The sequence below is a fragment of the Dryobates pubescens genome, chromosome Z, assembly GCF_014839835.1.
Source record: "Dryobates pubescens isolate bDryPub1 chromosome Z, bDryPub1.pri, whole genome shotgun sequence".
NCBI classification, from domain to species: Eukaryota; Metazoa; Chordata; class Aves; order Piciformes; family Picidae; genus Dryobates; species Dryobates pubescens.
Window position 1 is genome coordinate 6,756,197 of NC_071657.1, and position 72,089 is coordinate 6,828,285.

The window sequence follows — 72,089 nt, forward strand, 5'->3', positions numbered from 1 at the left end:
CCTAATAATAGGTGCCAGGTCTTCTAAAAGAAGAACATTCAATTGGCCCAATGTATTTTTTTTTTCTTCAAGTCAGTTTTCAGTCTTACTTCTGTGACACTGCCCCATGTGAAAATCTAGTTCCAAACCTATGCAGGAGTGAGGACCATTGCCCAGTCAGGACCAACACTCCTACCCCATTTTAGAGTGATCTCACAGAATAGAATACAGAATACAGAATTAACCAGGTTAGAAAAGACCTTTGAGATCATCAAGTCCAACCTATCACCCAACGCCATCTAATCAACTAAACCATGGCACCAAGTGCCTCGTCCAGTCTATTCCTAAACACCTCCAGTGATGGTGACTCCACCACCTCCCTGGGCAGCCCATTCCAATGGCAAATCACTCTTTCTGTGAAGAATTTCTTCCTAACATCCAGCCTAAACCTCCCCTGGCACAGCTTGAGACTGTGTCCTCTCCATTCTGTCACAGGTTGTGTGGGAGAAAAGACCAACCCCCATGTGGTGAAGGCACATTATGCCCGGATACTGAATCTTGTCCCAGCATGTGGACAAGTTCCCCCTCTTTCAGGAAGACAAAAGCCAAGGCATTAGCCAGGCCAGCACGCACCCAGCGCATGCACTGCTCGTGCAAATATCAAATATGGGCAGAATTCTAGCTTCATGCTTTCTATAGGCTGAAGCCAGTTGTTTATGGGAGTGCCCACTGGTCAAACCCAGCCTCGAGGAATCTATAAGTATCACCCCAGTTGGTAAACAAGTTGCCTCCTCTTTCACTTTGTCTCTGTGTTTGCTCGAGAGAGTAACTCTGGAGCCGCAGCCTCTGCCATTGTGCTTATTGCTGTTAGCTTCTGTTATACATGCACGCATACTGAAAGCCTCTGCATCATGAGAAGCAGTTGGAGGATCATCTCCACAGAGGGAGGACCTTCACTGAGCCTGAGGAGCCCAGCATCGCCACAGCCAGTTGTATCAACTGGGAGAGCCCACCATGCCACCGGAGGACCGGACCAACCCCCAAGGGTAAGACCTGCCCAGTTGCCAGGGAGAGGGGACTTGATCGAGACCGAGTCCACATATGCCTAGAATTGCCGTATCTGGGCTGACCCCGCAGCTTTGCCTGCTGCCATGTCCTCCGAGCCCACCTACCGGCAACCATCGCCCTGCCCTGTCGTGCGAGCCGACTCCCAAGGGCCGACCCTACAGGCCAACCCCGACCAGGACCAATTCCTGTCGTCTGGAGGGAATCGACTGAGTCCTGAAGGGAACCTGCTTCTGAGCTAAGCCCAGGTTCCATTATTCCCTCTCCACTACTGCAGAGAGAGGAGACAGTAACCCAACATCGCCATCTAAGTTGACTAGGAACCAGTCCAGCAACAGTCGTCTGCAGGACCCCCACTTCGCTACAAATAACAGCTACAGAGTATCTTCCACGTGCTTTCCATCCACTAGCACTCAGGTCAAATTATCCGCGTGTAGCAGAGTAATCGCTGACGTATAGAAAGATTATAATACTGCTGCATATAGCCAGGAGCCGCCTGCGTCCCGCCGAGTCGCCATCTAGTGGCCAAGCGGCAGAACTGCACCCTTTGTTATATAAATATAGAAATAGTCTGTAACTAGTTCAATTAAGTTCTAATCATAACACTAAGCCACTTGTGGAATGTATTTCACGAACGTGCACTAGAACATGTATATAAGTTGGTGATTCATAAGTTATTAATAGTTTTATAATTAATAAAAATAATATTTTCATATTTCATAGTCATAAATTTAATAACCTCTTCACCACACCCCACCTGTCTATAACCACCCTTCAGGTAGTTGTAGACAGCAGTTTGGTCTCCTCTGAGCCTTGTCTTCTCCAGGCTAAGCAACCCCAGCTCCCTCAGCCTCTCCTCATAGGGCTTGTGCTCCAAACCCAGGGACTTCAGGGAGCCAAGACACTGGTTTGGTTCACTTGCTGTTCTTCCTGTGGAACAGTGCAAGAAATGCTTAGTTTGAAGACACAATTGAAAAAAATGATGGAGTCTTTTGGGGATTGCTGTGATTAGCCAATATTGAACACAGACAAAATAGAGAAGGAGAGAATTAGGAAAGGTTTTCTTTTTTGTCTCTGAGGTGAATGTCAGTCAGGAAATTTCTGAATCCATACTTCCTTCACATGAGCACAAGTCTAAACTCTGATTACAGAACACTCTGGAGGAGATCCTAGGAAGGATTGTCTTTCCCTATGCTTCCTCTTTCAGATTTTCAGCTGAGACAATATGATCTGGCTGTTTAGGTTTCAGTAGAAGCAAAAGAATCTTAACTGAGTGCAATACATCAGGAGATGCGTGAAAATTGATACTGCTACTAATTTCTTCCATCTCCACGTATTTCAGCTCAAATGAAAGCAACAAAGAAATGGAAACTTTCTTATTGCATGCAGCTGCATTGAGGATTGTCCTGTAAATGACAGCATGGGGTATCAAAATAGTATCAAAAGCCTTGCTGCAGTCAAAATAAATTATATCCACTGCTCTTTCCTCATCTACTCATTTGGTCATGGTTTCATTGATGGCTATCAGATTAGACAAGAAAGATCTCCCCTTGGTAAATCCATGTTGGCTACTAGATGACTAAATTCCAAAGAAATTGTATCCCTTTCCCTTCCCTTTCCCCCTCTCCTTCCCCTTCCCCTTCCCTTCTCTCCCCTTCCTTTCCCTCCCCTCCTCATCCCATACTGTAATGATGCACCAAGTGATGCCATGTGTCAGAGCAGAAAGGACAGGAAAACACCATTCTGCACTTCTATTGTCAAGTTTCCTGCACCAGCATCATCACAATCACTCCCCTGCAGTTTCCCTGCTTTTCTTTGTCTTTCTCTAACCCCGGGTAGGGAAATTGGATCAAGTGACTTGCCAAGGCCTTATAATGAGATTGCAACCCTGTTTGAAATTCCCTATAGCAGACTCTTGTTGATTGTCAATCTGTTGATCATGCTGAATACTCTCTGCCTCCAGTACAGCATGGTTTCAGGAAGGCAAACACTCCAAGAAGCAATGAGTCTGCTTTCTGTGATGAGCTTTGGAAACAGGCTGCTAATTGTCATGGCTGTGATTCTCAGCTTGACTGATGGCTCTAGGAATCAAAGCACTGTCTCTGGAGTTTACTGTGATTTACAAGTGAACCCTCTGGCTTTCTTACTGAGTCACCATGCCAACCATTAGTAGCAGCTCTCACTAAATGCCTAACACAGTCTACAAGTTTTCTCATCCCTCAGCACATGTGGTTCTAAGTGGTTTACAATATGTTAATTCTAGTTTACCAAAATACAGTTTACTTCTCTTTACTGTTCAGGCTAGGCACACAGATAGGAATTAAGTATGTGTGAAGCAATCACACTGTAGTACAACATCGTCTGCAAATTGTAGATCTTCATCTGATTCTCTGTGAACATTTTCAGTTGCTTTTACTTATGCCTATGCCTTTAGGCAAGTCCTATATTGTAGTTGCATACTTTTAAATTAAAACCCAGGCTTGTTCATCTTCAGAGTATCTCCTGTATGGCACTCAGGTTTTGGTGGGTAGTTCTTTTTGTTTATTTGTTTTTGGTTCTGTTTTTCCAAAAGCTTCCAAGATTGGAACTATTTCTATAGAACAAAATACTCACAGCATGTCAAATATAAAGAAGGGAAGCTTTAGTAAGAAAAATATGGATGTGCATAGGATGATAAGTGTGTGTGTGGGAAGTATCTTTGTGAAGTATACAATGGTTCTTTTATCAACATTTTTGCAAGAAAATTAGTGTGTTTCTCAGTGTGAAATTCCATCTAGCACTCATAAGTTTGTACACATCTATATTGTGTATGTGTGATATGTCCATACATAAGAGACAGTCATATTTTAGTAGAGTTGTTATGTAACAGAAATTTTCATAGATGTCCTCTTGCAAATAGGCACCTAATTAAAAAAAATAATTAAAAAAGCAGAGTTCACCAACATCCCCAAGGCCTCTGTATTTAGAAACGAGGCTTTAAGGATCAGCAGTAGATGAAGGTTGATTCAGAGATTATCTGTTGCAGGAATCCTGCTGGAATCCTGTCTACAAATCCTGAATGCAAAACACCTTGTGATTGTATCATGAACTGAGATGTGCCCCATCTGTGATGGTTTAACCCACACACATCAACAAAAGCTCAGCTGAACCCAGTCAGAGAAGCAAAATGTCACAAGCAATAATGGAATGCAATGAATATGTACAAAAATATACAGTATTTACAACATCATACAGGTGTTCACAAAAAAAGAAACAGCACAGAAATCCTCCTCAGGCAGGAGGATTCCACCTTGCTCCCGCCCAACCTCTCCCCTCCCTTTTCCCTCTGGTTAATTAGAAGAAAAGAGAAAAGGAGAAAATATTAGAGGGATTTTTAGTTAGCTCAAAAGTGTCATTAGTAAGTCAGTAATGCTTATCTCAAGTTTTGCTGATAAGAGGTCTCTGTCCAGGACAGCATGCATGTCAGCAGAAAGAATGTGAGAGATATTGCTATGGTACATCTCACATCTGACCAATGGAATTCATTTAGAATAATCTTTGTTTTCCTTTTTACACCCAACTGTAGATTTGCTTGGAATTTTTTCAAGGAACATTTTTTCAAGGCTGGTGGCCAGTCACCAGTCACCAGTGGCGTCCCCCAGGGATCAGTGCTGGGCCCCATCCTCTTTAACATCTTCATTGATGATATGGATGAGGGGGTTGAGTCAGTCATCAGCAAGTTTGCAGATGACACCAAGTTGGGAACAGATGTTAGTCAGTTAGAGGGTAGAAAGGCTCTGCAGAGGGACCTTGACCGACTGGACAGATGGGCAGAGTCCAATGGGATGGCATTTAATAAGTCCAAGTGCCGGGTGCTGTACTTTGGCCACGGCAACCCCATGCAGAGCTACAGGCTGGGGTCAGAGTGGCTGGAGAGCTGCCAAACAGAGAGGGACCTGGGGGTGCTGATTGACAGCCGCCTAAACATGAGCCAGCAGTGTGCCCAGGTGGCCAAAAGGGCCAATGGCATCCTGGCCTGCATTAGGAATAGTGTGGCCAGCAGGAGCAGGGAGGTCATTGTGCCCCTGTACTCTGCATTGGTTAGGCCACACCTTGAGTACTGTGTCCAGTTCTGGGCCCCTCAGTTTAAGAAGGACATTGAGAGACTTGAAGGTGTCCAGAGAAGGGCACCGAGGCTGGTGAGAGGCCTTGAGCACAAGCCCTATGAGGAGAGGCTGAGGGAGCTGGGATTGTTTAGCCTGGAGAAGAGAAGGATCAGAGGTGACCTCATTGCTCTCTACAACTACCTGAAGGGTGGTTGTAGACAGGAGGGGGTTGGTCTCTTCTCCCAGGCAACCAGCACCAGAACAAGGGGACACAGTCTCAAGCTGTGCCAGGGAAGGTTTAGACTCAAGGTGAGGAGAAAGTTCTTCACTGAGCGAGTCATTCGTCATTGGAATGGGCTGCCCAGGGAGGTGGTGGAGTCGCCGTCCCTGGAGGTGTTCAAGGGGAGACTGGACGTGGCACTTGGTGCCATGGTCTAGTTGTGAGGTCTGTTGGAACAGGTTGGACTTGATGATCCTTGGGGTCTCTTCCAACCTTAGTTACTGTGTGATACTGTGAACAGCCTAAACTATCACACCCTGCAAAGGACAAAGATTGCTCACCAGACTGCAGCTGCTCTGGAAATAATGGGCAGATGCCACTGCTATCTATACTCTCTGGAATATGCACAAGACAAGCTCATCTCCACCCATAAGGTGCCCCGGAAAGAGAGGATGGAGAGAGAACAATGGATTCACCACCTGGCCCCTGATGTGTACTATGTATGTGGGCAGGTAAATGGAGAAGGAGGAGGCAAAGACCCCCCCCTTCCTCCTGGCCCCTGTTCAAATACAAGGAATACACAGGAAGAATTCCTAGGGGACAATACCTGGACACACACCTAAGGACTAAAAACACTGTATAAAAAGACTTGAGTGATACTTGCTGAAGAGAAGAAAGAAGACGACACCACACACTGGAAACACCACCAGGCAACACAAAAAAACATGGACTCTGAAAACTCTCTCTCTTCACCTCTGACTAATGGTAATATAATCCCTTTCCTGCACTCTCCCTCTTCTCCCTATTTCTAATTTTTTTTCCTCTTTCTCTCCATCCACTTCATTCTGTTAATAAATGGCCTCAAGGGCTGTTGATATTTTGGCCTCTTTTGTGCCTCTAATTTCCTAACATGGGAATATTCAAAAGAATTGAGTCTCTTTCCCTCTCTGGACCCAGACACCTGTACAAACTCAATCCATACATTCCCATGGGACCTGGGGAGGTTGAAGGTAAGCAAGATGTCTGGTGTCCCTTGTAAGGCCCATGTCAAATATTTTTGAATAGTTGTGGGGACTAGGGAAAATTATCAACAGTTTGAGGAAGGTCAGCATCCCATCTGTCTTCAAAAAAGGCCAAGAAAGGTGCTGTAGGGACCAGTCAGCCATTCAGTTTTACTTTGGTCCCTGAAGAAAAGAATCATGAAGTTGGAGAATATCTCTGGGCACACAAAGGAGAAGCTGATGGGAACCATCAGTGTGCTTTGAACAGGAGTTGTTACCTGTCTAATCTCATTGCTTCCAGTGATAAAAATGCTGGGTTTGTGGATAAGTGGAGAACAGGAAATGTCAGAAAAGCTTGCAACATACCCAGAGAGTCCTCATAGCCAAGCTGGAATTTAGAGTGTTCAACCAGTTGGTTGACTGCCCAGTGCTGGGTAGGCACTAGGGTGTATATGACTGGATTCTGGTGCCTCATGGATTCCCAGAGCATATATCCTAGGGTATGTTCCATTCAGCATCTCTACCTGTGACCTGGGGAGGTCACAACGTTCACTTTGGCAGGATTGCAGGTGATGCCAATGGTGGAGATCAGTTTTGGAAACACAGAATGGTAGGGATTGGAAAGTACCTGCAGAGATCACTATGGAAGGTACCTGCAAGGTACCTGATAGCAGACAGGGCTGACATCTGGAGGGATGGGGACTATTGGGAAGAAGCGGTCAAGAAGGCCTCAATATACTTGGGGCAAGAATAATGAGCTGGCAGCCAGAGGCAACTTTGTTGAGAAGGTTCTGGGCCCTGGAAGGAAGCCAGTTGAGAAAGGTCAGGGAGGCTAGAAATATGAGGATGAACCGACAACCTGGACAGGATCTTGCTCTAGGCAAGGGTGTGAAGCAGAGACATTATGAACATGTCAGACTATCACACTCATATACCTTACAAGGGTAAAAATAAGAACTTTTCCTTGAAAAGTTTCTAAAGGCCCTAAAACATCAGAGCTGAAAGATACCTTACCCTGGTTTACAGCAGCTGCTTTACAAGCTTATGTAATCAATAAATAAATAAAACTCCCCGCGAACATCTGTGAGAGAGGAAGAACTGCGATCTCAGTAACAGGTGACATTCAGCTAGCAGAAGGAGCTGACACATGTTTTCAAACCCCTCTGGCATCAGGAATTGGAGAAAATTGGTTTATTTAGTTACTCTTATGAAGTATGCATAATTACTAAAAGCAGTTTCTTATGGTCCAGGTAGCCTCTAAACAAATCAGCACTGTGAGTCTTAAGAATGAATTTCACTGCAATGGAAAAACTCTTCAGACAATGAAGAGTCCCTGTCCTACCTAAGTAACGTAAGAACCCTTTGCTGGGGATCCAGGAAGCATTCATACTGTAGGTACACAGGTTGCCAAGTGTGATGTACCAGACTAAGGCATAAATCATAAAGAACACTAACACTGAAAGCTGGGTCTTACTCTGTTTTTTAACACTTTAATTGATCTGTGGAAGTAGTGATGTGATTAATCTATCCAATAAATTTATACTTAGTAAACTCTTTTTGAAAATTTTCTTCTTCATCTGTGTAAAGTTGTCTCAATCTCACCATCTGGAATTCACCAAAGCAGGTATTATAAAGGACTAGAGTTCTAAAGAGTGAGAATTAAAGGGATTGTTGTGTTACTATGCTCCTGAAGTATCGTTTCAGATACATATCCTCAGAATCACAGAAGGCCAGGTTGGAAAGGATGGTGTAGTTTAAATGAGATGTCCCAGCATTCCTGTCAACCTGAGTCTTAAAACTGTCCAAGGCAGTGGAATCTGCCACTTCTCTTGGGAGATTACTCCAATGTCTAATTCTTCTCATGGTGAAAAAATTTCTTCTTGAGTCCAATTGGAATCTCCCTAGGTGTAACTTGTACCCATTGCCCCTTTGTCCTTTGCAAGTGACTCCTTCTAAAAATGGAGTCTCCACCCTCCCGGTAGCCAACCTTCCATGTACTGATCAGTGTGGTAAGAAGGTCTCCCCTGTTACCATCCTCTGTGTTCCTGAGCAAAATTTACTTTCACAGTATCACAGTATCGCCAAGGTTGGAAGAGACCCCAAGGATCATCAAGTCCAGCCTGTTACCACAAACCTCATGACTAGACCATGGCACCAAGTGCCACGTCCAATCTCCCCTTGAACACCTCCAGGGATGCTGACTCTACCACCTCCCTGGGCAGCACATTCCAATGACAAATGACTCTCTCAGTGAAGAACTTTCTCCTCATCTTAAGCCTAAACTTCTCCTGGTGCAGCTTGAGACTGTGTCCTCTTGTTCTGGTGCCGGCTGCCTGGGAGAAGAGACCAACTCCTTCCTGGCTACAACCACCTTTCAGGTAGTTGTAGAGGGCAATGAGGTCACCCCTGAGCCTCCTCTTCTCCAGGCTAAACAATCCCAGCTCCCTCAGCCTCTCCTCATAGGGCTTGTGCTCGAGACCTCTCCCCAGCCTTGTTGCCCTTCTCTGGACACGTTCAAGTGTCTCAGTGTCCTTCTTAAACTGAGAGGCCCAGAACTGGACACAGGACTCAAGGTGTGGCCTAACCAATGCAGAGTACAGGGGCAGAATGACCTCCCTGCTCCTGCTGGCCACACGATTCCTAATGCAGGCCAGGATGCCATTGGCCTTCTTGGCCACCTGGGCACACTGCTGGCTCATGTTTAGGTGGCTGTCAATCAGCACCCCCAGGTCCCTCTCTGTTTGGCAGCTCTCCAGCCACTCTGACCCCAGCCTGTAGCTCTGCATGGGGTTGCCAGGGCCAAAGTACAGCACCTGGCACTTGGACTTGTTAAATGCCATGCCATTAGACTGCCTATCTGTCCAGTCGGTCAAGGTCCCTCTGCAGAGCCCTTCTGCCGTCTAACTGACCAACATCTGTTCCTAACTTGGTGTCATCTGCGAACTTGCTGATGACTGACTCAATCCCCTCAGCAAGATCATCAGTGAAGGTGTTAAAGAGGATGGGCCCTAGCACTGATCCCTGGGGGACGCCACTGGTGACTGGCCTCCAGCTGAATGTGGCACCATTCTTGGCAGCAATCACAGCACACCTGAAAGATGGCCAAGGGATCAGGCCCAGCCAACATGGATTTAGGAAGGGCAGCTCCTGCCTCTCCAACTTGATCTCCTTCTATGATCAGGTGACCCGTCTGGTGGATGTGGGGAGGCCTGTGGATGTGGTCTACTTGGACTTCAGCAAGGCCTTTGATACCGTCCCCCACAGCAGACTGCTGGCTAAGCTGTCAGCTTGTGGCTTGGACCACAACACTCTGTGCTGGGTTAGGAACTGGCTGGAGGGCCGAGCGCAGAGAATGGTGGTTGCCAATTCTTTCTCTACTTGTTCTGTTGGAGGTTTTCTCTCTTTAACCTTGAGAGATTTGAAAGTCCAGCACACATAGTTCTGCCCAGGTCCTGAACAATGTCATCTCTTGCAGTGGGGGAAACCTCAAAAAGACAATTGCAATGTAATGAAAAAAAGTAGTTAAGTGTATTCATATGGAAAGAACAAGTAACAAATCATCTGACTTCTTCAAAACAGATCTTCCCTGTGTCAGATACATACAAGTAGAGATCTTCCTGTGTCAGATACGTAATAACAGAGAAGCTTTAATCAAAAATCTCTGCAGCTCAGATATTCATTGTGACATGCTGGATAATGCTTGAACAGTAAAAACAGGTTTCACATAAAGAAAAAGAATCTGCAAGGAGAGAGAGCAGGTATCTAAGACTACAAGCACTGAAGTAACTGTGAAGTATGCTTTCTGTGAAATATGGTGATTTAAAATCTATCTTCTATTTCCCCCCCCCCGATTAGCTGAGTTGGAGAGCTTGAGGACGAGGAGGTCCTCACAATTCAGGTAACACTTTTCAGCAGTGTTATGAAAAAAAAAACACCACAAAAGCAAACACAAAGGAGCAAATAAACACAAAACCCCACCAGGACAACAAAATAGGAAGTTAACAGTGTCCAGATAAAAGAGGTATGTAGTCTAACCTGAAAATCATAATCTATGGGTAAAAAAGAAGGTATTTTTAGTCACAGTTAACATTTAAGCCAGAACGTTTAGTCCTCAGAATAATATAACAATGTTAGCAACAGCCTGTGAATGAAATCTAGCACACTTTTTAGACTTTTGCATCCATATTCAATTAGAATCAACCCTGGCACCTCATACAGGACTCCAACATATCACTTGGCCTTATTTTAGCTATGCAAGTGAGGATCACTAATTATCTCCTTGTTGCATTTGCCCTCCTTCTGTCCATGTCCATAAGGCACTTTTCCAAATAATTCGATTCTCTGACCTCTTAAGTTAAGATTTGGCAGCATTTTGTTATGTCCTGTGACCCTCTTCTACCCTTAGCCCAAAATAAAACTAGAGGTGGAGAATTTCAGCTAGCATAGTATTTATTGGAAGATATCATGTCAAAGTTCTGTCTAATGCAGACATTGGACAGCCTGACCTTTACCTGCCAGAGACTGCAGAAGCAGTTTATACCTATCTTTTAAATAATTTACTCCCAGCCTAGATTCCACAATTGTTTCAGACTACATGATTTTTAACTTTCATTTTGAATTAGTAACATTAATATAGGAATAATGTTTTTAAGTAGGCCAATGTCACTGAGTTCTTTTGACAAGCCATCAGTGGGGCTTTAACAACAAAGTAGTTAAGAAATTTAAATTCCTGAAGAGATCTCATTAAAAAAACAAAGGACATGACCTGAGATTGACAAAAAGAAGTCATCAGACCTGCTGTAATAAGACTCTGTTGATGTGATCGACAGATCCTGTCTCAAAAGATCTCATTTACGAGGAAGAGAAAAAAATAATTATTAGAAACAAAGCTCTTGGGATCATGATGGTTTCCTCTGTGCATGGTGGCCAATTGTCCAATAGCTGACACACCTTTCTGACTTAAAAGAAATGACAAATGAACAGCTATAATCTGAGTGTAAATATCCTAGCACAAAGCCTCAGAAGAATAAATTCCTTTGTGAGCGAAGACCAACATCAAAGCCTTAGCTTTTCTCTCTTGGTGATGCAGTTACTTTGCCTGTTAAGACTACATGCAATTATGCAGACACACACTCACCCTACAAGAGAAGTCCTATTCAAAACCAAAGGTGCTGCAGCTGCAGTCCTTCTCATACAATATAATGCTTTAGATATTTTATGCATAGTTGTAAGTTACTCATAAAAGAAATGATTGACACACGCACACACACACAAAAGCCTTACACAAGGGAACAAAAGAGTCAAAACTGAGCCCTTCAGAGCTTACTTGATGTGCTTATAAGCAAAAATGTTTTGCTGAGTTCTAAAGCCAAAAGAAAATAATGATCCTTAAATTAAGCACTGACAAAAACGCCCTGGTTGTTATTCCATTACAAATATAAATACAGGCCCAGTCTCCCCGTCCAGCCAATAATTTCTTTCACTAGACACTCTTAATCCATGAATGGTGCTTTCCCCATCAAGTAAGGAGAGATGAAAGAAACTTGCACTTCTTGAGAGAAAAAAAATTCTCCATCCTCTATCTCACAAGACACAACAGAACAGAAATGTCTCATAGCTATTGCATGAGAAAAGTGATGTGATAAAAAATCCCTTCCAATTGCTCACCAATAGCCAACTGGTGCCCAGCCGGTCCCTGAGCAATGGCACGCTTCCTCCTCCCCAAGTTTTTACATCTGACCATAGTGTCATAGAGTGTGGGGTATCCCTTTGTTCATTTGGGGTCAGCTGTACCAGGTGTGTTCCCTCCTAACTTTTTTCCCAGCCTACTCACTGGTAGGGCAGTCTGAGAAGTAGAAGAGACTTTGATTCTGTGTAAGTGCTGCTCAGCAACAGCTAAAACGTCTGTGTTCTACCAAGGCTGCTTTCAACACAAATCCAACACAGCACCATAGAACCTCCTATGAAGAACATTAATTCCAGAAGAGAAAAAACAACAGCCAAGAGTACAGTATCTTAAAAAAAACAATTCTGCCTGCCAGAACCTGCTGCAATACCATCTAAGGTACACAAGAGGATTTGGTTTTTTCCTTGCTTGTTTATTTACCTTAGAAAGTGTTCATTAGAATAGTGTGCTTTTCACTTCCCTGTCCTTCACCCCATATAGCAGGTCTGAGCCCCTGCTCCAGAGCCGCTGTCCATAGGTTGTTCCTCCACCAGTGTGAATTGTTTTGAAGGTAATCTGAACTTCATGCAGAAACTTGGAAGGATCTGGCTGGTGTTAAATCTGAACACTGAAACATCCATACATTACATAGCTAGACTGTCTCACACACAGGGGAGGGTTTTACCATTTTGCCCTCCTATATACAGGCCTTACTGTTAGGAAAGTTATTTTCCTGTCTTTGTCCTCATCCTTTCCCATTCTCTGAGCTTTCCAGGTTTTTAGATCCATCATCTTAACTGATACTTTTAGTAATTTTCCAACTTTTTAATGCTTATTTCCTTTGACAAACTCAGTGTATTGTCGTCCACTCTGACAGGCTTTCTCACCCTGCAAGCCTCTTTGTAACACATTGTCATTTACATGAGTAGGATCAGCAGTCCAATTAATCCACCAGTTTTCTGGCTTCAGCAGCAGCGTGCAATGTGAAGCGGCAAGGAAACACGACTCTGAACAAAGCCCTAGCAAGCACAGAATAGGAAAGAAATCCCATACTGATGGTTAAAGATGCAATTTAGAAACTGCAAAACAAAGAGGAACTTCCTAAGATGTGCAGGGTGTAACATCATTGCTTGATTATTGAGACCATCTCCCTTGTTCTGCCTCTGAGACCAACCATGCAGTGTTTGTTTTCCTGACTTGTCTGGCTCAAATGCAACATGATTTCTTTATTTTTCTGTTTGCACACTGATAGAGAACCAAGGCACAATCTTTTCTTTTAACACCACTTAGACAAACAATAATCACAGAATCATAGCATTGGTTTTGTTGGAAAAGACCCCTAAGATCACTGAGTCCAACCACTGACCTATCACTACACCACAGCCATTAAACCCTGTTCTGAAGTGCCATGTCTACCTGTTTTTTGAACACCTCCAGGGATGGCCACTCCACCACCTCTCCGGGCAACTTGTTCCAATGTCTGACCACTCATTCAGTAAATAATTGTTTCCTAATAGCTAACCTAAACCTCTCCTGGCACAATTTCAAGCCATTCCTCCCCTTGAAGAAGATATCAACACCCACCTCAGTACCTCTTTGTCTTTCTTTTCAGGGAGTCCAGGAGAACATTAAGCTCTCTTCCCTCATCCTCCTTTTCTCCAGACTCTATTTTTCCTCAGCCTCTCCTCCTAAGACTTGTTCTTCTGACCCTTTGCCAGCTTAATTGCTCTCCTCTCGACATGCTCCAGCATCTCAATCTCTTTCTTGTAGTGAGGGGCCCAAAACTGAGCACTATTCAAGGGGTGGCCTCACCAGTTCTGGGTATAAGGGCATGAGCACTTCCCTGGTCCTGCTGGCCACACTAGTGATGATACAGGCCAGGATGCTGTTGGCTTTCTTGGCCACCTGGGCATACCTATGTCTTGCAAGTGGACATCCCCTGAAATACTGATTATTCCTCTTTTAGAAAAATTACATTTGATCTATCTAAAAGAAAACCTTTACAAAACCAGATGCTTTCTTCCTCCCTTCTTTAAAAGACTTTGACAGAATAATGGGGAAAATGTTCTTAACACAATCTACTTAGCACAACCCAATTTACCCTGTGTGGGGTTTTTTTAAGTTACTTAGAAACTCTGCTAATCAAACTGTTTCTCCTCAGCATGGTAATTACATTCTCTACACTTTTTACTTCTTGGTTTCTACACAAGAACCTTTGTATATTTTGTCCTACTCCTTCCACCCTTTTTGCCTTCTTACTGTCTGCGTGATAATCTTTGTGAATGTTGTCCTACCCCTTCTACCTTTGTCTTGTAAAGAAGGCAGATCTTGATTTATCTGGTTTAGTGAGAAGCATCCCCTGGGTGCAGTTTTTAACCAAACAGTTGCACATAATTCCAAGTTAAACAAAAATTCCCTCCAAAGGAGAAGCAGATGCAATCCTATATTGAGCAATGGAAACCAAGTGAGTAAAGCCACTTGGCTTCCTTTTGAATGGGAATCACTGCTCGTGAAATGTATCACTGTGGTTGGAAGGGACCTCCAGAGATCATTGAGTCCAACAGCCCTGCCAAAGCACATCCTATTTCAGTCTATTAATGGATGCTTCCCATTATTCAAATGCATTGCTCTATACATTGATGGTTCTGAAGTTATATAAAACAATTTTGTACAGTTTCCTGTATACAGTTGCCTACTAGGTCAAAAATAAACCCAAACCCAAACACAACAATCCAAAACCAAGTACATACCATTTAGAGTCAACTTCTGTTCAGATAAAATCCACCCAGCCAGAACAGGAATTTTGAGATTCTTTTACACTGCAGTGGTGAAGCTTTATTCAGCCAACTGAAAGACATAAACCCAAGAGTTCAATGACTCAACCACTGGAATGTGCAGCTGTTGATGCATTGACCTTGACTGATTACCAGGTGCCTACTAAGATGCTCTATCTCTACCCCTCACCAACAGGACAGGGGTAGAAAATACAATAAAAAGCTCATGGGCCAAATAAGGACAGGGAGGTCACTTTGAAGTCTGCAAAGTTGTTTCTACAACACTTGGTGAAAGGCCTTGAGCACAAGCCCTATGAGGAGAGGCTGAGGGAGCTGGGATTGTTTAGCCTGGAGAAGAGGAGGCTCAGGGGAGACCTTCTTGCTGTCTACAACTACCTGAAGGGAGGCTGTAGCCAGGAGAGGGTTGGTCTCTTTTCCCCCGCAATCAGCACCAGAACAAGAGGACACTGTCTCAAGCTGCACCAGGGGAAGTTTAGGCTCGAGGTGAGGAGAAAGTCCTTCCCAGAGAGAGTTGTTAGCCATTGGAATGTGCTGCCCAGGGAGGTGGTGGAGTCACTGTCCCTGGAGGTGTTCAAGAGGGGATTGGACGTGGCACTTGGTGCCGTGGTTTAGTAGTCAAGAGGTCTTGGGTGACAGGTTGGACTTGATGATCTTTGAGGTCTTTTCCAACCTTTTTGATTCTCTGATTCCACATTTTCTCACTCTTCTCTCACAGCTGTCCCTGAAAAGAGTATTTGCACTTCCTTAAATATGTTACCCCAGAGGTGCTAGCAGTGCTGCTGACTGATTCAGGCTCCAGCAGTGGCGATCTGTCTTCGAGCCAGTTGTCATTTGCTTTATCAGACACAGAGAGAGCTTCTTATAGAAGCTATCTCTGCAGCCACACCTCCAAGCCTCACTTCTACTATCAAACCCTTGACATTTAGCACAGCTATGCAGGAAGATCCAGGAATTAATTTATACTCAGAATAAACCTTGGTAGAACAAGGTAGTATTTCTCATTTTACCATGAGGAAGGCCTGATGCAGAAGACAAGAATCCAGCTCTGGGAGATCCCCATGACACATTTTTGGAAGAAGCCTGACCTTGTAACTGTAAGGAATAAAGGAGATTCTTTGAAGTGAAACCATATAATAATAAAGAATATTTTTTTGGTTTGGGTTTTTTTGGTGGTTTTTTTTTGTTTTGTTTGTTTGTTTTTTAAATCTTCCCTCAGGCTTTTGTGAGGGTAATGGCTTTATTTAGTTTGCTTCTGTGGGGAGATGCTGAACATTATTTATTTTATTGAGGCCTATTAACAAACTTATTCTTAATAAAATCCTGTCTTGCTTGGGCTTTGAAAATAGGCTGTAAAGCAAAAGATAGGCACTGAACATGTTAGTAATCGAATACATTTTCAAGAGTCTTTTCAGTGAAAAAAACAATCCCTGTGTCAACAAAGAGTGGTTTAAGGAAATTATGTGTGTAAGTTGTGCATGGTGGTTTAATTTATAGACGAAAGCATTGAAGTAAACACTACTTACTCAAAATTAAGTGTCTTTGATTTTTTTTTTGTTGGTTTGGTTCTCCCATTGTTTCAACAAAGAAAAAAAAGAAAAGAAAAGAAAAGAAAAGAAAAGAAAAGAAAAGAAAAGAAAAGAAAAGAAAAGAAAAGAAAAGAAAAGAAAAGAAAAGAAAAGAAAAGAAAAGAAAAGAAAAGAAAAGAGAAGAAAAGAGAAGAAAAGAAAAGAGAAGAAAAGAGAAGAAAAGAAAAGAGAAGAAAAGAGAAGAAAAGAAAAGAAAAGAAAAGAAAAGAAAAGAAAAGAAAAGAAAAGAAAAGAAAAGAAAAGAAAAGAAAAGAAAAGAAAAGAAAAGAAAAGAAAAGAAAAGAAAAGAAAAGAAAAGAAAAGAAAAGAAAAAAGAAAAGAAAAGAAAAGGAAAAGAAAAGAGAAAAAAAGAAATTAACCAGGTTGGAAAAGACCTTTGAGATCATCCGAGTCCAACCTATCACCCAACACCACCTAATCAAGTAAACAATAGCACCAAGTGCTCCATCCAGTCTCTTCTTAAACACCTCCAGTGATGGTGACTCCACCACCTCCCTGGGCAGCACATTCCAATGACAAATCTCTCTTTCTATAAAGAACTTCTTCCTAACATCCAGCCTAATCTCCCCTGGAGCCACTTGAGACTGTGTCCTCTTGTTCTGGTGCTGGTTGCCTGGGAGAAGAGACCAACCCCCTCCTGGATACAACCTCCCTTCAAGTAGTTGTAGACATCAGTAAGGTCTCCCCTGAGCCTCCTCTTCTCCAGGCTAAGCAACCCCAGCTCCCTCAGCCTCTCCTCACAGGGCTTGTGCTCCAACCCCCACCCCCACAGCTTTGTTGCCCTTCTCTGGACACGTTTCAGCAACTCAACATCTTTCCTAAACTGATGGGCCCAGAACTCGACACAGCACTGGACACACCTCTGCAGAGCTGTCTTATCCTCTAACAGATCAACACCTGCCCCCAGCTTGCTGTCATCTGCAAATTTACTGATGATGGACTCAATCCCCTCGGCCAAATCATAAATAAAGATATTAAAGAGCATGGGAGCCAGCCCTGATCCCTGGGGGACGTCACTGGTCACTGGTTGCCAGCTGGATGTGGCACCATTCACCACTACTCTGGGCTCAGCCATCCAGCCAGTTTCTAACTCAGCACAGAGTGCTGCTGGCCAAGCCACGAGCTGATAGCTTGGCCAGGAGTTTGCTGTGGGGGACGGTGTCAAAGGCCTTGCTGAGGTCCAGGCAGACTACATCCACAGCCTGCCCCACATCCACCAGGCAGGTTGCCTGATCATAGAAGGAGATCAGGTTGGTCAGGCAGGACCTGCTCTTCCTAAATTCATGCTGGCTGGGCCTGATCTCTTGGCCATCCTGTAAGTGCTGTGTTAATTGCACTCAAGATGACCTGTTCCATAATCTTGCCTGGCACTGAGGTCAGGCTGACAGGCCTATTAATTCCCTGGCTCATCCAACCAGCCCTTCTTGTGGATGGGCACCACGTTGGCCAGCTTCCAGTCTTCTGGGACCTCTCCAGTGAGCCAGGACTGTTGAAAAATAACAGAGAATAGCTTGGCCATCTCCTCTGCTAGCTCTCTCAGCACCCTAGGATGGATCCCATCCGGTCCCAAGGACTTGTGGGGATCCAAGTGGCTAAGGAGATCTCTACCTACTTCCTCCTGGATCACAGGGGAACTATACTGCTCCCAGACTCCATCTGCCAGCTCTGGAGGCCAGTTGTCTGGGAGACAGTCTATCCTGCTATAAAAAAATCAAGGCAAAGAAGGTGTTAAGTACCTCTGCCTTTTCCTCATCTTTTGTTACTATGTTCCCCTCCATGTCCACTAAGGAGTGGAGGTTGTCCTTGACCCTCTTCTTGCCATTAACATATTTGTAGAAGGATTTTTTGTTGTCCTTCACAGCAGTGGCCAGGCTAAACTCTAAATGGGCTTTTGCCTCTCTCGTTTTTTTCCTGCATGACCTAGTGACATCCTTAAACATTCCATAGGTTAGCTCACCTTTCTTCCAAAGACGACACACCCTTTTTTTCCCCCCTTAATTCACCCAGAAGTTCATTGCCCAACCAGGCTGGCCGTCTGCCCTGGCGGCTCATCTTCCAGCACATAGGCCTCTGATCAAGCTGAAAGGAACTAAAGCATAGCACACCAATGAGACATGGATGAAAATGGAGTCTGCTAGAATGGGAGCTGTGCTTGAATTAAAATCCAAGTACTATATATACCTAAAAAGCGCTGACAGGTGGATGTGTGGAGCAGACTTAGTAAGTTTGATGTGACTGCACTGAAATATCCTTTCAGTAACATGCAACTTAAGAGACTGGAAATATATTTCCCATTATAATGAACCCTGTGACATCTGTTGTTTCAAGATATATGGTGCTTGAATAATTGCAAAGTCGCCAATAGTGATAGCTAGCTTTAACAAGCAGAAATCCTCTCATTAAGCTAGAGAACAGTTCTGTAGCTCTAACAGAGAAGCTTATAAAATATCAAGACAGGCACCTGCAGTCTGTGGATATTTCTCCTTTCTCCCTGCCCATTTCCCCTTAGAAGCATACTTCTACTTCTTTCTCACTAGCCGAGAGTTAACTGTCTGGAAACCTTTTCTGCATTATTAGCAATGATAGGCACTGCATTACAGAATGATACACAGCTTCATCTCAGATGGAGAAGAACCCTTACACTAACTCTTTGTACAGGGTGATCCCCACCTGGAAAAGCTTAGTGTCTAGAACTAAGCAGGTGTCTTTGCAAAGGCTGAAGGGAGACTGCTTGACCAGAGCAGATGGCAATTTGGTGGTAATGCCAGGGTAAGAAGTCAGTCAGTGACTCCTGATCAACAGGCATTTGGCTTACCCCCTGCAGAAAGTTAAAATTTACAGACAGAACGGGTGAGGATTCACATTTCTTTTTCCATACAAAACAATAATTCAGAAAATATCCCTGGTTCCATCACTTTTGAATTAAATAAATCAGATTCCAGCTTCCTGCAAGGATATTTTAAGCATTATTGTTTCCATGATCCATTCTTATAAAATGGAAAACTTGCATTTCAATTTTGCTTAGCTCTCTAATTGCACCTGAAGACAAATCCTCCTCTCAAAAAATTAGGAAATTCCTTAAGTTTAGGGTCTTCTTTCACCACAAAATAAATACTGCAGCACCAAACACTTCTTTCTGAGATGCAAATAAAACACCTTTAGCATTATATTTTGTATACAACTGTTCTCAGAAGCCTACTGATTTTCATCTCATTCTTATTTGTTACACACAGGTTGGCTTGAAACAATTAATAAATTCTCATGGTTGTCGTATTCCCTCCTCCCCCCCCCCCCCCCCAATAAAGTCATTCTTCATATAAATCTAGTTACAGACCACTGAGGCTAGAAGATACTGAGATTTTGTTCAAGGCTGGAATCTTTGTGCATTGTTCCAATCGGAACCTCTGCCACCTCTGTTCTTTACATCTTTATTTAAAAGAAAGTTAGCAGCAGAACAACAGCATTACATAAGACAGTGTAAAGGCTTTACAGTCTCTTTGTATTCTATAGACTCTAGAATGCTTCATTGCATCAGAGAATCAGATACCATTTTGTGGCAGTTTGGCAGAAAAGAATGGGAAGATAGCACCCTGATAGCAGAGACAGCAGATATTTTTAAGCTATTCAAAAAGATTCAGCCCAATGAAAACCACTGATTTTATTGCTTCATGAATATCTTCAGCTCAAGTAGATTTACTTCAAAAATCTTTCATTTAAATTAGGAGTGTTTACTGTGTTTTTGCTTCCTGAATAAACCTCTGTGACTGGATTCAAATATTTATAAAAACACGGAATCAAAGCATAATAGCAGGTTTTATTGTTTGCTTGTTTTGCTTTTTTTTACCCTTTCTTTCTTTCTTTCCCTATTGTATGAATTATGAACACAAGCAGACACAGCATTGCAGTATAAATAGGCTGACTGGGAATAAAGCTTAAACTGGTGCTCTGCGTTGCTTTGCAAATTCTGATGACATTTTATTGTAAGCAGAATACTGTGGAGAAAGAAAATAGGAAAGGGAGAGAGGAAAAAAGAGATCCTAGTGCAATGCTGCCGTATCTCTGACAAAAATAAGTCAAGAAAGCTGCATGTTATCCCCCTGAAGGTGGCACCGTGGCAACTCTGCAGCGTGCAATGGATGAAGAGATGCAACCTGTCAGCTCCTACTCTGTGATGTTGCTCTTCCCCACCCTGACACAGCTCTAGATGCTTGTGTATAGTTTTTTTAATCTTGTGTTTGTAACATAACATTCACAACATAGTATAATGTAAAACAGTAGAATATATTTAATTCTACAGAGGCCAAACTATTTTTTAACAGGGGGTAAGCAGCTGAGGGAAGGACCTTTTACGATGTGCTGTGGCAGAAGGTCTGTCCCAGAATGACAGTTTGTGGGAGCAGAGGGGATATTATCCTTGAAGTTCAGCTTGTTTTCATTTAGTGCAGAACATGACTGCAAGGTGAGCCCTGCCTACAGGTTGGTGTTTTCTCAGATAGGCAGCTGCCTTTACTCAAATACCTGGCAACATCCCCAAAATATATGGCCACACTTAAGTCCAACAGAAATCATTCAAGGTTTAAAAGTTTTAGTTTTGTGTCTGTATTTATTCTTGTAGATTGCAAAAATCCCAGAGAAATTTCCTTAGCAATTCCAAGGGTCTCTGGAAGAAAATGTTTGCATTACAGAACGATAGGGGTTGGAAAGAACCTCTGGAGGTCATGAATTGTAGGAGGTGGTTTCAAGGTAATGGTTTCCCTATTTGGTTTCCATGATACCATGCTTGAAACTTATTTCTTTCGTGCTTGCATCATGATAGGGCACTGGTAGTGGGCCCAGTTTGATCATAACATCTTTACAGATCTGCCACCTCTGTTCTACTCCCTTGTCTCCACAGGAGGTCTATTAACTAACTCCTTGAATAGCTGGAACTTTGCTTTCCTAAAATTAAGGATCCTGACTGTACTTTTCACCTGACCCATATCCTCCAGGACTGTGAAACCCATTAGTGCACCATCACTGCAGCACAGGCTGCCTCCAATCGCAATGTCATCCACTAGCTCACTTGCACTGATTGCCATCAGGACCAGTATTACATGCCCTCTGATAGGGCTGCCTATTTCCTGGCTTAAAAAGTTACTCTCAGTGCCTTCCAGTAATCTGCTGGAATCTGCTCTGTAAATATTCTTGCTGATACATTGCACACCCTGTGGTTTTGCTTAAGCCAAAATAAATTAAATCCGATTCATTTTTGCAGGCTATGGTTAGTACAGATAAGGCAGTGCAAGGATCAGAAGTAAATGCACTGAGCTCCTAGTGTGGGCAAGCCAAGAAGACAGAACATCTAATTCTACCTCTTTTCAAAGTTACTCAAGTTGAATCCAGCCACCTCAAGTGCCTTTATAAATCATGATAGCTTAAACTGCCTTATCATCCTGTATATCACGTTGCAGATTTGACACTCTGAGCTACTTACTGCTTCCATTCTGAAAATTAAAGGATTTCACACATACAGAATCAGATTCTGAAAACTTAGCTATTTTCAATGAAAAGCACTGAGATTGTCCCAAGAGTTCTCACTTTGCTTAGAAACAAACTTTTCCTCTTCAGCAAAATTGACTCTTTTCTTTCGAAAAGATTTTTCCCTTCCAAAATGTTTTGTGGTGCTGGAGAATTATTTGCATCAGTTGTTTAGCTCTTTCTATAAAATTGTGTATGTCAGCTTACTAAAATGCACAGATAGTCAAGGGCCCAGGAGTGTTACTGAGAGATACATATCTGCTTCCTCTTCATTTGGTAAGGAGGAATGTGGCTTATCCATTTTTTATGGGATTAAATAATGCTTGGTGCTTCAGTGGCCAACTCAGAAATAAGAGCTATTTAGCTAGGGCTGTAGCTGAAAATGCAGAGAGAGACCCCAAAGGAGAGGGAGAATGTACTTCATAAAGACACAATGTTCTTCGGGAAGGGTGTTCATTAATTAAAAGCTTTGAAGAGAAGACTTACCTACAACACAAACATGATGGGCTTCATTGTTTTGGTTTTTTTCTAACATCCTTGAGCTTTGATCTGAATTGCTCCCCAAATAATTTGAAGTTACCAAATAACTCCAAGGATGGACTAAAGGGTCAGGAAAGTATTTTGAGGACAAAAGAGACATTAGAAGCAAGCCCTTCGGAAATCAATAAGCTTTGACAGTAAGTTCTTCCACACATACAACTTCAGGATATGAACATAATATTTCTAGACCAGAGCAACAAAGCAGATGAAGTGAACTGCATGTACTGGTAACAAATAGTTGATAATTTAACACAGGAAAAGAACCAAACCAGCACTTGCTTCTTTATAATATTCATATTCCCTCCAGCACTACTTTGGATCATCAACGTGGTGGTCTTACGTGGGGAGATACGTATACAGTGAACTAGGTTCCCTCTGTAGTTTTCTACTGAAGTTGCAAGCAAAGACCACCAAGACCCTAAAGGTGTGGGGAAAAGTAATATCCACATCTGCAAAAACAGCCAGCATTCACAGGGACAGTCAAATAAAAGGGCATCTGAAGCTAAGTACCATTAATGACCATAGATTAAACAATGGCAGGGTTTGATTAACAACTTGATTAACACCTAAAGATTCATCTTCATTAAGATTTAGGTCCTGATCAATAAAACATGTTAGATGTGATAGCAGACTTGCTATTGTACTACAATTAGCACTTGAGGGCAATGGTTACCCCATACAGAGAAAGATTTTGTGTATAAAACGTCCCAATGTCTTATCTGTGCCATCTTGGAATGCAACATGAGTAAATAAGGATTCCAGAAGGAAGGTAGGGTTAAGGGCAGAGGAATTACCTGTCAGTTTTGGACTCTGAATACAATTTAGTTTCTGGTCATGATACCTGAGAACTGGATTCTGGAGACCAGAATTTCTGTTGCAGACTTTCCCATTCTGTTCTGGATTAGTGTGTCAGGAAAAATGTAGAAAAGAAATGAATCATTTGCTGACAGTCCTTGGAGCTGTACTCATCAGATGTGTATCTGTCCAAGAGGTCAAAAGAAACCTTTGATAATTACCCAACACTATGGCCCCAGTCAGGAAATGCAGTTATAAGTCAACAAAGGATATGACTGTCGTTCTAAACCATACTGGTATTAACCCTGGAGTCCTGGCCAAAGCCAAAACCCATCATGTCCTGATAACAGAATTTGTGACTGGGTCAGTGAGTGTTCTTTTGTTTACCACTGCCAAAATTAAATAGTGTGATGAAAAGGTGGCTAATAGTGTAGGGGGATGAGTAATGGTTGCATGGTTTAGTTGATTGGGTGGGCTGGATGATGGGTTGAACGTGATGATCTTGAAGGTCTCCTCCAACCTGGTCTATTCTATTCTATTCTATTCTAATACAGAAGCACACACAGTTATGAATATATATAAAAACACAGGTTGAGAGAAATTAGATTTGATAAAGTTCCAATATGGACTCAAAAGTAGCATATTGACATTTTTTAAAAATTTTTTTAGTATTAAAATTTACAGCAGGATAGCAGAGGACATTCTCAAAGGAAGCCTCAGGAAAAATGTAGATATTCAGTGCTCATTCATTGTGTTTCTCAGGATTTTTAAGGCAAAAGCACTCTAATCTGAGTTTAATAGCTGAGGTGTTCACTCACAAGTACTCACCACTGATCCCTTCACTATTCCAGAAACTCTGAAGAGCGATACTTTTTTTTTTTTCTTAATTAATCACATACCCCTTGAAGTAATTAAGTATTTAAAATTTCAACAGCCTTTTTGCTTAGCTTCCCCATGGCAGCCCATGGGTTTTAGAAACTGTGAATAAAACTGGCTTTGCAATTTTTCCAAGGAATATGGTAATGTTAAGAAACATGCTATTCAGGCCAGGTCTGCTCCTTTATCACAGCTAAGAGTGTCTCTTGGAGGGATTATGAGAGTGCTAAACACAGTATCAGGGGATTACAACAGGATAATTCACAGCTGCTGCAGCACATGAATCCAAGTTAGCATTTTCTTCACAGAAACCTTTCATCTGTATGAACTTCAAAACAGTGTTGCAGTGAGGATTGCAGTTTTCTAACAAATAGATGAAGAATCCTGTAGAAAATCTAACATAAAATGAGGGGAATTTGGTAGGCCAAAAAAAAAGCAGCAGGAATTTTCTAAGGGATTTCTGTAGAAGAGATTGAAGTGTCTCACTCCTCCTGTTGTTACTGACTGAAGATGCTTTCCCATACCATTTTCTCACAGAATTTTTTTCTCTATCTCAAAATTTCATGTAGAAAACCCCCACTACCATGGCCCTTCATCAAAGTGAAAAGACTTCTCTAGAAATTCACCCACACCTTGAAAGTAAACTGCAGTTCCAAGCTTCAGTGTACTCTGAGATGCCTTTACCTACCCACACTAATCACTGATCAAACTATTAAATTTTGTAACTCAATAAACCAGTTGAAAAGTAAAGACATAGTGGAGTTATACACAATGCAACAGTAAACTGCATCGTAAAACTTGCATATGCTGCAGTGATTTTTAAATCTTCCAGTCTACCAGCTACTGCTCACTTTAACCATGGCGTGAAGAACACAAGATATGTTTCAACATGTGGAAAGGATTAATTATACAAAGGTGAAAAAAAAGAAGATAAAGAGGCTTTCCCTTAATGATCTTATGGGTTTTCCATGTTCAGTAATTTCAAAAGGAGAAAATGGAAACCCAAAAATTGACTTCTCAAATTATTTGGGTGATGGAAATAAACAATAAACAAACGGCTATTTGAAATACGTAATTAAGTTCATGTAAATTGTATGCTTGACAGAAGGGAGGTAAAGAGCATCAGAGTGGGACAATTCCTTAGTGACATATGTAAGTCTATCACGTTTGTAACATAGAATACATAGAATACATAGAATAGAATACATAGAATAAACCAGGTTGGAAGAGACCTTCAAGATCATCGCGTCCAACCCATCAACCAATCCAACACCGCCCAAGCAACTAACCCACAGCACCAAGTACCCCGTCAAGTCTTCTCCTAAAAACCTCCAGTGATGGCGACTCCACCACCTCCCCAGGCAGCCCATTCCAATGGGCAATCACTCTTTCTGTATAGAACTTTTTTCTAACATCCAGCCTGAATCTCCCCTGGCGCAGCCTGAGACTGTGTCCTCTTGTTCTGGTACTGCTTGCCTGGGAGAAGAGACCAACATCCGTCTGTCTACAACCTCCCTTCAGGTAGTTGTAGAGAGTAATAAGGTCACCCCTGAGTCTCCTCTTCTCCAGGCTAAGCAACCCCAGCTCCCTCAGCCTCTCCTCGTAGGGCTTATGTTCCAAACCCCTCACCAACTTTGTTGCTCTTCTCTGGACTCGTTCCAGCAAGTCAACCTCCTTCCTAAACTGAGGGGCCCAGAACTGGACACAGTACTCGAGGTGCGGCCTAACCAGTGCAGTGTACAGGGGCACAATGACCTCCCTGCTCCTGCTGGCCACACTGTTCCTGATGCAGGCCAGGATGCCATTGGCCCTCTTAGCTGCCTGGGCACACATTTAGAAAGGTATACTAATGCATTAATGATAATAAATTTAAAATGTTAAAGTGAGTCTCTAAATCTGTCAGGGACTATATAGTTTTTATCATGGGTTTGGGGGTTTTTTTGGTAGTTGTGTTTTGTTTTGTTTTGTTTTGTTTTGTTTTGTTTTGTTTTGTTTTGTTTTTTCCAGCTTAGGCTGTGCCTTTAAGAAAAGACAGCTGCAGAATTCTCCATCTGAATGGTTGGGCATAAAAAGGAAAACAAATATTAATTCTAAATGAATTTCACTGGTCAGATGTGAGACGTACCATAGCAAGTATCTCTAACATTCTTTCTCTCACTCACTCCAGCTTCAGTCTATTCTGATTTTTCATTTCTTGGCCTGAGATCATGCAACTGACCCTGGAATTAAACTGATAAGAGAAACTAACTTTCTTAACAACTGCTTTGAGCTAACAAATTCCCCTTAATATCCTTTTCTCTCTCTTTCTCCTTTTTCACCTAATTAACTACAAGGGGAAAGGGAAGGAGGGGGAGAGAGGTTTACGGGGAACCCAAGATGGGATCGTCCTGCAAGGGGGAATTCTGTGTTTGTGTTATTTCCTGTAAATTCTTGTATAATATTGTAAATACTGTATTTATTTTGTATATATTCATTGCAATTTCATTATTGCTTGTAAAATACAGCCTTCATTCGCTTCTCCAACTGGGTTAGCTGTGCTTTATTGTTGGTGCGGGTGGGCTAAAGCATCACACCACTACATCTCCCCTTGTCCTAAATGATCCCAGTCTTGGATAAGACAGACTATCTTGTAGGGAAAAAAAAACATTAACACCAAATGTGTTTTGAGCTCCTACAAATATTAAGTGGGTTGATAAGTAATAGCTGATATAATCTTTAATGAGTATGTTTTAAGGAGAAATTAATGATTGTGGGAAACTGAATCTGTCCCCTGTTTCTAATAACTTTACATAATAGTACATGAAATCTCAGGGTTTTTTTCCAAATATGTAGTGCTACTTCTCCTATGAAAGCACACAACAAAAGGAAGATTTAAATGGAAGACCAACAAGAATTTTAAATTGTGAGAATTCATGAGTTACCTATCATAAAATAGAAGGAACATCTTCTTTAATACATGGCTTAGATGTTAATAGCTGTATCTGTGTAGGTTTAACTCTGCTAGAGTTACAAATCAAAATGCATCTCCACCCTCCAAGAAGACTTCTGACTCTGCTTCACAGACTAAACACAGAGACCAGAGTTGTAAAGTTGACGAATGCAATTCCCTTTTTAAAGAAAACATTAAGGGAAGAAAATAAATCACTGTTTTAAGCACAGCTTTTGAAATGAGAGTTGAATTCTCAAGCACTATGGTTCTACTTCTGCTAATGAAGTGGGGATGCACTGGAGAAGAATTTGAAATATGTAATTGAAACAGAAAATACTACATTATGGTTAGCTGTAAACAAACATTCATTACCTCTGAAGAAGGAAGCAGAGACATTACTCAATTACTCTACCAATAAGGAATGGGAAATCTTACACGTCTGCACTGCAAATGATAATTCCATACTTACTTATTCATTTATTTATTTATTTATTTTTGCCAAGGACTCTTTGATCTCACATGGGAACAAAGGCTATTTTTTAGTCATTCTGTACCCAGCTGGCAGAGTTGTCAGCGAGCACAAGAATAGCCTCAGTTTCAAATTCTTTTCATTGTGTAGAAAAATAATCTTTCATCCCAAATGGTGCCAAAGCTTCTTCTCCAGAACTTTGTTCAATAGTTCAGGTTTTTAAAGCATGGTATCTTGCTGAAAAGCTCTCTTTTTGCCAAGCATCTCCAGCATTTGATTAACTCCAAATGCCTTTCTAAAATGACATATCTAAGTACCTGCATGTATTTTGGTACACAGATACCTAAGGTTATAGTCAGTGGGATCAATTACAGTTCTCTGGGAAATCACTTTATTTTTTTTCTTTTTTTTTTTTCCCCTGGCAAAATTTGATATTTCCAAATCCTGGACAGCACACACATTTCTTGAGGGCTCAGAATTATGTTGAGTTTACTAGGAATTAAATATGCTATATGACAACCCATAGGGTAATGTGACTAGATGACTTTGGACAGTTTGGTGTAATTTCAAGGCCTGAAACAAAACAAAACAAAACACAAAATTTACAATGCTGCTGTTTGCTACTGCTTTCTTGTCTCCCTTTTTACATTCCAGATTGGTATTTGTTAGTTCTTGGTATGTAGCCAAAAATAATGGACATGTAATATTTTGCAGGTATTCCTGTGGGCTTCATTTTATCCCTGGAATTGCACAGGGTTACAAAAACTATGGGGGCGTTTCACAGAATCAGAGAGTGACAGGGATTGGAAGAGACCCTGTGAAGATCACCTAGTCCAGCTGCCCTGCTAGAGTAGGATCACTCAGAGTAAATCACACACAAACATTTCCAGTGAAAATGTCTGGTCCAGTGTTCTGCCACCCTCAAAGTGAAAAATTTCTATGCACTTGAGTATTTGAGCTGTAAACGTGTTCTGTGGAAGACAGGCCATGTCTGGATAACCACTGCATCAGAGTATTTTTCTGTACTTCAGCAACCCAAGTTACTCTGAATTCCAGTGCAGTCAAGATCAGGAATGTACCCTGCAGCACAAGGTATGAGGTGTGCCTCTGGTGAAAATAATTAATGAAAGCAACAAAATCTCTTCTTTTGTTTGGAAGCTTAGAAAAATTAGTCTTCCATGGAAGCATGTCCATGTGAGTTTAGCAAGGGTGGTCACTTTGTTGCTTACTCCAACATCAGAGCACTCTTCAGTGTAGTTAGGCTGGATTCATGCAGACTCCATTATGGATTTTTGACAAGCAGCAATGAGCCACTTTACATACTTTTAGTGCAGGGGGACCAAATCTTATAGGAGTAATAGTCTGTGTCACATATTTGTTGTTACAGATAATTATACACTTTGTACACATATTTTACTACAGCCACTGCAGCTGATAGATATTCATCCACACCTAACTTAACAGTATTACATTTCTTTTAATGGTATTTCTTTTATAGGAGGACAAATGGTATTTTCAGAGTTGTCCCTAAGGATCTGCTTCATCAAACTGCATAGAAGTGTTTAGCTGTAAGGCTAAAAAGTTTCTGGGATTTCTCACATTCTTAGGACAGATTGCTGAAGGTCTTTGCCTAGCCTGAATACAAGAGGATTCATTATTAATCTGTTCACTGCACTGACCAGTTAACAAAAGCCTTAATAATTTCTCCAGCTCTGTCTCTCAAAGCTTGCCCAAATGTTTGCACACTTTTGCCAAGGAAACGACTATAGTATTGTAAAGTGAGCAGTGTGTTCCCTGTTGTCAGAGAAAGTACTTTTCCACACTGAAAAGGCTCAAGTGATGTTGAGTTTAGCAGTGTGTGTGACTGTTAACAAGCGCAAAAAACTTCCTGTATTTCTCTTCCTGAAAACTCCTCCATAGCCTTCAATATCAAAATCCTCCACTGTCTTTTGAAGATTCTTACCAACATTTTAATAGTTTTTCCAGCAATCTTCATAAAAATAAGCTTGTAAATTACCCTGGGTATTAGTTTCTTATCATCATGCAAGCTAACCTTGGCTCAAAATACCAATCTACATTGGGCATTCAGACAGTGGAAAGGTTAAGGCTGAAAATGAAATGTGTTCTGTAACATTACACACCATAAAGGACAACCAGAGAATCAGGCCCAGTCAGCATAGGTTTATGAGGGGCAGATCCTGCCTGACCAACCTGATGTCCTTCTATGACAGGATGACCTGAATATTGGATGAGGGAGAGGCTGTGGATATCATCTACCTCGACTTTCAAAAAGCCTTTGACATCATTTCCCACAGAATTCTCAAGGACAAACTGGCTGCTCATGGCTTGGATGAGCACACATTTTGCTGGATCAGGAGTGTTGTCTTCCCCTAACATTTCCCAGCTAGTAAATAATTGGTTTTAATCTCAGAAAGGTAAGAAGGAGGGAAAATAACCACTCTGTGAAGAATAATCTCCTTGAGGATATCCCTGTTTCATAATCCTATTGTATTTTTAAATGAACCTTGAGTAAATCAAGGTAAAACACCCATTTAAGTTGTGAATGCAGTCCAGTCTAAAAGACAGAGGTCTGTAAAAAGCCTCTGACAACTCAGGCAGCTCAGTCTCTTGTAGAATAGGATAGAATAGAATAGAATAGAATAGAATAGAATAGAATAGAATAGAATAGAATAGAATAGAATAGAATAGAATTAACCAGGTTGGAAGACACCTTTGAGATCAAGTCCAACTAATCACAGAAACATTCAGCTTGGAAAAGACCCTCAGGATCACCAAGTCCAACCCAGAACCCTACTCTACAAAGTTCACCCCTAAACCGTATTGCCAAGCACCACATCCAAACCACCTTTAAACACATCCACGGCTGGTGCCTCAACCACCTCCCTGGGCAGCACATTCCAATGCCTGATCACTCTTGCTGTGAATTTTTTCCCCCCAAAGTCCAGTCTAAACCTAGCCAGTTGCAGCTTGAGGCCATTCCCTCTTGTTCCATCACTAATTACTTGGGAGTGGTAGTTGTAGAGAGCAATGAGACCTCCCATCAGCCTCCTCTTCTCCAAACTAAACAGCCCCAGATCCTTTAGTCATTTTTCATAAGATTTATTCTCCAGGATACCATTGGCTTTCTTGGCCACCTGGGCACACTGCTTGCTCATATTCAGCTGCTTGTCCATTAGAACCCCCAGCTCCCTTTCTGCCAGACAGCTTTCTAGCCACACTGCCCTAATTCTGTAGCATTGCTTGGGGTTGTTGTGACTCAAGTGTAGGACCTGACACAGCAAATCATAGCAGAAAGTACTGACTCCTGTGCCATGCACCCTAAGTCACAGCAATCATTACTGTGCTTTATGCTGCTACCATAGCCTGTTCTATGTAAGACAGCATTTTACCTTCATGAATTCTCTGTCAGTTCAGTGAAGGGAATGAAAACTGCAATGGGAATGTTTTGGGTTCTCCTATTTTTTTTGGTAATTTATTTTTTCCCCCTCTAACTTTCATCAGTCCACAGCCACTGCAATTTCACTAGTCCCAACCTTGGCACTCTGAGGATAACAGCTGTTGCCTGCATGTGTGCCCTGTGAATTTTCAGCATCTTCTTCAAGAACTATATTATTTATGATAAAGAGATTCTACTGTCTATGCAGAAAAGTCTATTTTCTAGAAGAAAGTAAAAAAGTAACAAACCTGCAATTTTGTAAGCATGTGGCACTTGGAAGAAAATAAATTTTTAATGCAACTGAAAAAAGGCCACACAGCTTTAGAGGGCAAGTACAAACTAACTGCACTGCAGCACAAAAAAACCCACCACCCAAACACCCCAAAACAACAATAACCCAACCCACAAAACAACAACAAAATCCAAAACACCACAAAAAAAAAAACCACTACAAAATGAAAACCAAACACACACACAAAAAAATCCCCAAAGCAAAAAAACAACCAAAAACATAACAAAAAATCCCCCAAACCAACCCCCACTGAACCCCTCAAAAAAAAGCCTAGCTCTCCCTAGCCCACAGAGTAAGAAACCACGGCTGAACTCAGTCGGAGAAAGCAGACTATATTTATAAACATTTAGCCAGAATGCCCCTTCCTTAAAGGCACAGCCTCAAACAGTCACACCATTTTTCTACTAAAACATATTTCCATACTGAGCTGCTGATGTAACCTAAACTGATAGCACAAACCTAAATGCAATTTTGTCCAAAATAAATATTCGGGTTTCTACCTTTTTTTTTTTTGCTTAGTAAATCTAACAAAGATTGTAACTCCTGGACTTTCTGTTACTGGGTGATTGTTGCTTTGTCCAAAGTGATTTTAATCTGGAAAAAAAAAAAAAGAAAAAGAAATTATACCATTTGTGTACACCCTGAATGAATGTGTTGTTTAAATAAATCAGTTTGTTTCCATTTTACTACCCTGTTACTTACCACCCCCCTTCCTAAGAAAATAAAGCATAAGAAATCATAAATACTTTATCTGGATTTGATTGGTACCATTCACTGCAGGATCATAAAATGTCATCAGGTTGAAATGGTCCATGTTATCAGAAGTCACCTTTTGAGACAAGGTAATGAAATGTGTATTTATTTTTGTCCTCTCCTGAGAACATGCCTCTGAAAATGGCACCAGCGTGGAAATAATCCTCTGTTATTTTATTCTGCAAGACAATTAAGCTTTTCTTTCCTTCCTGGCTCTCCACATGGCCAGTTTTGACTTTAGTTTATTTACAGAAGTGTGAGGCTGTCCCACTTGTCAACAACAATAATGAGAAAGATTTCAGTGGCTGAAATAGTTTGGTGACCTTTTGGAAAGTGCTTACACTGTGGTCCTGTGAGGGTTTCCCCCTTGCAGAGATGTACAAGTGATTATTTGTCAAAAACCTGCTCTCTGTGGTCATGCTTTTTGTTATCCCTCTGCTGCTCCCTGTGCTGGTTTGTGTTTATTCTTGTGTGCACATTTGGAGAGTGTGAGAACACCTGCACTTGTGCTAAGGGTGAAGAAGGTCCACCTGCCTCCTTGTTGCTGTGTTCAAAGCAACTGTAGGTTGCTGCCAGGGGGATGCTGTAAGTTAAGAGTGATGCTGACAGTGCAAAAACCATGAAACCCTGTGTCAATCCATGCCTTTACTAACCCCCCTACAGAAACAGAAAAAACAAATTGCAAGAAGGACAAGGAAGGGCTTGAGACAAGGGCAGAGACATCAATGGTGACAGACCTTTCTAAGATTTTGTAAATACAGCAAGAAAGGATATTCTGGCTACTGTTAATTATCTTGTGAGGCTCCCCTGTGATGAAGACAGGAATTTATATCCGGGCTAGACAGCCTCAAAAGAGCCCTTAGGAAGGAGATGGCAACTTATAGCTCTGAAGCTGATCTGGTAGCACATGATCACTGCACAGAGAGTTCCGGCAAAATCCAAGAGGTGTGAAGTCTGGAATATGGTTTCTCTCTAAAGAGAACCTGCCAGATGCCAAGACAAAAAAAAGTTTGTTTCTTCCATTAGCTGTGCCAAATTGTTTAAAAATATTTAAAAATAAAACTGCTTTGGGGGGGTTGTTTTTGTTTTGTCTTGTTTCACTGTGTTTTCCATTGAGTAAGTGAAGAGAGGTAAGAAGCCTTTATCAAAAGATACCTTTCCAGCTTTTTCAAAGATATTATAAAGAAAAGTCCTGAAAATAATTGTTGTTCAGACAATTATATATACTTTACATGCTCAATAACCCTAATAATCACATTTTATAAAGCCACTCAAGGAATTTTTTTTCTCTGCATAGGTAGCTGATCAGTAAGTTAGTGTCTTAGTGCATAAATCCAGTGCAAGAGCAGGAAAGCCATGGACTAGAGCTGGTACATTTGAATAGTTCTCTAGATTAGCCTTGAAAATGTCTCATTAGAGTTTTTGTTGTCTCCACTCACACAGACTCTTAGAATTACCTGGAGACTTCACATTACTCAGACATCTGCAGGGATGTGAATCAAATTTGTTTCTGTTGATGTGAACGCTAAATGGCTTTCCACAACTTGTCATTTCACACATTACTGAATGTCCCCATCACACTGTAAGCACAGATGCTTCTTATCCCCTTTTTAAAATGAAATTGCAGAATTTTTTTGAGCACTGCCATTATTCTATTACTGAAATGAAGTGACTGCAAGAAGCTGATGCAAGGAGAGCAGCAACAGTTGCTACATGCTGGAAGGAGCACAAGGCTTGTGAGGTCTCCAGGGAGCATCTGAGAGGGTTTCTGGGTCCCCAGATCCCTCAGGCTGTATGTATGTGGGGACAAACTGGCAGTCAAGACGTCTCTCAAGAGTGTAGGAGAGAACTGGTTGGTTATCAGCAGTCCCCATGGCCAGTTCAAACCGCAGGAAACCGTGTATAACTGGCCCATAAGGAGCACTAGCAAACGGGTCATTCAAAGAAGGAGGGAGCATCATGACAGCCTTCAAGGGAATTCCTGTGGAAGAGTGTGCAGGAAGGGCAGTGCAGTCTGACAGTTACCAGGCTGCTTCCTGCTTTGTTCATCCACAGGCTTAGACTGCAGCCCTAATGGTCAACTTCCATAACTGGTGGCTGTGCGAGCCTACCCAGCAGCTTGAAGACTCCAGGGAATGAAGCACTTGTTAGGCAGTATTGTCATGTTGTCTGAAGCACGGTCTCTGCAGCAGACAGGAATCATCTACCCAGTCAGGCTAGACAAAGCTTCCTATTAGGGAAGCTAATGCTGAGGTGGAAGGCTGCTTTTTGCCCTCATGCCTCATAGGCAGAGGAGGGTGGAACATCCAGCACACCAGGGTAAGTAGTGGGAGGGGCAGCTGCAGAAAGGACTAATCAAGTTATACTGTATGAGGGAGAGAGCATCAGAAATAGATAATTATCAAGACTTCCAGAATATAGATTAGGATCCCAGGGCACTGATTTTCAAGGAATACCAGACCAAGGATTTCCATGGGGAACAGACACCCCCAGGGTGTCCATGGACTCATGGGAATAGTATATCACTTCACTCTCATTGTATGTACCAACAATCAAAAGGGATGATATTTTGGCAGCTGTCAAAACAAATGGGCCAGACTCAGAGAAAAAATACACCAGCAGCACACGAAAGCTGCAAAAGGAAGCAGAGAGTGATAGTGGTGTCTCTGCTGAGGGGCAGCAAGGTAACTCATCTGCCAGGCTGATACACGTTTGGGGAAGTTTGCAGTTTGCCAGGAGCTGACATCTAGGATCCCACAGAGACACTGCTACAACTGGTTAAAAGCACAGACTACTATCCTCTACTTCTTTTCAATGTAGGCACTAATGCAAACAAAACCTGCTCCAGGTCAAGCAGGACTTCAGAGCCCTGGGTGTTCAAGTGAAAGGCGTTCAAGTGAAAGGCGTCCAAGTGACCTGCTCTATCTTGCCAAGCAGCAATAAAGGGGTGAGAAGGAGATCATGTGGGTTTTTGGCTGGCGTTGTTGCCAGTGATTTGATGTATATAAGGCACATTCTTCAATGAACACAGCCTACTGGGAGAGAGGAGATCCACTGATACAGATGAGGCAGGAGAAACTTCACTAACAGATTCACTTAGGGAATTATGCTTCAAACTAATTTGCTTGGGGTCAGGGTACACGTTTGTTCCCATAAGCCACAGGTAGCTGAAAACATCTACCAGAGTACTGAAGAATGCTCTCTAACATTCTCCAAAGGCAAGAACACTAAGTATAGCTACCTTAAGTGCAGGTATACCAACACATGTAGTTTATGTAACAGACAAGAGGGACCAGAGCTCTGTTCTCAGCCTGAAAGGTGGTTGTAGCCAGGAAGGGGTTGGTCTCTTCTCCCAGACACCCAGCACCAGAACAAGGGGACACAGTCTCAAGCTGCACCAGGGGAGGTTTAGACTCGAAGTGAGGAGAAAGTTCTTCACTGAGCGAGTCATTCGTCATTGGAATGGGCTGCCCAGGGAGGTGGTGGAGTCACCGTCCCTGGAGGTGTTCAAGTGGAGATTGGACGTGGCACTTGGTGCTGTGGTCTAGTTGTGAGGTCTACCGAGACAGGTTGGACTTGATGATCCTTGGGGTCTCTTCCAACCTTAGTTATACTGTGATACTGTGATACTGTGATACTGAGAGTTTCACAGCAAAGGTAGTAATGTGGGAAAAGTCACATGACTTGATATATGACATGATAGACATGATAGATGGCTACTATCTCTTTTGGAAAGATAGGAAGAGAAGAAGAGGAGCTGGAGGTGCACTTTGTGTAAAGAAAAATTTAATTATGTAGAGGTAAGCTATGGATACCATGAAAGTGTGTTAACTTTGGATCAAGATTACAGCAATTGTGACCAAGAGGGATGTTATGTTACATAGCTGCTACTGACCCCCTAGTCAGGATGACAAGGCAAAGAATATCTTACTGGAGCTGCTCAAGGCAGTCTTGAGACACTGATCTCATGACTGACTTCAAGTACCTGAACATTTGTTGGCAAAACAACACAGCAGTGCATCAGATGTCCGTTAGGTTCCTGGAATGCACTGAGGACTGCCTTCTGCTACAGATGTTGGACAAGCTGACTAGGAACAGTGCATTGCTGGATTTACTGCTTGTAAACCCAGAAGAATTAATTACCTGACAGCATAACAACAGATGGTGGCCCTGGATGCAGCAACCACAATGTTATGGATCTTAAGAATCTACTGAGCAGATTGAAGACCATCAGTAGGACAAAGATCCAGGATTTTAGAAATGCCAACTTCAATATGCTAAGATCACAGCTGTGAGGGGGTCCCTAGGAAGCAACCACGGAGGGTAAAGCAGCTTGTGTGTGCTGCGAGTTATTCATGGTCAGACTCCTGAAAGCACAAGGAGTGGCTCTGAAGAGAATAGAAGCTTTCTCTTCTCAAGAGCCACGTGAAGAAAACAAGCAGCAATGGGTACGAGTTGCACTGGGAGAGGTTTCATCCCAACATAAGATTTCATTTTTCTGCAGTAAGAATTCACTGGAACATCCTCCCCAGGGGATGAGGAAAAGTTCCCATTGCTGAAGGTTTTCAAGACATGGTTGGAAAAATAATCTCATCCAAGCACCCTTTGCCATGAAATGATGAATCAGATCTTTTGACCTCCCTTCCAATTGGGGCTATTCTGTGTTTCTGCCTACCTACATCCCATCCCTCTGTTTTCAAGAGAAAAAAATGGTGATACAAAATATCTGCTGTTTTTTTCAGGATAAGTTTAAAAACGTACTATAAAAAGAATGATTCCAGCATGCAGTTCCAAATAATGTATCATTTTACTGCTTAAAATTAAGTAGTAATTCAGTTCTGCCAGACTAGCTCTACTTTTATATTTTATTTAAGCCTGATTTGGATACTTTCTTGGAATCTGAGCATCAGAGAAAGTGAAAGCAGTCACTAAACACAGGCACAATTTGTTTCTTTAGTCCTCTAATAAGATTGCCTAAGTCTGAGAGTCAGTTAAAAAGAACTTTAATGGAATCAATATGGAAGAATCAATGTGAGAATCAACAGTTGTGGAGCCTCTCCTCGTTGGATTGGTGAGGGTTTTTTTTAAGAGGTGGAAGTTTGTGGGTTCATCTTAGTGATTTTTCTGCAGGATTTTAATACAGCAGAACTTAACATTATTTTTATATGAGTTCCTTTATCAGATGAAATAGCTACAGAAGCAACTAGATTTATGTCAGTGTATATATAATTCCCCCATCCAACACAGAAAAATCCTTCCTCACTGGGGAATGGAAGTGCTGTGTAATCTATACTTATATTTTGTACCTATAGCTCACTACTTAGGTAATCTGAACACATCTATTCCTGTCTAAGAGGTAGTAAAAATGCCTCTTTAGGCAGATGGTAGTCAATGAAGTTTATTCACAGAAGCTTGCATACCTCACTCTCTAGTAATGACCCTAATATTTTTATTTCTATGTGACAGAATCATAGGGGTTGGAAGGGATGTTGGAAGCTGATCTTTAAGGTCCCTTCCAACTGAAACCATTCTATGATTCACTCTATGACCTAGTTCCAACCCCCCTACAATGGGAAGGAACACCTTCCACTACATGAAGCTACTCAAATAAATGAACCTAACCATTCCTCATACACTGAGACATTTTCAAAAGTATCTGGTAGAAAAAAAACAAAAAGAAAAAGAAGAAAAAGAAGAAGGAGGCAACAAATAAACAGTGTCAGAAAATTGCACTCTGAAATAAAAATGTGATATGTATTTGAAACTGCTGTGGATATTGCTGCAATTAGCATTTTCCTGTAAATGCTGTAACCCAGGGAAGTTAATTGGAAATGATGCATATTTGCTCTTATAAATATTTAAAGAAACAAAGATTGTGGAATAGTTTAATTGCTTTTGGAAAAGTGCATTTTTATATATAGACAACAAAAACATATTACAGCCCTTGCAGTACTAGCAGAAATCTTACAGATAGTACTTTCCCAGCTGTTCACTGGATATTTAACCATGGTCAGTGGTAAGATACGTTAAATTTCAGATTTCAGGGACTTCTATATCAAAGCAGCAACATAAGAGACTCCCCACCTGTTTCCTTTTAAGTACAGACTGCCTTATATGTTCAAACTTAGTAATTGAAAGTATAAATCAAAGCACTCAGAATTGTGAAAATGAAAGATTTGAAAGCTGAAAAGCAGTACCAGCTATCTAAAGACTGCATGATCATCTTCACAAACTAAACACACAATCCAGTTTTCAAGGGCTCTTTTTCTCAGTTAGTTCAACCAGGCTCCCCTGCTTTTAGAATCCATCAGCTCTGCTGACTCCAGGAGGAGATTACCTCTATGCTTTGGGTTAACTGGTAGAATTACTCAGAGCTAGTAAGCGAATGTGGCAAACACCTCTTACATCTGGTGGGGACACTAAGAAGAAAGAATGATGCTTCAGCTGAAGCAGCTGAGCAATGTCTTGTGGCAGTTCTGCCACAGGGCTTCTATAGGAGCCTTGAAAAATGACTTAAAACTAAGCTTTGCAGCATACATCACACATAGTTTGTTCTGCTCCAGGAGGTGATTTGTAGAACTGTTTACTAGGGAAAGCCACAAAGTGGCTAAAAATATACATAACCTGAAAAATCAGAGCACAGATCTTCAAAAGATGAAAGTGTATTAAAAAGTATTAAGTGTTTGAGGAGAGACCACTACCAATATCCAACATACACGTCCCTGCCTGTCAACATTCCGTGCTTTCTTATTTTGGAAATGAAATTAATTTTTTTTTTCTCAAGAACCAACAAATCAAATGCAGATGCTCAACAGCTATCAGGAGACTATTTCATTGTATTACAAGGATGCTAGAGAAGTAGGAGAATCAAAGCAGAGTAATTTTTGAAGCCTCGGTTGGTGGAGTTAAACTGTTGGAAGCTGAAAATAGCCACTGAGTTCTTACTGTTATCAGTCTCAGTTATGCAGAGTCTCATATTACCATTTGTGGGTTTTTTCAAAAGCACAAGCAATTGTACTAAAGGATTAACATCACCAGGGTTAAATATGGATTTCCCATAAACACGTTTACAGATGGAAGTATTGTGCAAGGTTTTCATGCCTGGGCAAGATCTAAACAGCTGCTTGACATCGTCTAAAATCTACTAACAATTTAATTCTAATTTGAGAGCAGATTCTTTTCCTGTTGCAAAGACAGTCATACACATCTCTAATAGCTCAAAAGAGCCAACTTACTACAACTGAGTATTAGGTTATTTACTTAGAACATTGAAAGTCAGAAATAAAATGATTCTGTGAGGATAGCTCAGCCTAATGTTGGGAGTAGAATTAAAATGTACTGTGTCCCGTTGAGAGGACATTTACTGTATAACCTGACAGTATCTCTGAGTTTCACCCCCAACCCTGACTCTTTTCACATTACTTGTTTTTCTCATTGCCCTGGGTGGGAGAAGCATTGATCCCTTGTTTTTGTAAATCAAATAAAATTTAACTTCTCTTTGCATTTGACTACAGTTGAAATCATGGGTTTCAACTGCACAGTGGCTCCTATATGACAACCCCTCATCTACCTGCATTATAACCAAGTCATCTGTTATTTGGACATTCTTCTTGATCCTTTCTGACATCCTGTGCACTGCAGCAGCCAGGAAAATTATACAGCCAGTTCTGTGTTGTTGCTCAGGTTCTAGATAACAGAGTTTATGTTTGATGCTGCTTCAGCTCCATGGGGTTCATCCCACTGTGTTGAAGCATGCTGTTGCCCAAGTGAGCAAAGTTGTACGCTGCAGTAATAATAATGTTCCCTTAGGAAATAACAAAATTAAGCTCTCAAGAGTGTTCCTTTAAGAAATGACAAATGTAACAGTAAGAAAAAAATCTTAGAATATAAAATCAGATCTCAAAATAAAAATGCAAAGGAACTAAAAACCATTGTCCTCACAGCCCTGTATCATCTTGCCTGAATCTTGAAAGGAAAGTGTTCTGATCATGTACTAGACCTTAAAAGTAGTCAGGTATCCACAAGATTCTTCATTTTGTTTACACTGACACAACCCATGATATGCACTCATCCATCAATGTTGTACTGCAAAGTAATCACGAGCCTTATCTAATGAATGATAATTACTTTCTATTGAAAGAAGAGTAAATCTGTATGTCATAAGCTTAGCTAAGGTAACTTAATCCACAAATAATTTAATTAACTTTGGCAATTAAGACCAAGTTGGAAATCACATAAATTGAAAATCTGATGTTGTAAAGATACTCTGCAATCATAATGAACAATTAGTGTGTGATACTGTTTGATTAGCGTGATTAAAATCTACCTATAGTCACAGAACAAAAGTTTAATTGAGGATGAAGGTAGTTATAAGCAGAATGATCAACACAGCTAGAAAGGTTTGCCAGCTATATTCAGTATATTCTGAACCAGATACTATGCAGTCACCAGTAAATACTCAGCAGTTCTCATCTGTGAAATTCTTAATCTGAGGTGTGGAGAGCACATTGAAAACACTGAAGTGAAATCTTAGAAGCAGTTCAGGTGTAGCTTGTTAAACAGTTTAAACAAAATTAAGGTATGAGCGTGAACAACATTTCTATGCATGCTTATGTATGTAGCTTACACAGACATATGCTAAAAAAAACCCAAAAAGTAACCTGTGTCAAGGAAACCAGGAAGCTGACATATAAAACATAAAATGGAAGGAGGTTTGTATATTATGTTATGCCTCACTGTTGAAAAGTTTCTGAGCTCCCTTTCCAAGGACAGCACAACTCAAGCTCCAATTCTGCTCCCTCACTGTAGCCTATCTTCATTATTACTACATGCATTAAAAAATAAAGTTCAATACTCCCAAAAATATCTTATTAATTGAAGTTTAAAATAGTGCACTCAATAGGTGGTAAAGGATAAAGGAATAAAACAAACAAACTACAGTGGTGAGAAAAAGGCAAACATTTGTTGTGAATATGCCGGCAGATATATCAATGAAAATATACATTAAGTTTATTTCTATATATATATACACAAACTCTGCAATGGGGTATTAGTCACCCTTCACAGGTATTGATATTCAGTTAGTGGAACTATCTTTACAGAATGTTTATGTATGGCCACTTAAATCAAATGATTCACAGAACTTAGAATCGAAACTGATTTGGAAAATGGTGGGGGAGGGGTTGGTCAGTGACCGCCAACCCTCCACCCGGAGCAATTGAAATGCTACCTTAACTGAAACTCTCTAAAGAAAATCTTGGCTTACTCACAAGCTGAGAACTTCGTGAAGACTCCTGTTAATAATGTTTATAGTCTGCAGAACGTGGCACGGATGTGCCATAATAAGGAGACAGGAAATGGCGCCGACCGCGTGGCTGCGCCGTGTGGCTGCTGCTTCTCCCAGGACACAAAGGTTCCCTGCTCGGGGGAGGGCTGTGACAGTTCAGCAACACTGGTTCACATGGGCTACCAGGTTTTCTCCGGCAGCGATGGATCACGCAGCAGTTGATCCCATGGGGCACTGTCCACGGCACCGCACGCAGCTGGGTGACAGTGGCAAAGGACCGCGAGGCCTCTTGGAGCACTGGTTTGAGTCCCAGGCAAGGTGGACCACAACAGCACTGGCAGGCACACAGATACAGGCTCAAACAGGAATGTGTGTGGGCTCATTTACCAAATAACCCTCACTTACCATTTGCCCCAGTGAATACCGGTCCAATGAGCATCTGTTGCTAACACCAAGATTAACCAATGAACTGACACCTACCAAATATGGCATAAGCATATGCTATAACCAGGGAAACAAACATATAGCCTGGCCCTTGTGTACCACAGGGGTGAGACCATGCCCAGGTAGGCTGTTTACCTGGACTCAGTGGTGCCAGGATCCCCCCCTGCCGCCTCCAGAAAGGAGGGGGAACAAAGGAGGGTTAACACACAGAGCAGTATGTCCTAGAAATATTTGGAGCACAATCCTGCTCCATATGATCCATAAGCATCATTCACTACAACATTCAGACCATACTTAAAATCTGGCAATCTCTAAAAAATACACTAATTTCATCTGAATTTCTGCCAAAACAAACCAATTATGTTAATAAAACGCCACATAGACGTACTTGCTATTTGTGGTTTATCTCATGGTCACAAAGAATTGATCCTATGACTTTTTAAAAATTCTTTGTGTTCTGTGCCTCATAGGCTCCTTCCCTGCCAAGTAGAATAGAATAGAATAGACCTTCAAGATCATCAAGTCCAACCCATTACCCAACACCATCTAATCAAATAAACCATGGCACTATGTGCCCCATCCAGTCTCTTCTTAAACACCTCCAGTGATGGTGACTCCACCACCTCCCTGGGCAGCACATTCCAATGGCCAATCTCTCTTTCAGTGAAGAATTTCTTCCTAACATCCAGCCTAAACCTCCCCTGGCACAGCTTGAGACTGTGTCCTCTTGTTCTGGTGCTGGTTGTTTGGGAGAAGAGACTAACCCCCCTCCAGGCTACAACCTCTCTTCAAGTAGTTGTAGAGAGCAAGAAGGTCTCCCCTGAGCCTCCTCTTCTCCAGGCTAAGCAACCCCAGCTCCCACAGCCTCTCTTCATAAGGCTTGTGCTCCAAACCCCTCCCCAGCTTTGTTGCCCTTCTCTGCACACATTCCAGCAACTCAACATCTTTCCTAAACTGAGGGGCCCAGAACTGGACACAGGACTCAAGGTGTGGCCTGACCAATGCTGAGTACAGGGGCAGAATGACCTCCCTGCTCCTGCTGGCCACACCATCCCTGATACAGGCCAGGATGCCATTGGCCTTTTTGGCCACCTGCGCACACTGCTGGCTCATGTTCAGCCAGCTGTCAACCAGTACCCCCAGGTCCCTTTCTGCCTGGCTGCTCTCCAGCCACTCTGACCACAGCCTGTAGCACTGCATGGGGTTGTTGTGGCCAGTGTGTAGAACCCGGCACTTAGATGTGTTAAATCTCATGCCGTTGGACTCTGCTCATCTGTCCAGCCTGTCAAGGTCTCTCTGCAGAGCTCTCCTACCCTTTAACAGATCAACACCTGTCCCCAGCTTGGTGTTTTCTGCAAAATTACTGATGATGGAGTCAATGCCATCATCCAGATCGTCAATAAAGATATTGAACAAGATGGGGCCCAGCACTGATCCCTGGTGGACACCACTCGTGACTGCCTGCCAGCTGGATGTGGCACCATTCACCACCACTCTCTGGGCTTGGGGCTCCAGTATTCTCAAGATGTACTCCAGTATATAGAAGCTACTTAATCAAGTCCTCTGAATCATCATGGTTCTTTTTCAGACTTCTTGCATTAATAAAGGTGCTTGAGTTAATTTCTGATGCTTCTGAAAAGCACAAAACACTGAGCAGATTTATCCACTTCATTCCATTACGTACACCAAAGTCTCCACACTGTTTTTTTTCAGCACTCATTGCAGTTGAATTAGTTACATAAAAGCTTTTTCTGCTTAGATCCAGTCCATTTATATACACAGGTACAAACAGAAACACCCAGGCTCACTTTTATCTTTCCTCAATGTGAATGCTACAGCATACAGTAGCTTTAGTTTCCTGTCCAGAAAAGCTTTATAAATTAAGGTAGAAACTTCCCCCATGCCTTAAGCATAATGCTATCTAACAGTAAGAACAAGAGTTTCTAATACAGTGGTCAGGTGCTTACATGTTCATAGACCTATTTGAGAGAAAACTGTTTCCCATTACCAAATGTGTAACATTTTAATCTCATCTTGGATAAAATGCTAACCAGGACATATGCAATCTGCTGTAAATGCTTGATGTTACATTAAAACTTGGCCATGAAAACAGAAAGAATTATGAAATCATGTTTGGCCTTGGGGTGTCAGAATCTCTCAACTGCCCACCTCTCCCAGGATGGAAACAATGACAGTGCTTTTGCTCCTGCTCAGACTTTGCTTCCCCACCAAGAAGGTCCAGCTGAATGAGTGAGACATTAAAGACTTCTACTTTATGGAAAGACTTCCACTTTAAGGTGTCCTAGGAAAAGGTAAAGGCCCTGATCCAAATTACATTGATACCTAAAACAATTTCTTTGGTCGGATGATTCAACCTTTAACTGATCTCTGCTACTCTTTGAGCTTGCAGTTGGGACTTGACATTTTCTCGACAACATAGTTTACCACCTCTTTTTCTTCACTGTCTTCACTTCTTATCTCCTTTTTTTAATCATCGTTTACTGTTCCCTGCCATTAGTTGTAGGACTTTTTTGTGAGTAAATACTGCACTCAGGTGCACAGTTAAATTATTTTGGTTAAAACAGAAAAGTTTTAGATGACAACTCCATATCTGAATATTTTCTGCACCAGACCTTCTGAAAGCCAGGTGGGAGGCACAGCAGCACTGAAACTGAATCCCAATGACGTTAGCTTTTGTGTAGAGCCCTTACCAGTCAGTCCACTTGTACGGCAGTTATACTATGCTTTCAAGGAAACAAAGCAGTTGATAAAATGTAAATTCAGTCTTTTTTCCTTTTTTGTTTGAGGCATTTCTCACCTTTTCCTTCATATTTCTCCAGTCTTTCCATCCCCTACCAGCACCTTTTCCTATTGTGATGCCTTGTTCAAGGAGAATACTGTGTGTGGATAGGCTGAGCTTCAGTGAAGGGTTTAGACTGAGCCTAATAAACACTCAGTTGGATTAAGATGCATCTAGATAAACAGGAAATAATAATAACAAAAGGAATTAAAAAAACAAACAAACAAACAAACAAACAAACAAAAAAACCCAACCAATTTTTATCCACAGTCTTTTAAAATGATAGTAATAGTAACAGCAATAAGCCAAACAACGTCCTGAACTTCCTGAAATAACATTTTCTTTAGTTCTTTCTGTTGCTTTGCTGTTTGCCTGGTGGTTTTGTACATGGTTCAGAGTTTTTAATCCTCCTAAACTTTCAAGTGATATGAGAAAAACTCCCTTCCTGCTTGTACTGTGAGATAGCTTTGTGTTCACCAAGCCAAAAACTTTAACATCTTTCAAAGCTGGCATGCTGGGTCACGTAGAAAATACCAAGGTGGTGTATTTGCTCTACCATCCTGACCTAATGACTGTATAATAGTGTAATACCAGGCAGTAAAACAGCTACTGAGTAACAGCCATGCAAACTGGACTGCCACACATAATCAAGGTTCACAGATCTGCCTAACCATGAAAGGCAATGTTAAAGATTATTGTGGTTCATTCAAATATATGTCATTCTGCCATATTAAAGTACTACAGTATCACAGCACTCTTCTTAAGATTGACAGTGTGACAGTAAAAGCATTTGTGAACCGTTTTATGTAGTTTTCTTTGGATTTTATCTGTCTCAAGATACTAGGAAAGTATTTTAGTGGTATCTTTCATTTTAAATGACATATGCTAATGACACAATCTTCATGCATGCCATCGTGTTTTGCTAGACTAAAAGACCTTGAGATTTCAAGGCTCAAGACTTGAAAGCTTATGCAAAGTATAGCTATTAATTTTCATTTGTTTATCAGAGGTAAAGGTGATCAAACCAGATAGTGAAGGGATAAATAAGGAAGAAGAAATCAGCTCTGAAGTGCAACTGGTTTAATTATCTCACAAAAATATCCAAAGTTCAGGCTTCTTGCAGATACAGAGAGTGATTAAAATACTTCTGAAATGACCATAAATCTTCCATTTTTTCTTGAGTAGCTAAATTTAAAATGTAAAAGCAACTTCCACGTGATGGCACACTCTCAAAGGAGGTACCAGAATTAGAACAACTTCTGCACTCTATTACTTGTGGCAATAATTCCTGTATTTTCATCCCAGAAAATGTAGTAAATCTCAGAAATCACCAAGGTGACCTTTAGAAATGACTGGAGATTGCTAAAACGTCAATATCATGCACCTGATGTTTAACAATGACTATATGATCTTCAGAACATTAATGATAAAAAAGTAACAACATTCTTCCTCTATTAGGTCTAAGAACACCATCTTTCTGTGCTTTTCTCCTATGGTTTTTCTCCCAAGTCAACCTTTCTAAATTATCTCTGTCTGTAGGCCAGATTATTATCATCTGCATGTCCATATAGATGTAATCAGCCTTGTTATTAGAGTGCCACTTGGTTTGATATCTGAATAAAAGCTACATCAGTTTATACTTACTTTGTTTGTGGCAAACAATGCTTCATTGACCAAATACTCATAATACATTCATTTAAATAATGAATTTTCAAAAGGAAAATATTTTACAGATTTATTTCTCATCCTTTACTTCTCAAAAAGGTTTTGCATTATTATTTGAGTTCTAATAATCTTTTAATGAGTAACTTAAAAAAAAAAAAAGGTAACTAAAGAGATCAATAGTAAGCAATGCATTTCTGAACAGAGATAGTTTTATGCCAAGTACATAAAACATTTAAGATAGATCAATCCCTGCCTTAGACTTTCAATAGAGTAGTTTGAGCTCACAGTACTCTACTACGTCACAGTATTCAAGTACTTAAAGGGCAGGTATAAAGGGAATGGAGGCTCTCTCTTCACAAGGAGCCAAGTGAAGAAGACAAGGGGCAACAGGTCCAGGTTGCACTAGGAAAGGTTTCATGTCAACATAAGAAACACATTTTTTACAGTAAGAACAATCATGCACTGAATCAACCCCCCCAAGTGAAGAGGCAGAGTCCCCATTGCTGGAGGTTTTCAAGATGTGATTGGTCAGAATGCTAGATAACCTCATCTGGGATTTCTGTACCATAAAATATTGAACCAGGTGATGTTTCAAGGTCCAAAGCTATTCTACTGCTTTATGAAAAGGTTCTATGGTTTATAATTTAAGTGAAGCATGGCTTTGTATGTCTAGACCACAAATATAGGTGAGAATGAATAAAGCTAAAACTGTTTCCTAATAACAACAGACTACATAGTACTGAATACATAGTATTCAGTATCCTGCTGTACCACTACTCTATGTTGGATCTGTTCAGTATCATCAGTGATATAGAGAGGGGTACTGACATAGAGAGGGGTACTGAGTGCACCCTCAGCACATTTGCAGACATCATGGAGATGAGTGGTGCAGCTGACAGACCTGAGGGATGCGGTATCATCCAGGCTTGAGAATTGGGCCCATGTCAACCTCATGAGGTTCATCAATGCCAAAGGAACTGCACCTGAGTCAGAGCAATCCCCCACAGTGTCAATACAGGCTGTAGAATGAAGGGATTTACAGCAGCCCTGTCAAGAAAGACTTGGGGGTGAAAAGATGGACACGAACTGATGATGTGCACTCTCACTGCCCAGAAGACCAGTTGTACACTAGGCTGCATCAGATGAAGCATGGGCAGCTGTTGAATGGCCCCTCTTTTCTGACTAACGTGACCCTACTTGGAGTATTGTGCCCAGCCCTGGATGCCTCAGCACGAGAAACACATACATCTATTGGCGCAGGTCCAGAGGAATGTCACAAATACTATTAAGAGACTGGATCACTTTCTCTATGAGAATAAGCTAGGAGACTTACAGTTGTTAAGCCTGGAGAACAAAAGGCTCCTGAAAGACCTTACTGCAGCTTCTTAACACTTGCAGGAGGCCTGTAAAGAAAATAAAGACACATGTTTAGCAGGGCCTGTTTAGATGAAACAAGGGGTAATGGTTTTAAACTAAGAGAGAAGATTCAGATTAGCTAGAAGGCAGACATTTTTTGCACTGAGAGTGCTGAGACACTGGCACAGGGTTCCCAGAGAGGTCATGGAACCCCATACCCAGAAACATTCAAATTCAGGTTGGATAGGGCTTTGAGCAACTTAACTTAGTTGCAGACATCCCTATCACTGCAAGGTAGGTGGACTAGATGACCTTTAAAGGTCTTTTCCAACCCAAACCATTTTATGATTCTGTGATCTTTCACCCCATCCATCTCCATACACACCACTAGTTCAGGTTACCCACCACAGTTACTTAGACTGTAAGTTCCAATTTTCTTTCTCAAACCCCAGTGTTGTTTATTTATGAGAATATTCCTCATGAGCTTGGTGCATTGTAAAACCATTATGATACTATTTTTTTCTCTGTGGCAATTTCCAGAGAAGGAAACAGCTGAGCACATTTCTCCTCTTCAAAGTGTCTCTTTCTTCTGTCTTGTCAGATGGAGTAAGGCTTTCTCATGAGCAGCCTGATCTAATGGAAAGTGTCCCTGTCCATGCTAGGAGTGTTGGAACTACATGATCTTTAAGATACATTCCAACTTAAACTCCTGTGTAATTCTGTAATTTAAAGTAGCCTATTGTCAAGAGAGTTGAGTTTTATTCCCAGTCCTCCTGTTAAGCCATTTATCATCACCTGAAGTAATCATCTGTGTTCTGGCTATTCAAGTGCCTCTGCATATATATGTACAAACACCTGCATCACCAAAAGTGTGTTTATACTGTCAGCTTCACTGTGTACTTGTGGCAAAGTGTCAGAAGTTACCTGCATTTTTGTAGGGAAGTGGATTATAATGAAATGTCTAGCCCAATAGGTCTGTTTTGAATCTTGGCTGCTTCCTCCTTTTGTTTGGTAGGTCATGCACCTTAGCACAACATAGCACACTATCACATCAGAATACCACAGACTCACACAGAATCACAGAACAGTAGAGATTGGAGGGGGCCTCTGGACATCATGTAGACCAACAACCCTGCTAAAGCAATTCTGTCTACATCCGGCTGCACAGGATCACACCCAGGTTTTTATTGAAAGTTTCCAGAAAAGGAGAATCCAAAACCTCCCTGGGCAGCCTCCAGTGCTCCATCACCCTCAAAATAAAGAAGTTTTTCCTTATGTTCGAGGGAAGAAGAGCACAGAATGGAAGGAAAGAGAAATATATCACTGTTAATAGGAATTAATTTGTTAAATATTGTTCTTTTACTGTGTGAGAGAGCTACTATTTCTGTATCAATGTAAAAGTTTGTTCCTTTGTTTTATCTGCCATACAGAAAACCTCAAACTGGTCTAAAATTGATCTGAAGCTGTGTCTTACAAATGGAGGTAATAGGAGTAGGGATGTGATCATCTGTGAGTGATCTGGTTTGGGGAAGAAAGCTTAATTTTCCTGCAGTTAATGTCAGAACACCACTGTCTTGAAGGGATGTACAAGTTCTGACTTGCCAGTCTCAAAGAACCAGAGAATCCTTTTATATTTTCTCCTCTTAGTTCCTCTCTTCTCACAAGAATTGAACAGAGTTGTAGCAAGCATCCCACATAACTTGGATTGTAACAAACAAGTTAGCTGCAAAGTTTTCTCTTCAGTGAATGCATAGTTTAATATTCTATTAGAACTCTTGATTAATGGATGTTTCAACACCTAAGTCCTGGCGAAGTGTTAATGAATATAGTAACAGACTAATGTGAACTGAAAAGAAAGGAAAACAATCAAGTCTGAAATGAGGAGACACAAATAAGCTGCTTTTCCCTGAATAATGTATTTGCACAAGCTGCAGTCCGAGGATACATATAAATGATTAAAATCTATTAATCAATGATAGGAGACATTGATTTTCATCATAAAACTTTGAACAGGATACAGGCTAATTTAGAGTCGCAGCATAAATGATTTGTGTGCAATTAGCAGCACCTACATAGAAAGCCTTCTGCGCTGCATTTATGCATGTAGCAATAAGGTGACACAAACTGGTCTAATTATTAGGTTCTCACTGCAAACTGCTGCAAAATTAGCACTTCACTAGTGGATGCATAGAGAGGAAGTCTCTTGGGACTGGTGTGGTGGATAAAACACGTAGAAGGGACACAGGTATCCCCTCTGCTGAAAGTGAGATCACTTCTTCCACTCACATTCCTCTCAATCCACTTTATTTTTCTAGTTTGCTGTTGCAAGAACTCTGTTCACCTTTCAGATCTCATTAAACCTGTAGGGCTGCACTAATTTTTAGCCAAGATCCTTAACACTCCTTAAACAGATTCCCTACCCCTCAGTTTTATGAGAATAGAACTTGTTCACACCATATAGTTGTTCAATTGGACAAGCTGCTTTTTCATCCTCAGAGCAATGGATTTCATTTGATAATACGATCATGATTCTATCACTAATGGCTCTGAGTTATCTAGGTGGTTCTAAAAAAAAATTTGTCACATTTGCACTACAGCAAAGGTAAAATGTGCTCTCTGAACACCTGAATTTTTGTTTTATTTCAATCACAGGTCTAAGAAGTCTGGTAACAGACCAGTGAATGTTCAAATGAGATGATTTCCAGACTGTTAGGCTACTCATAAATGAATTCTGGTTATAGGTGTGCAGAGATTGAATTGAAAATTCTGAACTATTAAACCTGTTTGTGTCACTGAAGACAGGAGATAAGGAGGGCAGGTTCATATCTTATTTGCAAGTCAGCAAATACATGACTCATGAAGAGAGGAGTGCCTGACCTCATTATTGTCTGCCAGGTCCATTTCTTTTCTTCCTAGCAACAGTAATGAAAGGAGAAGGGAGGGGCATGTTTGTCTTTTGTCAAAGAATCATCTGGTTACACACTAAAATTTGCCTTCTTTTAAAGCCTAGTTTTTGTCCTTGTCAAGAACCTTCACACTGTCACAGAAATTAACATGAAAGCAATTGCTCTCACTAAGTCATCAAATCTTTTTCATTTGTTCTCCTGTCTCTAGAGCCTCTCTATCTCCTTCTACAACCCTCTGCCAAGTGATTTTACATCAAAAGAAAAACATAAAATTATACTATGGAAGTGAAACATTGCTGTATTATGGGCTGTCATTGCTTCAAGGTAGACCAAGATATTATTGTAATGCATTCATGTGGCAGTGTTTCTCTCTCCTCCTTTTTCCAGTGCTATCAACCAGAAATTCATAGCACTTTGCTTTTCTCTGTGTTTTAATAGTTTTCCTTCCCTCTTCCCCACTGTTTTCTGATTCTCAGTTTAAGCTACGTGTTCCCCAAATGTTTTGTTCTGTTTTGTTTCCCCCCACAAAATAATTCCTGTCGACTTGTAACTTGTGAATAATTGAAAAAGCTTTTTTCTGAATGTTTGAAGACTTATTTTGCACTAGAGATTTCCTATTGCTGAACAGTTTTGTTCACACAGGCATTTCTGTGTAGGTAAGTTCCAACTGAGAAAGAGAGAGAGAGGGAGAGGGAGAGGAAGAGGGAAAGGGAGAGGGAGAGGGAGAGGGGAAGAGGAGGAGAGGGAGAGGAGTGAAATGCAAATAGAAATAAATGCAAATATATGAACACATCATATATCATATATTATATAATATATAACACTAATAATTCTGTAAGTGCCATTTATTCCTTTTCATACATAGCTATATCTTTCATTGATGATGTTACTTTGCAGGTTTGGAAAAACCTGAAGCACTTGAAGTCTGGATTAATGAAGGTAGCATAGTCATAAGTCACTCTGAAGAAAATAAATCACAACAAAAACCCCCTCCATTTCTCTGAATTGGAAGATTCAGTTAATCAGCAAATAGAGATGGGTCATAATTGCTTGCAGTTACCAAGCCATTTGAAATGGAATCTAGAGCTACAATTATGTAAATGCACCTAATTAAAACACCACCACTGCGAATAAATAAATCCTCATTAATTTTACGTGTATTGCAATTATGCTGCAATCTTATCTAAAACTATTGATGCATGCCAGCATGTTTACAGTAAGAAGCTGAGATTTGATATCTTACAGTAAAAATAACAATAACTGTAGTAAATGAGAGGACAGTAAAATTGAATTAGTATCATCTACAAGTTCTAAGCTGTAAATCAAAAAAGCAAACTAAATAATATTTTAGTTCATCCTCTGTCATAACAAAACTATCCAACTAGTGCAGAAGTAAGTCTCTGAGTGTCTTCCTGTCATGGATGTATAAGCAAGATGCCCTTGTGGGTATTTCTGCCAACCACTGTTGCACTGCACTGAAATAGAGGTCCTCTGACTGGGCAAAGTGGAGCAATGGGTGTCTGTGTTTGTAATGAGATCTTTTCCTGGCAGTGATACTACTGAAGAGACCAGCTGGGACTGTGACATGTGCTTCAACAGTATTCCCACATGGTCAGCCTCAGCCCAGCCTTCCTAAATAGGTTCTCTCAAGTTTGCTAAATCATAAATTCCTCCACCTGCTGTTGGAAATGGCAACTCAGATGATAGAAAACAACCCTTTGGAAGTTATCTTCTTCTTCTTCTTCTTCTTCATTATTATTATTATTAGTAATAGTAGTAGTAGTAGTAGCAGCAGTAGTAGTAGTAGTAGTAGTAGTATTACCACTTGTAGTAGTAGTAGTTTTAGGTTTTTTTAAGAGATTGAGTCCCTGGCTTGCAGGTAGATGCTTATTTCAAAGCATAAGTAAACACTTGGGTGTTCATAGATTTGTTCAAAAAGCCAAACGTAGGGAACTTCTCCCTTCTTTGGAAACCCTTGTAACAATCTGACTTCCTGTTGGGGTAAATAAAATATATTCTGAGACTAAGGAGTAATCTATTCCTAAAAAGACTCCCAGGCACTTAAACAGTATGAGGCTGAGTGGGAATGTACAGTCCCAATGGGCAGTGGAAATCAGAAATTCACATACAGTAAATAACCTCCTACTGGAGAGTGATGAGAGGGTTGGATTTGAGTGAACAGGAATAGGAATCCTTTTTTTTTTTTTAATGGACAGCTGTAACTATATCATGTTTTGCAAGGAAATAATGCTACTTCAATGTGCTATACTAATGATAGACTGTGATTTATGACCTAAGATTTTTGTGATAAAACTTTGGTGAATGTAACAAACACTGTAACATTCTAAATCCAGAGAAAATAATCTGTGAACAAACAGGTATCTGAAGAAAGGGGTTTATAATGAAGACAGTAAAACAAGGCATGGTAAAACTCATTCCAGTTTTGCATTTTAAGTGCAAGATTCAACTCCTGACGGGCTAATCTGCTGGTGCTGGTTAGTACATGGAAGTTCTGGCAAAATTGTCCATGTTTGAGCCACGAGCTGCCCAGGGCAAAAGGACAGAAAACATTTTTATCCCTCCTCAAGGAGTAAGATAAAAATGCTCCACACTGATTGGGTGTTTAAAAGGACATTCTATTTAAAAATATATATAAAAGGTATTCCAGGTAGAAGGAATACATTCACAGACTAGGCTCAGTTCTTCGCCTGGGCCTGCCAGACTGAAAACCTGCCAGAGTTTTTCAGAAACCTCCAACCCCCTGTGGTAGTTTTAGACTATGCCTTTCACATTTTTCAGAGATCTTGAACAGAAAAGTAGTAAAATGTAAGTAAGTCACTACTGGGTGTAAAAAAGAAAACAAAGAGAATTCTAAATGATCCCGTTGGAGAGAGATCTACCATAAGACTGGTTGTACCAAAACAATTTTCTCTTCTCACCTCTTCACCTGGGAAAGACACTTACTTCTGCTTGACCTTGTGTGGTGGGTTGAAATTTCCCCCCAAACATTAACTTTGCCAGACCAACTCAGTTAGAAGCAAATGAAGCTGTATTTACAAGCAAAATCTACACTCTACAATGTAATGCAATGAATATGTACAAAATATACAGTATTTACAATTTTTACAGGTATTTACAATTAATAAACAGGCCAAGGACCCCCCTGGCCAAGGACCAGGGGAAGCTACCAGCTTCTCCCTCCCTGGCTCCCCTTACCCCCCTGTACAAAAGGGATGAGAGAAAGGAGCAGAGAAGTTAGACTTAGCCAAGGCCAGCCAAAAGCACATTATCCCTTCTGAGTGAAGCAAAAACAGAGAGAGATCAGAAGAGAAGAAAAAAAGGGAAAGGGGAAGGGGGAAGGGGGAAGGGGGAAGGGGGAAAGGGGAAAGGGGAAAGGGAAAGGGAAAGGGAAAGGGAAAGGGAAAGGGAAAGGGAAAGGGAAAGGGAAAAGGAAAGGGAAAGGGAAAGGGAAAGGGAAAGGGAAAGGGAAAGGGAAAGGGAAACAACTCAGTAATAATGGACAGCTTGTGTTTAATTTACCAAAGTAGTTTGAGCATGTGTGGAACAAGAAGGGAAGAACACATTGCAGGTTGAATGACAGCCAAACCCACAGGAAAAGAGAAACGAAGGTCAGTAATTTCAAGAACCCTTATTTAAAAAATGGAAACTTTTTTCTGCCCAGCCACTGGGAGGTGGCTAGCAAGTTGTCATTGAAGATGTCACAGTATGAAGCCTACCTCAAAGCACAACTCAGCTAAATGACACCTAGAGCACTTTCATCCAGTTTGAACTGATTCTATGGTTAGATTAATACAGCACTGTTAGATTATGTAATGTAACTGCTGCTAATGTCACAATTGCTGTAAGACATCTGGGGCATGAGGTCAGAATGAAGCAGAGACCTTGGGGACATCCACTAATGGACCTTTGGCTGGGGAAAAGCCAAAGAGATATAGGATAGTACCACATAGTTAGCGGGGCAATGTGTCCCAGACACCACAATGTATCACCTACACATTGGGGGTGGCCATTGGAAAACAGTAATCCCTTGGGAGGAGACAAAAAGTTGAGGACAGAGGAGTGGACAAAACTGAAAACGGGAGGAAAGATGACAGAACTATACCCAGAAGCAGTACAAAGTCAAAAATAAAGTATCAGAGCTGCCCAGGGAGCTGGTGGAGTCACCACCACGGGAAGTGTTTAAGAAGAGACTGGATGAAGAACTTGGTGCCGTAGTTTAGTTGATTAGATAGTGTTGGGTGATGGGTTGGTCTTGAAGATCTTGAAGGTCTTTTCCAACCTGGTTAATTTTATCTATTCTAATGCTCTCAATGTGTGGTATTTGGTAAGTGTATTTACCATGTCTTGTAGTATTCAATAGTAAAGGCACACCTAGTAATAAAGGGTGACTGGTGTACTGTGTCACTTTGACATTATACCTGAGCATCCATTTATACATAGAATACATAGAATAAACCAGGTTGGAAGAGACCTTCAAGATCATCACGTCCAACCCATCAACCAATCCAACACCGCCCAAACAACTAACCCACAGCACCAAGCACCCCATCAAGTCTTCTCCTGAAAACCTCCAGTGATGGCAACTCCACCACCTCCCCAGGCAGCCCATTCCAATGGGCAATCACTCTTTCTGTATAGAACTTTTTTCTAACATCCAGCCTGAACCTCCCCTGGCACAGCCTGAGACTGTGTCCTCTTGTTCTGGTACTGCTTGCCTGGGAGAAGAGACCAACATCCGTCTGTCTACAACCTCCCTTCAGGTAGTTGTAGAGAGTAATAAGGTCACCCCTGAGTCTCCTCTTCTCCAGGCCAAGCAACCCCAGCTCCCTCAGCCTCTCCTCGTAGGGCTTATGTTCCAAACCCCTCACCAACTTTTATCATTGTCACAATGTGCTCCCACTCTCCTCTTCCCCAGCATTTCCCTGTTCAAGTGATAACCACCTGTGGCTGCCATAATGGATTCATTTGGTCACGAGGGCTGCTACATATGTTTGCCACGTTGATTTGGAGGAGACAGGTAAGAATAAAATAGCCAAGGGCTATCATGAACAAGGTGCCCACCTAACTACACTCTTGGACAATATCTGACTCCAGCCAAATCTGGAAGAAGCTAACTTCTCCAGTTGACCGTAGACATGACTGTAAACTAGTTACCTTAGTCCATAAACAGTGGACAGTCCAGGACCCAGTGAGCAACCGTGCAAAGCAGGAGGCCACACACAGGATCTCCTACCTGAGTAGAGAGACCTTTCAAGGTTACTCCTCAAGGTACCACCACATATTCTCAGTGATTAACAGCATGCTAAACATTAAAATATTAGTCAATTTTATATGAAGGATTGATTGCACATATACAATCTTTTGGACATAAATCATTGACCAAGTCTGGGACTGGGATTAGATCTAGCTGTACCTAGACCACTCTATGAGAAGGAGTTTAGAGAGCAGAGGGGTCTTTCTGAACTGGATGGCTCAATGGGAAGGTCTCCTTGACAAATTTGTCTGACCCTGTCCTCTCTGCGCAGGAAATAACCAAGCGTACTTTGCCACCTATCTTATTTAACCACTGTCAGATCTATTATCAAACTTTGTTAAATTGATGTTTTCTATCAATAAACATATCAATACTTCTCTCTTACGAGTGAAGTGTGCCACTACATCTGCAGCAACCATCAGCATGAGGCTTTCCATGCTTGTCACCTTCATCATCACATGGTGGCAGCCCCACAACACTGAGCGGCGGGTGGCATCTGCCCTCATATGTGGCATCACACCGTATGCTGCAACCCAGCACCTCTGCACAAGTGAAGGGCAGATGGTGGTCTCATTTTTGCTGCCACAGATAGCACATTGTTCTAACTAAATGAACTAATTACCATAAATAAATCACATTGCATTCCTATTGGAAAGCTTATCAGACAGTATTATTATAGCCTTTCTATTTGGGCCTGAGAACCTTATCTTCCCAGACCATGCTCCTGAAGTATAATGTACCTTTTTGAGTGGAAAAAAACTCATTCCAAGGTTTGAATGAGAACTAGATTCACAAGAGTAATACCAATATTGTGGTATTCTTGAATATGAAATGTGATTTTATTATTTAATGGCTCATGATAAGGAGAGGAAAAGAAAGCATGCAACAGCAAAAATCTCCATAATTCTACTTCAATATACAGTATTTTAAAATAAAATACATAGCTCCTGAAAGATGTCAGCAGATTTCCAATCATTAGGCTAGGATGCAAATTTTCTATAGAGAATCTAGGAGACCTAAAACAAGAGCAATGTTTCAGAGTAAAGCATGAACATTATTGTTCATTAAGGATCCATCCATTGCTCAATAAAACATTACCCTGTGTTATAAAAAGAATGCATCCCAAGGGTCACACTCTGCTTACTCTTATTAATGTTTGAATGTTATATTTATGATAATAATTTTTTTCTGAGCTAGTTTCTATGTGGATAGTAAAAAAATGATTGTATCCATAAAAAAAGCACAAAATGCTGTTTCAAGAGGTTCAGCTTTTCCTTTCCACTGATATCTTGGCCAAATGTTCTGCCTATGCCATCAGGTTCATTAAGGAGGGAACAGTGTAACATTATACTACAAATTTAGCCCATTGCTTGGTGATTATAGTATGATTTTTTTTTCTTAGGAATGGTGGAATTCATATTAATTCATACAGAGATTTCCTACTCCCTACTATTTTCTGTCTAGTTATCAATCCACAGAGTACAGCCTTTTACCAGACAACATGTAGTAGAAAATTTGCAGTAAAGGGAATTGTCCTCTTTATCATAAAATATGCCATGTATTCCAGCTAAACAACTTGGAATTTATAGAAGCCAGATGCTCAGTTCCTATAAATCAGTTTAACTTTCCTTGAGATGGAGATAGAGCAGTTTGTTTTCACTTAGGAACTCACTAGCCACATATTTAAATGAGACATAAAGACTTGATTACAGAAATAGTGTCATTTAAATGGTGCTAGGGGAATTAATTTACCATTTCCATTCTCCGTGTTCAAGTCAGAATAATAAAAGTGGACAGGGTCACTGCAGTGCTTCTGTAGCCTACCTGAAACTTGTAAAATCTTTACTAATCCAATCATGCTGGAAGTATCTTAGCAGACATAAGGCCCCTGGTATTCCTCTAAATGTCTGTAATCTCAGTGGTGATTGATACATGGCTGGGTTATGGAGAACCCAGTTTGTTGACTGTGCATAATAATCGTGTCCAGGCGATTGCGGGGCCTAATGCAAAATGATTTCAAGAGGATGTCCTTATGACGAAGAACTGATGTGCCTGTTGGCAGAGTAAATCCAAGGACAAAATGCTGTGTATTTGCACAAAGTATTCAAGATGCAGAATGAAGATATAGCTGAGAAAAAGGAAAACTTTCACTACTTATTTTAATTTTTTTTCTGTCCTGAAACAAGCAGTGAGCTAAGCCCTGATTTTCAAATTTCAGTGAGGAGCATGAGAAAGGAAAAGTATGTGACAGTAACAGGAATTTGCCCAATCCAGCAAGAAAATGTAATATACACAAGGAAGGACAACTTGTATTACTTATGACTAAAGCAACAAAGGCTAAAAGGAATATGAAGGGAACAAGGAGGTTTTACTGAAGTACTTCAACAAGAAGAATGTGAACTTGCTACAAGGGTCCTGCTGATAAAAGATACATCAAATGCCAAGATGCTCAATGCTGCCTTCTCTCCGTCTTCACTACTGACAATGGCCTTTAGCAATGCTAGGGCCCTTAAGAACAGATGGAAAGTCTGGAATAAGAAAGGCTTACTCTTGGTGAAGAATGATTAAACTAAGGGACAATTAAACAAACTGGACACATACAAATAGGTTGGCAGTCTTGGGGTGCACCCACCAGGGGTGAAGGAGCTGGCCCATGCAATTGTGAAGCCATTTGCAATTATGTTTGAAAGCTCATGGGATCTAAGGGAAGTCTTTAAGGACTGCAGGAGAGAAAATGTCACTTCTGTCTTCCAGAAGTCCAGGAAGAAAGACCAAAAAAACCCAACCCAGGCTGATAAGCATCACCTTGGTTGTAGAAAGCTGATGAAAGAACATCCTAGAAACCACTCTCAAACATACCAAGGATAAGATGGTGATGAGGGATAAGCAGCATGGATGTGTAACAGTGAAATCAGCAGCAGCAGAGAAATTATGCTTGACCAACCTGACTTGGAGAATGAGATGACCAGCTTGGTGTATGAGGGATGAAGAAGAAATGCTCTTTACCTTGCCTTTAAAATGCCTTTTGAGACTTTCACACAAGATACTCGCAAACAAACTGATGCACTGTAGGTTAGACCAATGAAGAGTGAGGTAGATTAAAAACTCTGGGGTACTAAATTCAAAGGGCTGTGACCAGGAGCACAAACAAATTAAGGCACAAAACTATCTGAGATAAAAAGCCACATATGGTTTCTGAACATACTCTGATATTATGAAATTCTACTACTGATGTTTAAGTCTGGAGACATTTTTTTCACCAAATCTTTCCTCTATAGAATAAAAAATTATTAGCACTTCCTGTTGGAATAGGAGATTTAGTGAAAACTGCACTTTTCATGCATATGAGTCCATCTTTAAATAGTATTAAAGTGGCTGGCTTGGAGGTCAGCAAGTAATCAGATTTACAATGTTAATTAAATATCTAACATGTTACCATGAAAACAATCTTGTATGATTATCATCCAAAGGCTTGAGAAAGATGTGCATGGATTAATCTGATATTTTACTTTCATATGGTCTGAACTGAAGAATCCTGTTCTACAGAGCAATATTAGATGGAGGGAGTTTAATTAACTCTAGTGATCTCTCCAAAAGCCAGCAGGTGTGGAAACAGAATTAAAAGGAATTTCTATGTTGTTTTCTTTTAACATAATCAATTAATACACAGAGGTGGATATTAGAAATAACACAAATAATGTGTCTGAGAGTAAATTACATAGAGAAAACATACACCTCTGTCTGACACTGATTAATTTCATAGGCATAATTACTCATTTTGCCCTGAATCTTCAACAAAATAGTAAAATCTGTAAATTACAAGAGAAGTTATGATACAACATTTCTTGTTTTGCTTCCAGCCATGATGTTTGTTTCCCAAAAGAGTGCAGTATTTTAAAGCATTCAGTTGCTTTTCTGACAGTCTAAGTAGTAACTCTAACAAAACTGAGGTGGGTTTTCCTACACTGTCATTATTTACAGATCTGTGAGGGTGTAACTGCATTGTCTCAAATGAGGCAGTTGTTCTGCCCTCCTTCTGCAGTCAGACCCTATTGCAGCCATCCCATGTAAAGGAATTAATTACTTAGTAAACCATCAAGGTGTAATGAGAGTTTGCTCTGTGAGGTGTTCCCAAGGTCCACAGGGATGTATTTGGTGTCTAATGCGGTTTCTCTGCTCTTCCATTCTCCCAGATTTTTCCAGGGCCCCTCATGGAGCAGGTCCAGAGAAGGGCCATGACAATTATTAGGGAGCTAGAACACCTCTCTTACTAGGACAGGCTGAAGGGAATGTAGTTTTTCAACCTTAAGAAGACTCTGGGGAGACCTAATAGCGGCCTTCCAGTACCTGAAGTGGCCTACAAGAAGTCTACAGCAGGTTTTTTTTATAAAGGCCTGCAGTAATAGGACAAGGGGCAATGGTTCAAAATGTGAGAAGAGTGGATTTGGGTTTAAAGTTAGGTGGAAGTTCTTTACCATGAGGGTAGTAGAACACTGGAACAGGATAACCAGGGAGGTAGTTGAGGGCCAGTCCTTGGAGATATTCAAGGTCAGGCTTGGTAGGATCCAGTGGAGGATGTCTCTGCTCACTGCTGGGGGTTAGACTGGATGACCTGTGGAGGTCCCTTCCAAACCAAACCGTTCTATGGCTCTTTGTCTTGGAAGGTCTCTAAATAAATCAAATTATACAAAACCCACTCAATATATGATTTATATATGATATGTCAAATGCTTCAAAGAAGCATGTTATCTTTGTTTATGTATTCTTTATCATTAAAGAAAATATCTCAGGAATGGTTAAGTATTAACTCAGACCTCAGAAGTGACCACAGTTCTCGTTTGGCTATGCCAGGAAAGTGAATGGAATCTTACAGACAGGTTTGTTTGAAGTAATACCAGGAGGTAGGAAAACCATACTTTGCTTTCTTCTACTCCACACATCTAATAATTAATTCACTTTTTTTTTTTTCTTTCTCTTTTTGGTCTCTGATCTAGGTAACGATGTCCAGAGTTTTCCTTTCTGCCATTTCTGTGGGCTTGAAATTTAACAACTAGAAACAGGCAACAAGTCTACCTAACTTTTCTTTTCTATTAGCCAGCTAAGGTAGAAAGAGATATAGCTTAAATAATGCATCCTCCAAAGTCATACTAATCCATTTTTAAATATGTCCAACAGAAATTCAGAAACCTATACTCCAATATGTTGTTGTCAAATGCACAAGTGAAAGGAGGTTTCCTGAATAATTCTGTTACCTTAGAGATTGTTTTCACCTGTATGTAAACATAATCTGGTCCCTCTGGAGGTCTGAAAGTGTTTAGGTGCTGCTGGTTAGGAGAAGTTTGTTCTGAGGCAGTAACAGTTAACAGTGCTTCAAGTCCCACTGGAGACAAGTGTTTTGACCTTATATTTAGAGAGGTATTAACATTATTCCAAAAAGACAGAGCAGGAGTGGAAAATTTTAACATTCTAAGTACACAGTATCTGAAATGACCTTCTATTGCACAGCCATAAGGGTTTCAAAGGAACTTGAAAAAGTGATTGTGTGTTTATGGGGAAGAGCTTTCCCCAGAAGTTTCATCTGAAGAAGTTGAAAGGTGAGATTAATTTAACCTAACTTCTTAACCTAAGAGGGATCATCATCTTTCCTGATTGTCATCCGCCTATCCTAATCAGTCCTCTGGCTTTCTGCATTTAAGGGATTTTTCAAGACACTACAAAAGCTGAAAATCAGTGGCACTCATTCTCTGCCAAGGTTCCCTTCCTGTACTGGAATAGTAAGTCCAAGAAATTCAGAAAGCAATACTGCTAAAATGGAAACAGGCCTGGCAGTTCTTTCTGATCCAAAGTTTTGCATAACATAATTTTCACTGCAAGAGAAGATAAGCTACACTCCCAGGCACCTGTGCTGATGGTAAGACTGCATGAACAATTTCTAGCACCTGTACTGATATTAAGCCTGTAGGAACAATTTCTGGTAGGGTAAAAAGGAGATTTGTACCTTGAACAACAGACATTGTGACTGAAGAGCACAGAATGCCCTAGAACTCTGTTCTTACTTAATAATACAAGTTGAAACAAACAAAACAATTAAAAATGGCACCAGATTTACTACCTTTTGTATTCTAAAACCCAAAAGAATACGACAGCAATTTCTGGTGTACCTTTACATTAATTAATAATCAAAGACTGGCTGATGACACTGTTCCATTTAACTTATTTAAAGATATGAAGAACTCTCAATAAAACATTGCTTTGCAGTGCTATATAAACATACTAGTCAGTATTTTTTTTTCATTATTTTAGGGGTTTTTTTTAATCTTCCTGTAATCCTAGTCTTTTTGAAGACCAGCCATGGAGAGAGAAGAAGTGATCAGAAATGGCTGACAAGCCTTTACAGAGAGTGAAGAGAACTAATGACTATTTCAAAGAAGTTATTGTTGAAATCAACTACATGTTCAGTAGCCCAGAGACCTGACTCTTTTACTTCATTCTTGACCAAACTGCAAGAGGAGGTCATTTATGTAAGTATAGAGTTCAGTGCTAAACATCCTATGGAAGTTTTCTATGAGAAAACAAGACTTTTGGAAGGATTGTTGTTAAGCTCAATGTATTGCTTTTGTTATAATGGGACTCCTGGCCACTGAAGGATTAGAGACAATCAGTTAAACTATATCAAACTGGATAATTAGTAATTAATAGAAAGAAAAGAGTGACTTGAAGAATACCTCTTCCCTTCTCATGAAGCAAAAGCTGGAAGGGTACACAATTTATTCATAAAATCCACATATAGGCATAAAAGGAAAGGTATCAGGAATAGCAGATTTCTGCTAGGTTTTTCCACAGGTTGATTGCTGTTGTTTCCACAGAAACTGACACATTTTTGTTGATTATTTAGATGATAAACAAAAAACATAAACAAAAAACCTCAACAACCAAACCTCAAACCCCCAAAACTCAGGTATTGATTTTAGGGCATATATTTAACAAGCAAGCACTTATGAATTCATTGTAACATTATATCTTTGAAATCTGTATTTATATTTTTATATATGTATATATACACTTACATACATGCAAGTGTGTGTGTGTATATATATAATGTGCACATATATTATGTAACAATTTGCATATTATATAAATTATATATACTTATGAATGTGTGTGTATATATGTATTCTTATGGCAAAAAACCTACTATGCTTTCAGAAATGTTATCCAAGTGTAGCACTGCTTTTCACTTCATTTCTTGTACTGTGGCGAGTCATACTGTTTTCCAAGCAGAAGCAAGTTTGTCACTGATGAGCAAGAGGACTTCCCAGTGTTTTGCTGGGAAATCCAACATTTAGCCATTGTTACTAAATTACATTTGATTGGGGAAGTTTTAGTAAACCTAGCAAAATAGTGAGTTTTGCCAGTTTTATAGCAGATCTTTAGTTGGATTCTGAGAACAGGAGGAATCCAAGTGTGGGAGAAAATGAGGTGTATAGATCTTCCCAGCACAGAGCCAATGTGAATCTGTTGGGTGAATCCAGGACCGTGATCCTGAGGTACAGCAATGAGCCTATCTGCCTATCAGCACAGACTTTGCGGACACTTAGCATGACTCTGAGGAAACTGTGGTTACATCCTCTTCCCAGTTCTGAAGATCTGTGTCTGTCTGCAGTAACTGTAGACCTCCAGTGTGTGCTGTGACAATTGTAATGAAATTTTTTCCACCCCTATCACAGGCTCCATTGTTGGTAGGCAGGATTTTACAGCCATAAAAACTGTAACTGAAAAGTGAGCCATCTAAACAGAACAACAGTAAATATTTAGTCACAACACAATAAAACCATTATATACTAATTATCCATTTATCTTTGCCAGGGAAAGGATAAATGATTTTATTCCCTACTCTGAGATGTTGTCTATTTAAATAACAAACAGAGAAATATTTCTCCCACAAAAAAATTTAGATGTTTCAAGACCTTTTTTCCTACTAAAACTCCAACCTTTTTGAGACCTTTTTGAGACAGACCTTTTTAACCTTACGAAAGAGACAAGTCTTTCTAGAGAGCAGTAGCTAACATATCTTAAAATAAAAATATAAACAATCAAAACCAAACAACAATAAAGGTTATTAATTACTCTTTCTTTGAAATCTGAGTATTAAAACTCCGTTGACCATGTTTATTTACGTGTCTAGCATTCTGGCAGGTACTGTGCTCAGAAAGATCTGTGGTATGCTCAAAGTTTCATGTAACAACTAGTGGAAATTTATTCAGGGATACAGTTTGCATTTGATTCTTGCTAATTAGATTGTGAAATCCAAACACCTGTGTTTTGAAATAAACAATCTAAAAAAATCTACTGGAAGGGTGAAGGTTAAAGCAGAAATGCGCAGAAATCACACAATTTGCTAAGGGACTGTTTAACATATTACAGGCACAGACGGTTTGCACACCTCTGAACAAAAACATAAACCATGATGCAGAGTTAATTAGAGGTAAAATAGATTCTCTTTTGAAAGGTGAACTGTGGCCATGCCAAGTGTCATGAAAATATGGCATCCTGTAAGTGAAACTAATAGTGAGTGATCAGAGAAGATACCCAGTTACTTAGAAATTCTGATACAGGCTGTAATTATGATTTGATGGCTGGTTGTAGGCTTCCTATGTATGAGAGAATGAAAAGGAAATCAAACAAAATGATAACTGACCTGCTACAGTACGCTGGTTCCATCCTGCTCTATGGTCACATGAAATACCGTAAGTCCACTGAGATTTCCTTATTTGCCCTCAAAGTTAAGATCCCACACTTCCTAAGGTCTTCTCCTCGAACAATACTTCTGATTACTCCTTCAACAGACAACACGAAGTCACTGCTAAAATCAAATTTTCTTGGACTTGCAGAAATAATTTGTTTCTATAAAGAGAAAATGTTTCTCCAAGCACACTGTGATACAATTCACAACTCAAATTTCAAAAGCACCTGAAACCATTGGACTTTCATCCCCCACTGCTGCAGATTTATTGTGCTGGAGTACTTTTCTCAGCAGGTCACTATGGCAGAATTGCTGTATTTATATGCTTAATATATTCCATAAATCACAATGTTTAATTCTGTTAAATGGTGGCTTCTTGAGATACCGTTACATTGTATGAAATGAAAAATCTAAGTACTCTACAGCCTAATCACGACTAATCAAGTGACTTTCAAACTGGAGGTATTATCTGAGACTGCTCCAAATGTTTCCCTTCTAAAAGAGCTTCCAGGCTGTACTTTATTAAGCCTGAAATGGGTATAATTCTAGAGTACGATCTTGGGAGTTTGAGATGTGTGCACTCCTTAGAACTCTGCAAAAACACAAAAGAATTCTATATTCGTATTCTATTTCCTAAATGATTTAAAGTGGAACTTGGAAAGTAAGCTATGTGAACACCCATGGTTACAAGCAAGTTGTCTTCTGTTGCTTGGTTTTTATTTGGTTTGGGTGTTTTGGTTGTGGCTTGGTATTTTGGTTATTTTTTGTGGTTGGTTGGTTGGCTTGGACTTTAGTGGTTTGGTTTGGGTTTTAATTTGTTGTGGTTGTTTATTTGGTTGGGGGGGGCTTTCATTTTGTGTAGTTTTTGTTGTTGTTCTTGGGTTGTTTGGGCTTTTTTTCCTTGTGGTTTTTGGTTGGTTGGGTTTGTTTGCTGTAGAGCTTTTTTTTGTGTCTTTTTTTTTCCCCTGCAGTTTTCAAGTTTTCTTGTCATAAAAACCAAACTCATCCGATAGACAGCCAGGACTTCTGCTTGCCTGCACAGATTTTGTCTGTGATCTAAGTCTCCAGCTATTAATTTGGTATGACTGCTTTGGTGAGCGGCTAAGCTTCTGGGTTGCAGCTAGACAAAATCCTAGTAAGTGGGCAAAAACACCAAGTCCAAAACTATTTTGACTAACCAGATGATTATGCCATAAATCATGGATTGGATGTTTATGTGTATAGAGAGAGAGAGAGATAAAGATATAGATATAGTTACACATAAGCACTCTCACATACAGAAAATTAGATGTTTATAGGCAAAGCAAGGGCTTGAAAGTAAAGTCTGTGTTCAGATAGCATAAGGTCCTAAGTATTTACCATTTTACAGAATCATAGAATCACAGAATTGTTTCAGCTGGAAAAGATCTCCAAGATCATCAAGTCCAACTGTCAATACAACACCACCTTAGCTACTAATGTTCAACACCAGGTTGAGAGGCATTCCTGCCCATGGCAAGGAGGCTGGAGCAGATGATCTCTAAATTCCCTTCCAACCTAAGCCATCCTGTGATTCTATGATTAAACCTTGTCCTGAAGTGCCATGTCCATACACTTCTTGAACCTCTAGGGATGGTGATCCCACTGCCTCCATGGGCAACCTATTCCAAAGCACACGTGCTTGACCTAATCCAACTCATGACACAGCATGTCATGTCTTCTTTCTATAAAGCACTTGCACCTCAGGCCTCTCTCTGTTCTACTCTTTGATGCTCCCTTTCAGCCCTGCTGTCAGTGACCTGCTGTCAACAGTAGTTGTTTCTTAGATATGATGCAGCTATTTTTTAATGCCCTGCCCATTTTCCGTTGTCATTTCACAAGGAAAATCTTTCAAAGGCATAAATAAATACGGTGTAACTCTTCATACATAACTCTTTGTAGGACAACAAAACAATGGTTCCTTAACTTCCCTCTTCTTTCTCCGCTTGGAGTTTTTTCTATGAAGACTGGCTTTGTGCTTCCTATGAAAAGATCTTACAACCTGGAATACTTTGGAATAAATTGCATTTCAGCAATTTTTTCCTATCGTTGATCTGTAGATGTTTTGAGTAATATTGACCTGTAAGTTTATCGTTGCCCCAAGAAATTTCATTGCAAACGTCTGGGATTTGCTCATTGTCACACAAGACTGAGGAGAGCTTTCTCTGAAAGTTTCAGCATCCCTGGAGCTATTTAAACTCACTCATACGGACGAGTATGGAGCAGACACTGGACTGACATATAATGTTTCTGGCCAAACATCAGACACAAGAGACTATGATAGATATACTCAGCATATGAAGAGGGAGGAACTACAAAGTTTGGATGACATAGACATCTGTTGAACATGTACCAATGTGTTCTACTTGTTTTCAAATGGTAGAGTGTGAGTATTGAAAAGGAATTGGATATTGGTGAGCTACAACTGAGTCATGAATAAATTATTTTCTAGTAGCTTCAGCTGTTGTATGAATTCTGAAGTCAGTCACGTGAAATGTGAAAGAAATCCCGCACATTTGAAACTCTTCCATGACATAATCTCTAGTGCTATGCCTATAAATTTTAAATAGAATAGAATAGAATAGAATAGAACAGAATAGACCAGGTTGGAAGAGACCTTCAAGATCATTGTGTCCAACCTATCATCCAACACCACCCAACCAACTAAACCATGAAACCAAGCACCCTGTCAAGTCTCCTCCTGAACACCTCCAGTGATGGTGACTCCACCAGCTCCCCAGGCAGCCCATTCCAATGGGCAATCACTCTCTCTGTGTAAAACTTCCTCCTAACCTCCAGCCTAAACCTCCCCTGGCACAGCCTGACACTGTGTCCTCTTGTTCTGGTACTAGTTGCCTGGGAGAAGAGATATAATAAGAATAATATATGTATACAACAAATCTTCTAACTTTTCAGTTCAGATGTGTCTGTGCACATCCAGCTGGTAAACACAGATTTGCAAAGGATCTATTTGACTGGGTGAAGAGCACCTCTCAGGCTTGCAAGAGGGGAAAAAAGTTGACTTTCAGGAATATTCTGTTGCCAGCTGGCTAGCAGAGATCAGTGTGTCCTGCTCCAATTTTTGGGTGCAATTTCAGAAAACCTTACAGAAGGAAGTCAAAGTTTCAGTGGTTACACAGCTAACATGTCAGAGATGCGTCAGCAAATAAATTTCAGAGGGCTTGAAAAAGCTTCCTAAGGGCTCAGCTTTGCAAGGAAAAACATAAAGCACTTTTTAATGGAATGTAAGTTAACAATATTATTTTCTCTACATTCATATTTATATTATTTCATATTCCTTTTATAAACAAGTCAAAGGTTTAAGTCAATTGTAAGTTAAACATACTACAGTTCCAAGACTGGAACTATGTCTCCAAGAATGGAGAATTAGAATCCTGTTTACTGCTGAACACATCACATGAATTAAGATTGTGCTAAAGCTGTTGGAACTGAAAGATGGGGGAAATGCTTTCTTTCTATGAGAGAAATTCGAACAAGTTAAATGAAAGGAAACGTCAATCTGCATAATATCCCCGAATAAGTGAGGAGGTTCTGAACTTACATGTGAAAATCTGCATTCAGAAGTTAAGATTTGGACCACTAGTTATTTTTGGAATAAAGTATTCTTCATAAAATTAACTTCCTCCAAAAGAAGCACAACGTAAACCAGACATTTAATTCCTTGGATCTGTATTTAACCTTTGGCAGTATGTTTTCCTATGGGTATGGTCAGCATTCTCTCTGTTATATTTTATAAGATTTGCTCTAAAGTTAATGAGACAGATTAATTTCCTTCTTCTATCCTGTTTTCAGTTAACCACTTGATTATTTTAGCAACTGTAATAAAATAATTAGGAAAGAGCCCAAAAGAAAGCTAAAATTACTTTTAACTTTACTGGCCAACATAAATGAAGAAATGGGAATCACTTTTCCTTGCATAGGAAAAAAATTTTTATTTTTTTTTAAGTAACTCATTAGTTTATTATTATTAGTTTATTATTGCTCTCTACAACTACCTGAAGGGAGGTTGTAGCCAGGTGGCGGTTGGTCTCTTCCCCCAGGCAACCACCAACAGAAAAAGAGGACACAGTCTCAAGCTGCACCAGGGGAAGTTTAGGCTTGAGGTGAGGAGAAATTTCATCACAGAAAGAGTTGTTGGCCATTAGAATGTGCTGCCCAGGGAGGTGGTGGAGTCACCATCACTGGAGGTGTTTAAGAAGAGACTGGATGAGGTACTTGGTGCCATGGTTTAGTTATTAGCTGGTGTTGGGTGATAGGTTGGACTTGATGATCTCAAAGGTCTTTCCTAACCTTATTGATCCTGTTAGTAAAGCATTTTTGTTAAATTTTGTGTATATAATGTGTAAGCTTGTTTTTAATTAAAAAAATTTTGAGGCATTATTTGGACTCTGCCCATCTGTCCAGTCAGTCAAGATCCATCTGCAGAGCCCTTCTGCCCTCTAACTGACCAACATCTGCTCCTAACTTGGTGTCATCTGCAAACTTGCTGATGACTGACTCAATCCCCTCATCCAGATCATCAGTGAAGATGTTAAAGAGGATGGGGCCCAGCACCGATCCCTGGGGGACGCCACTGGTGACTGGCTGCCAGCTGGATGTGGCACCATTCACCACCACTCTCTGGGCTCAGCCCTCCAGCCAGTTCCTAACCCAGCACAGAGTGTTGCGGTCCAAACCACGAGCTGACAGCTTAGCCAGCAGTTTACTGTGGGGGACGGTGTCAAAGGCCTTGCTGAAGTCCAGGTAGACTGCATCCACAGGCCTCCCCATGTCCACCAGATGGGTCACCTGATCATAGAAGGAGATCAGGTTGGTGAGGCAGGACCTGCCCTTCCTAAATCCATGTTGGCTGGACCTGAGCCCTTGGCCATCCTTCAGGTGCGCAGTTATTGCCGCCAGGATAATCTGCTCCATCACTTTCCCTGGCACTGAGGTCAGGCTGACTGGCCTGGAGTTTCCAATTCCTCCATCCGACCGTTCTTGTGGATGGGCACCACATTGGCCAGCTTTCAGTCATCTGGGACCTCTGCAGTGAGCCAGGACTGGAGGAAAATGATGGAGAGCGGCTTGGCCAGCTCATCTGCCAGCTCTCTTAGCACCCTAGGATGAATCCCATCCGGTCCCATGGACTTGTGAGTGTCCAAGTGGCTCAGCAGGTCCCGAACTAATTCCTCATGGATTTCCAGGGCATCACACTGCTCCCCGACCCTATTACCCAGCTCAGGAGGCCACTCATCCTGGACACCTACCTTGATGTTAAACATCGAGGCAAAGAAGGTGTTCAGGACCTCAGCCTTTTCCTCGTCTTCAGTCACCATGTTCCCCTCCAGGTCCAGTAAGGAGTGGAGGTTCTTCTTGCCCTTCTTTTTGGTGTTGATATATTTGTAAAAATGCTTTTTATTGTCTTTGACAGAGGTGGCCAGCCTCAGTTCCAACTGGGCCTTTGCCTCTCTAATTTTATTCCTACATAATCTAACCACTTCCTTGAACATACCTCGAGAAGCCTTCCCCTCCTTCCAAAGGTGATACGGCCTTCTCTTTCCCCTTAAGTCCTCCAGGAGCTGCTTGCTCATTCAGGCCAGCTGCCTTCCCCGCTGGCTCATCTTTCGGCACATGGGAACCGCCAGTTCCTGTGCCTTCAAGAGCTCTTGTTTGAACTAGGTCCAACCCTCCTGGACTCCTTGGTTCATGAGGGTTGGTACCCAGGGAACTTTACAAATAAGTTTCTTAAAGAGGCTGAAGTTTGCCCTCCGGAAGTCCAAGGTGAAGGTTCTGTTGGTGCTCCTCCCTATCTCCCTGCATATTGAAAACTTCACTATCTCATGGTCACTGCACCCTAGGCAGCCTCCCACGGTCACATCTCCCACCAGCCCTTCCCTATTGGAGAGCAGCAGGTCAAGCAGAGCCTGTCCCCTGGTAGGCTCACTTAACAGCTGCGTCAGGAAGCAGTCCTCCATTCGCTCCAGGAATCTTCTGGACTGCCTCCTCTCTGCTGAATTAAGTTCCCAGCAGATATCTGGCAGGTTGAAGTCACCCACAAAGACAAGATCTGATGATCTTGAGACAGCCTCCAGTTGTTTGTAGAACAAACCTGCTCATCCTGGTTGGGTGGTCTATAACAGACTCCAACCAGGATGTCTGATTTGTTGGGCTGCCCTCTGATTTTAACCCACAGGCTCTCAATTCCCTCATCTTCCACCTCAAGTTGTGTGGCAGAAAGTGATTCCCTAATATACAAAGCCAGCCCTCCTCCTCTTCTCCCTCGCCTATCCCTCCTAAAGAGCCTGTAACCCCACAGTGTAGCACTCCAGTCGTGCCTGTTGTCCCACCATGTTTCTGAGATGGCAACTATATCATAGTTGCCCTGGTGCATTAGGACCTCCAGCTCGTCTTGCTTATTGCCTAGGCTGCGTGCATTGGTGTACATGCACTGCAGCTGGGCTCCCGACTTCTCAATTGACCCTACCTTGTGCCCTACTCTTACCTCTGCAGAGGGACCGATGTCTTCACCCACCCCCTTCAGACCTAGTTTAAAGCCCTCTTAATGAGCCCTGCCAACTCTAGTGCTAGGACTCTCTTGCCCCTTCTAGATAAATGCACCCCATCAGGACCCAGCAGGTCGGGTGCAGTAAAAGTTGCCCCATGATCAAAGAAACCAAAGTTCCTCCGCTGGCACCATTCGCTGAGCCACTTGTTGATGGTGTGGGTTCTCCCGTTCCTCTCAGTGTACTCCCCTGCCACTGAGGGAACTGAGCAGAACACCACTTGTGCGCCTGCCCCATCAATCAATTGTCCAAGGGCCCTGAACTCCTTCTTAATTGCCCTGGTGCCCTTCCTGTCGATCTCATCACTCCCAGCCTGTATTACCAGCAGAGGGTAATAGTCAGAGGGATGGATCAGCTTGGGGATTCCCCTTGCAATGTCCCTTACCCATGCCCTGGGTAGGGAGCAGATCTCCCTGTGGGATGGGTCAGGACGACATATGGGTCATGTAGGCCATTTGTGGATGGACAGTGGGTGGAATATGAGTTGTTCATGGAAAACTGATAACTGAAGTTCTGAGAGGCCAGTGGCATCCTTTCACAGCTAAAAGTGTGTGACACTTTTAGTAGCAGGATTGCTCATGTGTGTGTGCTTCCTGCACTACTTGATAGATTATAGTAACAGGATCCAATTTTTTTCAAAATGATTTATCTTCAGCTTAAAAAGTCAGAATGGACTTGAAAACCTTCATGTAAATCCCAACCAGCAAATAGAAAACTCAGCATCTTAAACAAAGCAGGAATTTGGATCTGTTGTTTTCCTCAGAGAACTCTACTGTTTCTCTGGCACCTAGATTTTGAGAAAACACTGCGGCTTATTTTTAAAACTGGTTTTGTTCTGTTCATCTTTCTTTAAATTCTCCCAGATATTAGCGAGGCAACATAACGCAGTGATGGGAACTACAATGAAACTGTAGATAACTATTGTTTACCTCTCTAAATTGATCTTAGAGATTCTTATTGTTGCAGTAGACACAAACTGAATTCTAGTTTGTCCAGGTCATTAACA